A 72,089-nucleotide genomic window follows, 5' to 3' on the forward strand; every position below is an offset into this window, starting at 1 on the left:
CGTGGGCTCCCTTCTCATGAAGCCAGTTTCACCGTGAGCCCGGTTCAAGTGTCGGCTTGCTGCGCCATTCCCCTCCTATGGACTGGATACGTGCGCCTTTCTACTCCAGTTGAGTTCCCTTAAAATTGAACCCTGTTGAGTTCCTCCACACCCCTCCGACGTCGGACGTGCGGAACATCTGGTGTTAGGCCTACCACTCGTAAGCAGTGTGGAACCTGTGTTAGGCTGGGTCCATATGTTGCGGTCCCTTCGGTGACCCCATATGTGTATTCTTCCACGATGCGGCTCCCTGCGGTGAGCCCGTGTCTTCCCTCGGCAGAGTCTCTCTGCCGTCACTGTCCGGTGTGTCTCCCCCCGTCTTAGGCTGGAGCCACCCCAGTGACATTCCATATGTTAGACTGCCCGGTTTCCGCCCAGTTCATATGTGTATTCTCCACATTACCTCCCTCTGGGTTGGATGTGGCTTCCGCAGCGTCCCTTCCTTCCAACGTACGGTGAACACTTTCCCAGTGGTCCTGTAGGAACAGCAGTGACTTCCCTGGCCTAAGCCCTGTCCTTCCCCGCCTTAAGTTTGCGGGGGCATCAGGAGGCTTTGGTTTAGGCACTGGAAGGTGGCAGCGTTAGTGGCGTGTTCAATGGGTGATCCCAATTCAGTCGACCGTCGACTACGTCTGACGTTCTCGACTGAAAGGGAACGTCCTGGTTGCGTATGCAACCCACCGTTCCCTGAAGGAGGGAACGGAGGACGTAGTCCCCTTGCCACTACCGCTGGACCACCGCTGACCCCGGGTTACTCTCGGCTCCTCAGCGAAAAGCAACTAGTGCGTGCATCCACTTCCGTATTTATACCCGCGCCGCGGGGGCGGAGTGTGTGATGCGAATCACGCACGCCAATTACATTGGCTCGTTCAATAGTACTCGAAGAAGACAGGCTCTCTAGCGAGATCCCAATTCAGTCGACCGTCGACTACGTCCTCCGTTCCCTCCTTCAGGGAACGGTGGGTTGCATACGCAACCAGGACGATTTCATATACTATGGCAAAAGTGCTTTACAGAAAGGAATTAAAATAATCACAAAATAAAAGCAAGGAAAATTAAAACAGTTATAAAAGAAATTAAAAGAGATATATGATACAGTTAACTGAATTAAAAGAGTAAAAACATGATACATAGATAAACTTCTAATCTGGCAAAACACCGGTGTATCATATTTCCACAACTCCCAGTTTTCCTCTGTTTTCCCCATGCTGGTTACCCTGTGTGTGTGTGTGTGTGTGTGTGTGTGTTCTGTCGGCGCGTTTAAAGCCTTGTTTATACTTTCTCCTGCAAGGTGCCTCAGGTTAGGTTTGCCTGAGGCAAAGTGGTTGATTTTCTACTATGAGAGGCCATATCAACGTGCGCCGCCACTAAAATGCATCTTCACGCAATTGGCCAGTTGGTAAATTAAAACCAAACTCTGTTGAAAGTATGACAAACACATCCTTTTCAATTAAGGGCCTGGGAGCATTTTGTTCTGCTGTTAAAGAAAATTTCGAGTGATGCACCGATGTGAAAATTGTGGCCGATACCAATAACCGATATTAATATTGCTGTTATGTCCAATACCGATATTTACGGATGTTGATATCTCTGTATAGAAAACACATAGCGAGGATTAGGGCTGCACGATATTGGTAAAAAATTACATTGAGATATTTTATTTTTCTGTGATATATATTGCGATATAAAAACAATTTCACCAGATGACTTGAATAGCTCTATTTGGAAAGAATGATTCATTCTAGAATGACTGGGGTGGTTTTGTCATGGAGTATGAGAATAAAATAATACAACGACCATAAATGAAAGCTTTAGCTTAAGTTCTGTCAGGAAGACTCAATCAGCGCGTCATGCATTACCTCATTTCCATCCAATCAGGTGTTAACAGTCACAGTATAAAAGATCGGTACTTACACTTGTCTGAGTTCGCAGATGCTGACGCTGCCATTTCACCTCCATCCTCCCCAACCACCACCAAGATGGTACCTTCCCCTCCATCCTCCCCATCACCACCACCAGGATGGTCCCTTCCTTACCTCCAGGGGGTCGGCTGCGCCCTCGCCTTCATCTCAGGCGGGACATGCAGATTCGGCTAACCTCGCTTTGCTCGCTAAGGACGGGGCCTACGCCAAAGAACTCACAAATTTATGCTTGCTGAGCTGGCAATAAATGTATACAGCTTTTCAATTTATCTCCCGAGTCTTTCTGGTAGAAATGGTTTGGCCACAAACTTAACTCTGTTGAACAGAACAGTGTAAGAGGGATAAAGGGATAGGGATCTTAATGTTGTCCCAAACATGCATTTCATTTTCTTTCTACTTTGGAACATAAAAATTACATGGAGACTTATGGAAGACTTTTCCATGTCCCTCAAAAAATGATTTCTGGGATTTTTGAAGATAAATACAATGGGTCATTTCAGAGAAATTGTGAAAACTCTTGAAACCAATACCATTTACAGTACAACTCACATATTTATCTGTTTTCTTGTGTCTTTTCCAATGTTGTTGTTGTTGTTTGTTCTTGGTCGCTCAGCATTTTACTGTTTTTAATTGTTATTACTTGAAGCCACTGTTTGTGTCTGCTTGCTCACTTTTAGGAAAACAGTGTGAATGATAATTGTAACAATGTTCAGGGAAGAAGGAGGCGGGAACCGGCGAACAATCAAAATAAACTTTATTTAAAATAAAACAAACAAACTAAAATACCGCCAGCAGCCCCTCGCGGACGACTGCTGGCTACCGAAAATAAACATAACGGCCAGAAGCCCCTCGCGGACGACTGCTGGCTAAAATAAAACACAAATACAAAAACCAGAACAACTAAAATACAGGCCTGTTCCTCTCTCGATCATCAACATCGTCGCTCCTCCTTTATGCTTCCGCTCCTCCGTGAGAGATGCGAGACCGGTGTGCTTCACAGGTGTTGCTCATTAGTAATCGCACCACCGGCATCGCGCCGTTCTCTCACGTCCCTCGGCCGTCCTGTTCGCCACAATAATGATAGACTGACATTGATTTATTGTATGTTGTGGGAAGTCATCTATAATCTCTTAAATTCATCATTACTAATAGAAGTTGTGGGTTGTCAGAATAGTAGGTCCATTAAATATATTACAAATAAAATTCAGAGTAGTCTACATGATCATATCTACATGATTTTAAACCCAACTGTGATAGTTTTATTCTCATATATTATATTTTTATTTTTTATTCTTATAATTTGTAGTATTATGTTTCATGTTGTATTTGTATTTGTATATGTCCACTGGAAGCCTCAGTACCAAAACAAATTCCTTGTGTGTGCAAGCACACTTGGCAATAAAGCTCTTTCTGATTCTGATTCAGATTCTGATCATATTGTGCTATAATGTGTAGCACTTGCTCCAACACAATACTTAATCTACTGGAGAGGTAAGTTGTCACGGAGTGTGGGAAGAAATATAATGCCTTATAGACTACAGGTATTAAGCTTCGCACATGAACATGAACTCTCAGGCCATGTTGGCATCAGGAAAACGTATGATAATTTGTTAAAACATTTATTTTGGCCATCTTTGAAATGTAGCAAAGTTCATCAAAAGCAAAAGCAAAGTCGTGTCATACCTGCCAGCTAGCCAGTAAACCTAACCAAGTTATACCCAGAGCTCCGTTAAACATATCCCAGAACTTGGAGAACCATTTGAGCGTAGTTTAATTGATTGTGTTGGCCCTCAGCCAAAATCAAAATCTGGAAACTCTTATCTTTTAACCTTAATGTGTGCGACAACCAGATTTCCCGAAGCAATCCCTTTGCGAATTTTAAAGTTCCGTCTATTGTCAAAGCCATTGTCAAATTCTGCACTACGTTTGATCCGCACCGTTATATTCAATCTGATCAGGGTAGTAATTTTATGTCAAAGGTGTTTGCAAAGGTAATGAAGCAATTAAACGTCAAACACCAAGTGTCTAGTGCCTATCACACACAGTCTCAGGGCGCTCTTGATCGTTTTCACCAAACGTTAAAATCGATGCTTCGTACCTTTTGTGTAGAGCGAGAGTGGGATGAGGAAATTCCTCTTTTATTGTTTGCTGTCCGTAACACGACACAAGCATCGCTTGGTTTTAGCCCATCAGAGTTCATTTTTGGTCATTCTGTGCGTGGTCCATTGAAAGTTCTGCAAGAACAAATACTAGGTGATAAGGGTTCCTCTCAGCCAACGAATGTTTTAGATTATGTCAGTAGTTTTCGTGAGCGCTTGAATACTGCATGGAGCTTGGCAAAAAAATCACTTAGTGTTGTTCAAGAGAAAATGAAAATGCGTTATGATCGTGAGGCCGTGCAACTTTCTTTTCAGATTGGGGATCGAGTTTACCAGGCTCTCCGTTGAAAGCTAAATTTGTCGGCCCTTATGAAATTCGGGCAAAGTAAGGAGAGACTGATTATGTTGTGAAAACTTTTAACCGCAGGAGAAAATCAAGGGTGTGTCACGTTAATATGCTCAAGGCTTATGCAACTCATTGTGATGTGTCAAAAACAGTTGTACCTGTGAATGTCTCTCTGTCTGTCTATTCACCTGAGACTGATGATGTAAAAATGAGTAGTGCTTCATTTTCGACTGCTCGTCTATTAAATTCTGAAACCTTGAAAAATCTGTCAACCAAATTTTCACATTAACCCGTTTCTGCTCAAACTGATATCAGAAATTTGACCAGTAAGTATCCAACGTTATTTATTGATTTTCCCACAACAACGCATGTTATAGAACATGATATTGACGTTGACTCACATGCCCCTGTTAAGCAAAATGCTTACAGAGTTAATCCAGTCAAAAGGAATCTCATGAAACAGGAATCCCAGTATCTGCAGTTCCCAGTATCCCTGGTGTTCTCCGTGTTTGTTGGTCCGATGGTACGTCCAGATTCTGCACCGTTTATAGGAAAGTCAATGCATTGACTAAACCCGATTCATTCCCGTTGCCTCGTGTTGAAGATTGTGTTGACCATGTTGGAAATTTTACATTTGTCACTAAACTTGATCTAGTAAACGGATACTGGCTAGTTTCACTTATACTGAGAAGGCTTCAAAAATTTCTGCTTTCACTACTCCTGATGCATTCCTTCAATATAGGGTTATGGCGTTTGGACTACGGAATGCTGGTTTGACATTTCAGCAATTAATGTCTAGAGTTTTACTTAATATTCCTAATTGTGATGCTTAACTCGATGATGTGGTTTGTTATTCGGATTCTTGGGATGAACATGTCATTCTGAACTGTGTTTTTGCACACTTGAAAGATGCCAGTCTCACATTTAATTTGGTGAAATGTGAATTCGCTTGTTCTACAGTAACCGATCTAGGAAAGGAGGTTGGAAATGGCAAAGTTCGACCACTTTGCTCTAAAGTTCCAGTTATTTGGGATTTTCCGGTGTCTATGACAAAGAGAGAGCTTAGATGTTATTTAGGTATGACTGGCTACTATAGAAACTTCTGAAGAAACTTTTCAGGTGTGACTAATGCTCTTACAGCTTTACTCCGAAAAGGTATTTCTTTCGAATGGACTCATGAATGTCAGTTTGCTTTTGAAGCATTGAAACTCTGTTGTGTAGTGCACCTGTACTTTCTGCCCCTCATTTCGACAAAGCTTTCGAGTTGGAAGTTGATGCAGTGGCACAGGTGCCGGTGCAGTTTTAATTCAGGCTGATGATACTGGAATACAACACCCGATTCGTTTTTTTTCCAAGAAATTTCTCAAATACCAACTGAATTATAGCACTATAGAAAAGGAAGCTCTAGTGTTGTTACTTGCCATTCAACATTTTGAAGTGTACATTGGGTCTAGTGCACAACCAGTTACTGTGTATACTGACCACAATCCTTCAGTCTTTCTTCAACGCATGTCGAATGCAAATCACAGGCTCATGCGTTGGGCACTAATTTGTCAAGGTTTTAATTTGAATATTCAGCATAAAAAAGGAGCTGACAACGTGATCGCTGACACTCTTTCACATATCCATTCTTAAAAACCATGGTTTTCATTTCAAGGGTGGGGGTGTTAAAGCTTATGTCTTTTAGTAAGTTCTGTTGCAGGAGAAGGTGTGGCCTGCAGAGATCCTGCTTGGTCTGATCCTGGTTGGTCTGATCCTGATTTGTCTGATCCTGATTGGTCTGATCCTGATTTGTCTGATCCTGATTGGTCTAATTCTGGGGCACGTTCAAGTTCAAAACGGTGCGCAACGTTTTGCTACAGTTTCCGGGTTGAACGTCATGTTTCCTGGAAACGGCGTGCCCCAGGCGTGTGCAACGGGGTTTGAGATATGTTTTCTCTTGTTTGCTGGGTGTGTCAGAACTGCAGTCCAATCAGCAGCAACGTGTATATAAAGCACACGGTATTAAAGAGAACTCGCACAATGGGTTCAAGGAAAGTAATTTACAAATGTGTTCGATGCAGCTCGGTATACACAACAACTGAGGATATTAGAAGACTTGTTTGTCGTAAGTTTTATTGCAAAAATATAGGATATCAACATAATGATGTAGTTGTTTATATTCTTCAAAATGTATGACATTTGGTATAGAAATAAACAATGGTAATTAAGTGCTTTTCCTAAAAATGAGAAAGAAAATACAGGGTATTAAAACAGTATGAACTACAAATAAAATCAGTATGTGAGGCTAAATATGTGTTTAAAGGCCATTGCACACTGAGTCCGAAATTCGCATCCGAAATTTCCGCATGTTAAAAAATAAATATGACCTCACGTTATGCCAATCACGCTTGCACACTGCCTCCGAAACTTTCGTCCTTCATAAAAAAAATCGGATCGGGTTCGATTTTCTGCGTTTTTCGCATCCGTGGCAAGCAGTTTGAATGGTGTTTGAATGGTGTTTTGACAGTTCAGAGCATGGTTCAGAGCCACCGAATCACGAATACGAAAAAACGCATACGAAAATTTCGGACTCAGTGTGCAATGGCCTTTAGTCTGAATTAGGTAAGATGTGTGCTTCCATTTCAGTTTCCACAAATCCCTTCACTCAATCGGCATGTTCTCTGATTGGTCTGGTCCTAATTGGTCTGGTACTGATTGGTTTGGTCCTGATTGGTCTGGTCCTGATTGGTCTGATTGGTCTGATTGGTCTGGTCCTGATTGGTCTGGTCCTGATTGGTCTGGTACTGATTGGTCTGGTCCTGATTGGTCTGGTACTGATTGGTCTGGTCCTGATTGGTCTGGTCCTGATTGGTCTGGTACTGATTGGTCTGGCCCTGATTGGTCTGGTCCTGATTGGTCTGGTACTGATTGGTCTGGTCCTGATTGGTCTGGCCCTGATTGGTCTGGTCCTGATTGGTCTGGTCCTGATTGGTCTGGCCCTGATTGGTCTATTCCTGATTGGTCTGGTCCTGATTGGTCTGGCCCTGATTGGTCTGGTCCTGATTGGTCTGGTCCTGATTGGTCTGGCCCTGATTGGTCTGGTCCTGATTGGTCTGGTACTGATTGGTCTGGTCCTGATTGGTCTGGTACTGATTGGTCTGGTACTGATTGGTCTGGCCCTGATTGGTCTGGTCCTGATTGGTCTGGTACTGATTGGTCTGGTCCTGATTGGTCTGGTCCTGATTGGTCTGGCCCTGATTGGTCTGGTACTGATTGGTCTGGTCCTGATTGGTCTGGTACTGATTGGTCTGGTCCTGATTGGTCTGGTACTGATTGGTCTGGCCCTGATTGGTCTGGTCCTGATTGGTCTGGCCCTGATTGGTCTATTCCTGATTGGTCTGGTCCTGATTGGTCTGGCCCTGATTGGTCTGGTCCTGATTGGTCTGGCCCTGATTGGTCTGGTCCTGATTGGTCTATTCCTGATTGGTCTTTCCCTGATTGGTCTGGTCCTGATTGGTCTGGCCCTGATTGGTCTGGTCCTGATTGGTCTGGTCCTGATTGGTCTGGCCCTGATTGGTCTGGTCCTGATTGGTCTGGTACTGATTGGTCTGGTCCTGATTGGTCTGGTACTGATTGGTCTGGCCCTGATTGGTCTGGTCCTGATTGGTCTGGCCCTGATTGGTCTATTCCTGATTGGTCTGGTCCTGATTGGCCTGGCCCTGATTGGTCTGGTCCTGATTGGTCTGGTCCTGATTGGTCTGGCCCTGATTGGTCTGGCCCTGATTGGTCTGGTCCTGATTGGTCTGGTCCTGATTGGTCTATTCCTGATTGGTCTGGTCCTGATTGGTCTGGCCCTGATTGGTCTGGTCCTGATAGGTCTGGTACTGATTGGTCTGATCCTGATTGGTCTGATCCTGATTGGTCTAATTCTGGTTCTATTGAAAAGGACCTCCCCAAACACTATGGAGACCGAATGTGTGTCATTTGTTTTCCGTTGACTTGTTTCCTCTGTGATTAGGTGCCTTTTGTGAAACTTGCTTTTGTTCATTTGATTTATAACTCTTAGGTTGTTTTGAAATACTTTGGCTTTCAGTTATATTGTGTAAATATTATTTGTAAATACTCATTTTAGGGGAAGTAGGGAGTGTGACGCCATTTATTTTGCATATATGTTTATTCTATGTTTTGGGTTAAGGAGTTATGGAAGTTGCATTGTATTTTTCTTTTAATGTGATATTTTTCTTTTTTAGGGAATTTAGAGGGTACTAAATTTGTTATTTTTGCTTATTATTTTAGCCTTGTCCACTCCTGAATTTAACCCCTTTGTTTCTGGTTTTCACTATATTTTTGTTAATAAATGTATATTTGTTTGAATATTATCTTTGTGGGTGAGAGCACATTTATTTGTGTTGCGGCTGACCCTAGACGGTCGTAACACTGTTACTACTGAAGCGTTTGCATAGAGAGTGTGTTTTACATGAGCGACACACGCTTCAGTGCTCTGCATGTGTTTATAACTCTGTCAAACACCAAACATGATCAACAACTGTTTTTCACTATAACTGAACCTTCAACCAACAAAAATGACTTTCATCACAATATTGATCTGGACGCTGGCAGTATTATGTCGAGGTTTGTGTCAGTCAAGATTATATACATTACTTAGTTATCTTTATGTCTGTTGTTGTGAAAATATATTGTTGAAAAAGGTTTTGTGATTTATAATCTTTCTCTCTTGTCAGAATCTGTTGGTCAGGAGATAGTGACTCAAACTCCCTCAGAGCGGCTCTATGAACCTGGAGAATCAGTCACTGTCACCTGTAAAACTAGCAGTGATCCACACTGCTGTTATGGTGATGGAAAACCCGCTCTTAGCTGGTATTTACAGAAACCTGGAGAAGCTCCTAAACTCCTGATTTATTACACAAACCGCCTCCAGTCAGGAACTCCATCTAGATTCAGTGGCAGTGGATTTCACACTGTCAGAGATTTCACTCTGACCATCAGTGGAGTCCAGACTGAAGATGCTGGACATTATTACTGTCTGAGTGTTTACAATAGTTATGAGTTCACACAGTGATAAAGAGTCGTACAAAAACCTCCGTCAGTCAGAGTCACAGTGACTGAACTGAAACTGCAGCTGCTCAAACACACACAGAAAAGCAAATTTATCTTATAATAAGCAATAATATTATAATATATTATAATAATATAAAAGTTTGAGCTTCGTCAGAATATGACAGTTTTGATCATGATTTTTCAGAAGTCATTTTTCTCCTGTTATTTTCTGTCCTTTGTGAGGATATTTTTCAATCTTTCACCATATTTTTGTTTTTCTGCATTTATGATTTATCCTCATCCTTCTGTCTAAAATGTCATAAATATCAAACATCTTAAAGGTGTGCATCATACATGAGACCTAGGTGAACAATGTACAGTTGGTTTTATGACTGTAAGTCGTTGTCTTAAAATGCTATTGAAGTTGGAAACGTTTATGCCAATTCAATTCAATTCAATTCAAATTTATTTGTATAGCGCTTTTCACAATACACATTGTCTCAAAGCAGCTTTACAGAAATTGCATTTCGGAAATGTACATAGAAAAATACAGTTAGTTAATCAAGTATTAATTTATGGCATAACATATCGCCGGCTTTGAGTCGTCTCTTCACAGGCGTCGAGTCGTCTCTTCACAGGCGTTGGGGCATCTGAAGTCTCCGTGAGAGGCTGGATACAAACTGGAGCTGACGAACGCTATTTACCTCGGGACTAGCGTCCCGAGATAACAGCAGAAAGGCAGATGGGAAATAATTAGCATAGCTGATGTTCATAATGTTAATGCATTCGGACTGATTCAGCAGTAGTATCAAAGGTTAAGGATTAAGTGAATGCTTGGTTAAAGAGATGCGTCTTTAATCTAGTTTTAAACTGGGACAGCGAGTCTGAGTCTCGTACAATATCAGGAAGGCTATTCCAGAGTTTAGGAGCTAAATGCGAGAACGCCCTCCCTCCTTTAGTGGACTTAGATATCCTAGGAATGACCAGAAGCCTCGAATTTAGTGATCTTAAAGAGCGCGATGGATTGTATGGCGATAGAAGGTCTGTTAAATACACAGGAGCTAAACCATTTAGAGCTTTATAGGTCAGTAGGAATACTTTGTAATTGATACGTAACTTAATAGGTAACCAGTGTAGAGATGATAAAATAGGTGTTATATGATCATATTTTCTTGATCTAGTAAGAACTCTAGCAGCTGCATTTTGCACTAACTGTAGCTTGTTGATTGAGGATGCAGGACAACCAGCTAATAAAGCATTACAGTAATCTAGTCTCGAGGTCATGAATGCATGAACTCACTTTTCTGCATCAGAAACAGATAGCATGTTGCGTAGCTTAGCAATGTTTCTAAGGTGGAAAAAGGCTGTTCTTGTAATATATGAAATATGATTTTCGAAAGTCAAATTGCGGTCTAGTATAACACCCAGGTCTTTTACTGTAGTGGATAAAGTAACAGGACATCCTTCTAAATTAAAGTTGTATTGTAAGGGATTTTGTGGGTAGTTTTTTGGACCAATAAGTAGTACCTCCGTTTTATCTGAATTTAATAGTAGTAAATTACACGTCATCCAGCATTTTATATCATTTAGACACTCTGTCAATTTAGATAAGTTAGTGTTTTCATCTGGTCGTGATGAGATATATAATTGAGTGTCATCAGCATAACAGTGGAAATTAATTCCATGTTTTCTTATAATATTACCAAGTGGCAGCATATATATTGAGAATAGCAGAGGGCCTAACACCGATCCTTGCGGCACTCCATAGTCTACTGACGTTATCTTTGATTTTACCCCATTTAAACAGACAAAATAGTAGCGGTCTGATAAGTACGATCTAAACCAGCTTAATGCCTGTCCCTGAACACCAGTGTAGTTTTGTAGTCGATCCAAGAGTATTTTATGATCGATAGTATCGAACGCAGCACTAAGATCGAGTAGAACTAGTATTGAGATACAGCCTTGGTCAGAAGCTAAAAGTAAATCATTTGTAATTTTAACTAGCGCAGTTTCTCTGCTATGATGCGGTCTGAATCCCGACTGGAATTTTTCATAGATATCATTTTCTTGTAAGAAAGAGCACAATTGAGCGGACACAATTTTTTCTAGTATTTTAGACATAAATGGAAGATTTGAGATGGGTCTGTAATTTGCTAAGTTATTTGGATCTAATTGCGGTTTCTTAATGAGAGGTTTTATTACTGCCAGCTTGAATATTTTTGGTACATGACCTAAAAATAAAGACGAGTTAATAATATTAAGAAGAGGCTCTTCGACTACAGGTAACACTTCTTTCAGTAGTTTAGTGGGTATTGGATCTAATAAACATGTTGTTGGTTTAGATGCAATGATAAGTTTATTTAGCTCTTCCTGTCCTATAGTTGTAAAGCGGTGTAGTTGTTCTGGAGGGGCCATAATTGAGGCTGAATCATAAGACATCATAGAGGATTGTATATTTACAATTGTGTTTCGGATGCTTTCTATTTTCTCATTGAAGTAATTCATAAAATCATTACTACTATATTGTAATGGAATATTTTGCTCTGGTGATGTTTGTTTATTTGTTAGTCTAGCCACGGTGTTGAATAAAAACCTTGGATTATTTTGGTTATTTTCTATTAGTTTGCGGAGATGCTCAGCCCTGGCTGCTTTTAGAGCCTTTTTATAACGTGACATACTGTCATTCCACGCGATTCTAAAGACCTCTAAATTAGTTTGTTTCCATTTACGCTCTAAGTTACGAGTTTCTCTCTTGATTGCATGCGTAGCACTGTTGTACCATGGTGCTTTAGTTTTCTCTCTAACCTTTTTTAATCTAATTGGTGCAACAATATCTAGTGTACTAGAGAACATGGTGCTCAAACTGCTAGTCATTTCCTCTAGTTCATCTGTTTGTTTGGGTGCACTGAGCAGCTGAGATAGATCAGGTAAGCTATTTGAGAATCTATCTATAGTGGTTGGAAGGATTGATCTGCCTGGTCTATAACGTGGCGCAACATGACAAATTTCAGCAGTACGTATTATACAAGTTACCATGTAATGATCAGTGAGATCATCACTTTGCGGTATAATATTTATATCAGTTGGATTGGTTCCATATGATATAATTAAATCTAGTGTATGATTTAGACGATGAGTGGGACCACTGACGTTTTGCGTGACCCCAAAGGAGTTTAATAAATCTGTAAACGCAGTCCCTAACGCATCATTTGTATTATCTACGTGTATGTTAAAGTCTCCAACAATTATTGCTTTATCGACATTAGATAGATCAATAGATCTGAGAGAAAGTATGCAAACTCTTTTAGGAAGTCAGCATAGGGCCCTGGAGGTCTATATAGGGTAGCCAAGGCTAGAGATAATATGGATTTGTTTCTTGCATCTAAGAGCGTAACATTTAGCACAAGTACTTCAAACGAATTAAACCTGTGACCTGTTTTCTGAGTAACATTAAGAATATCTCTATAGATTGTTGCAACACCGCCGCCACGACCGATCAGACGGGGCTCATGCTTATAACAGTATCCTGGTGGAGTAGACTCATTTAGACCGAAATAATCATTTGGTTTAAGCCAGGTTTCAGTAAGGCAAAGTACATCGAAACTATTATCTGTGACCATTTCATTTACAATAACCGCCTTAGGTGTGAGCGATCTAATGTTTAGAAGACCTAGCTTTAGAAATTGTTTTTGTTCACTGATATTTAGATTTTCTGGTTTAATTACAATAAGATTTTTGCTAGATCCTACACTAGATTTATTGTTTGGCCTCACTAAGCGAGGAATAGACACAGTTTCTATATAATGTTCTACACTACTTATATCAATTAAGTTGGGACAGCAAAGACTGTGATTTGGACTTTGACTTACTAGTCATATGGTGTGTAACGTCTTGGAGATGTTGTCCGACAGAACAGCCGCTCCGATTCTGCTGGGGTGCAGGCCATCAGCACGGTAGAGCCTAGGTCGCTCCCAGAACAGATTCCAATTATTTACAAAGAGCAGTTTCTGTTCATTACACCATGACATTAACCATTCATTTAGAGCAAATAATCTACTGAACCTTTCTTGTCCTAGTCGGTACGTGGGAAGCGGTCCAGACACGATGATCGTTGCTTCAGGCGATGTGCTGCGAACCGTCTCGATCAGGCTTCTGTAGTCCTTCTTCAGAACCTCCGTCTGCCGCAGCCTGATGTCGTTCGTCCCCGCGTGTAGGACCACAGCTCCGACGCGCTTGCACCGTTCAGGATCTCGGGAATCTGTGCAGCGACATCAAGAACACGAGCACCAGGAAAGCAGTGAGTGCGCACCTTACGCTTACCTGAGGTAGCACGGACATGACGGACCATGGAAGTGCCGATGATCACGGCGGCGTCACGTTCCGGCTCGCGAAGAGGGGAGAAGCGGTTCCGGGTGGAGATCTCGAAGACCGGGGGGGGGGGGGGGAAGTCCTTGGTCTGGTCCTGGCTCGTGTCTTCCGCTGTGGGATCACCCAGGGTCCATGGTGTTGCCTCGGTGCCGGAGTGAATGAAGGCAGAGATGATCGCGTCCTCCTGGGCAGAGAAACGCACGGAGTAGACGAAGTCGGAGTCAAAAAGTTACTAACCACTGACTTGTGAGCATCGGCGCGTGATGTTTCAAGCGTTGATCGCCGATCTCGCAGCTCGGCTTACTTCACCAGCAGAACGCGGATCTGTTTCTCCACCGACTCCAGCTCCAATCGTACCGAAACCAGCTCGAATGTGTCCTCACCTGCACTCAGAGGTAACGTTAGACACACATCCGATATGTTCGCCATTATAACAGATGAACAGTAAATTAGTAGTGATACTACCAATATCACTACTAATTTAGGACTGAAATGATGGATATAACCCGTATCCTTTCAGTCAAACGGGTGTAAAATGAGAGGGTCGATAGGCGCGAGGCCACGCGTGAAATGCTAGCGGGCTAAAGGCTAGTAGCCGAGATTCGGAAAGTTGGATCTAAGTAGCGATATCAAAGCAATCCGATTGTTTTTTATAAGGAATAGTGTCGAGGATAAGTTCACATGATATAAAAAATACAAAGTGCTTGTTTATAAATGAGTGGTAAAGAAGAAAATCAGGGATTAATGAATCAATTCGACGGAGCTCCAAACACAAACACAGATCGCACGCGCATGCGCATTCAAATTCAAATATCTGAGTGACCAATGTCGCGTGTAATTTTGAGACGGTCCCTAAAATGCGAATATCGAACTCAGCTCTTTCACTTTTAACGTACCCATGTCTTAATGCCAAAGACCGCACTATATATATGACATTCCTAATTTAAAGTAAAATGTTATTTCTTCTGTCATCTCCATCTCTGCTGTAGCCCAGTCTATGCTATGGTACGGTTACAGTATTGGCCGCTATGGCTTCCTCAACATAACTCGTGGCCACGACAAGTAGATGTCGTTCTCTCAAAATATGTAGTCGTGGCGACGAGAAAAATATATCGTTCCCTCAACATATGATCTCGAGGCTACGACTTTGCATCGCGTGGCAACGACATAATTATGTCGTTACCTCAACAAAATGATCTCGTGGCCACGACTTAATATGACGTTCCCACGAGATATTATCACCTTCCCACGACTTAATATCATGTTCCCACAAGTTTATATGTTGTGGCCACGACAAAAATAAGTGAACCGAACATGTCCCCTCCCGGTCACCGTAGACCACCATAAAAAATCCCATTTATTTTATTTTTATTGTGTAATTTAACAGTGCTGTATATAACAGCTTTTTCAAACATTGGATCAATATCAACATTTCAACCATCTAAACATTTCATACTGATGTTTTTTTGTGTGCAATTTAACACATCCATGTACAGATGAAATTTATTCATAGTTCGTTTTTTATATTAAAGATTACAGTTTGTTTATACACATGTGTGAATATAGTGTGGGTTGTGATGAACCAACATGTAACTCATAAAGATGAAATCTTATTAACAAACTGACTTATGAATCCATAAGCAGAAGTGAAACTGTTCTAGTTCAGAGCGTTTCAGTTGAAAATCTCATTTGCATTGTCAGGTTTAGTGATTGTGATGGTCTCAGAATAGAGCAGCTCGTCTCCAGTGACCATGTTCAAACCCCAAGAGCTTCATTTGACATTTACTGCTGAATGCAGCTGTTCCCAACTATTACAATCAATCAAAAGCAGCTGAAACTTTAGTGCAGGACTTTGAAGCAACGACACACTGATCAATGATGCAGTCACACACACATGTAAGGCGTTCAGATGAAGCTTTATTGAATGAACAGCAATGGCAGCACATTGACAGACTGCTTCAGTATTGAGCTGTAAATCACGTGACGCTCAGATACGCTGGTCTTCACTGGAGAAACATCAGCACTCGGAGCTCTTGAGGAACGAGGCGTCGTGAGGAGCTCCGGCATGTGTTGCTCTGCAGACCAAGCGCTGTGCGCCTTCCCAGCGTGCTTTGCTGAGGCTCAGGACGCTGCTGCGACTGTAGAGACCGTCCCGCTCGCTCTCTGCGCTGGTCTGAACCCCCTCGGTGACCTCTGACCCGTCCAGCGTCCAGCTCACCGTCGCCCCCTGTGGAGAGTAAGAGCTGAGCAGGCAGAGCAGAGCGGAGGAGTCTCCAGAGACCAGCAGAGACACGGAGGGAGACACGGAGGGCCCGGCTGAAACACACACACACACACACACACACACACACACACACACACACACACACACACACACACACACACACACACACACACACACACACACACACACACACATTCATGGAGAATCACCATCATTTCACTTTAAATATACAAGTTACATTTATAATGATCCCCAGAATGAGTTTGAAAAGCATTGTCCAAGTAAATTAATGATTATATTGTGATGTCGTTATAAGATCTAGAAAATAAATTTAAATGATCATTTCATTATTATTTTGTATTTTGAAAATATTCTGCTATTCAGATACTCATAAACATAAACATCAGCAAATTTAATATTTTAAATTGTTTAAATGATTAATTTTTCAAAATGGTCTTCATCTAAGTTTCTTTTTGTCTGATGACCCCAAAAAAATATTTATTTAGACTGTATTATAAAACTTTTGTTTCATGCATTTAAAAAGCCCTTAATAGTTAGGTAACATTTACCAAGAATTATAGACAAAATGATATATGAAGAAATAATTGAATAGAAAGTGTCTGCTGCAGTCAATACATGACATGAACTGAATGTTAGCAATAATAAGATGTTAAATTATTTGTGTAAAATTAAAAATGACATTTAAAAACATTTATATGAATTATAAAATGTAAATATATGAAAAATATACTCATTTGAATTTTCTCAGAGTTAAGTTACAGAACATTTTAATCTAATTTTTAAAAACATTGTCCACATGAAAATTGATTAATACATTGTGATTTATTCATAAGATTTAGAAAAAAAATAATATAAAAATAATATTTTCAGCATTAAGTTAATTTTTAAAAATATTATTCTATTTTGTTACTCACAATAAATCGTATTTTTTAGCAGATTTTCAATTATTATTTTTTTAATTCTTCCGTTGAGACAAAATCATAATCATCAGCAAACTTAATAGTTTAAATGATTGATTTTTAAAATGCTCATTAACTAATTTCTCTTTGTCTGATGGTAATGCAGTAAGTGCAATCCATTCATCTTTACTGTAGTTTCACCGCACTGCTTTCATTCATAGACATTATCCTGAGTTTAGTTTCAAAATATTCTAGATTAAATCAATATTGACTATTACTAAATATGCAATGTAAAAAATAATTGTAATTATAAAAATCAAAGACTAAAAATGCTATGGTAAAAATGATTAATTGGTAAACTGTTTGTTCCTTTGCTGTATACAGTGAAAACTGTAATATATATCTTTTTCTTACCGTAAAAGTTACCAATTTTTTAGAATTTATCAAGTTTAAGATATACTGTATGCATAAATATAAATAAGTTTTCTGAAGAAAATTGACAAAAAATAAGATTTAAGTGAGGATAGGAGCAGGCTTCACTCAATATACTTATAAACTTTAAGAGTGCTGGCCTGGATGATTAACATACAAAACATAGGAGAGAGGCCGCACTATGCACATATTCTTTTTATTTTATTTTGCTCCGAAACGCATCTGTGCAAATAAAATAAAAATAATATATGCATAGTGCGGCCTCTCCTATTTTTCAAAAATAAGATTTGAAATGGTAAAGCTTTTCAATAATATGTTTTCTTAATAAATTAAGAATATTGTTGCCAAATGCTGTTAAATAACATTAAACCTCCTTTTAAAAACACACACATCATTAAGTTTCATTAGATAATTTAAGAAAGACTCACAGGTTCTGATCGTCAGTTTAGTTCCTCCACCGAAAGTCCACCACAGTGTTTCATTCTAGTGAAAGCGTCGTACAAAAACCTCCGTCACACTCAAATGAACCCACACTCCAACAGAGAAAGAGACGAACGACACACACACACACACACACACACACACACACACACACACACACACACACACACACACACACACACACACACACACACACAGACACACACACACACACACACACACACACACACACACACACACACACACACACACACACTCATATGAGACTCAACAGCAGATCTTCTCTACATCATGATTATTGAACTGAAGGGGCTTTCACAAAAACAGACTCATCATCTCTAAATGTCTCTAAATGCATGAAAACTATTATAAATGAATAATATAATCAGAAAGACTCTGTACTGATCATTACACATCTAAATTCAAAATGATCATGTATTTCTCAAAGCATTTGAATAACTTTTGATGACCTGTGACCTCTGGAATGACCTTTGACCTCTCATGGAGTTCACAGTGAAATACTCGTTTCTTTTAGTGATGAAACTCTGTCACTTTATTCATCAGAAAGTCTGAACTCTGAACCAGAGACTCATGCAGAATAAAGAAGAAATGATTTCTAAACTTGTAAAGAAGTGAAAACACACTCCATCGGATCATGAGAATAAAACACATTAAAGACCATAAACTGGATGAGTTTCGTCTGCATGTTCATGTTCATGTGTGTTTTCCTCCAGCTGGTTTTTGCTCAGAGAGTCACTTTGCATCGGCACGTGTTTCAGCTCTCTGAGTGTTTATAGCCTTCAGACTCACACACTTTATAACACACGGCTGTTTACCACGGTACAAACCCATCAAACACCATGAATCTCTTCAGCGGCTTCATCTGGATTCTGACAGCTTTTATTCCAGGTAACAGAAGTCAAAGCTCGTCATTTCTGAGTCTTTAATGTTCATTTCATTTGATGAAACTCATATAATGTTGTTGTCAACAGCATCCAGAGGAATCACTGTGACTCAGCCTGAAGTTGTGACTGTTTCTGAAGGACAAGAAGCCGCTATAAACTGTAAAACTGATCCTGGGATAGATGGCTGGGGTTTAGCTTGGTATCAGCAGAAACACGGAGAAGCTCCTAAACTCATCATTAAGCTGGTAGATGAACTCTATGATAACAGTCTCAGTCGATTCAGTGGGAAAGGAAGTTCTGGAGGAACAGATTTCACTCTGACCATCAGTGGAGTCCAGACTGAAGATGCTGGACATTATTACTGTCAGAGTTTCCACAGTGGTTATGTGTTCACACAGTGATAAAGAGTCGTACAAAAACCTCCGTCAGTCAGAGTCACAGTGACTTAACTGAAACTGCAGCTGCTCAAACACACACACACACACACACACACACACACACACACACACACACACACACACACACACACACACACACACACAGGCACGCACGCACGCACACACACACACGCAGGCACGCACCCACGCACGCACGCACGCACGCACGCACACACACACACACACACACACACACTCAACAGTGAGGATTGCCATTGGTATTACTTGAAATAGAAAGCATTTTAATTATTCACATGCTACTGTAAATATTTAAATTAATCTATAACACTCTTAATCTTATATTTATCTAACACTATATCTTTAATTTGTCTGCATGTTCTTGTTTCATCATGTTTCTGCAGGTGTTTTCATGCTCCACTGACTGAAGTTTATTTATCAAATGTGAGCTAAAGCCCTGATCTAATGAAAGACCTGAAACAAAAATTACACAAAGAAGAACTCAAAGACAATTATATTTTATTTAATGAGTTTTAATATAATGACACACACATACACACTTTTCACAATTCTTTTGTAGCTTATTTAGTTTCTCTCTAATAGTGTATCTTTTCTACAGTCAAACCAAAAAATATTCAGACACCAGATATCTTTTTTTATATTTTTTTGTGTGTGCAGGACACTATAGTTCATTTATGTAAGTAAGGATAGCAAAATAAAGTAGACTTACACATATTATACCCATAAATTCTTCATACAGTGACTACCAGTAAATTTGATAAAAATTTGGGACAAAAAAATTATTCAGACACTTTTACCTGACCATGTTTTGCTCAAAGTTATCTGACATTATCAAGATGAATTTGTTCTGACACAGTTTAATATTTGTCATATTTTATTACCATTTTATAGTGAATAAACTGTGATAATGAGAGAAATGTTGAAGGTGTCTGAATACATTTTGGTTTGTATGTATATATTCTATAAAGTATAACATCATCAGTTTGGTGTCGCTGCTGAAAGTGAATCACAGTGAAATAAACTAATAGATCAGCAGAAGAAAAACCTCCTGAACGCTTCACTAACTGAACTTCACACAGATCAACATCTGTAACATCTGTAACATCTGTCCTTCTGTACCAGCAGACGAAGCCTCGTCCCTCAATGCATACAGTCGGCAACTAGTCATAGTTGGGGGCGGGGGGGAAAACACTGCGAACATCGTGTGTTTTTGAATGACAAAAATGTCGTATTGCGAGTCATTGACACCTGCCGACCGGCAACAGTACATTGCAAAATTAACTGCAATAGGTTATGATTGCCCTTATTTAATTAAAAAGTGGGTCAATGACCCAACCAAATGGCCGGAGGTGTCGTTTCCAGAAATATTTTGTTATCTGGTTGAATCTCCAGGTAAGACATGGCGGTAGCTGTAGCGGTAACATTAGCCTATAACTCAATCAACTTTCGTATATGTTGCATACTATAACTCCATAAAACCTTGTCACTTACTAATTGTACGTATGCTTCACTCCAAACTATTAATCCTTTTGTAAAACGGTGATCAGTAGTACGAAGTTGCCGAGGGACTGTGCTGACAGTGATCCCTAACTCACAGACTGCAGTCTGTATTGAGTGTAGACCTCGAACTACTCCATAGGTTCACGGCTCGCGTCATTACGTAGCGATTGGCCTATCAAGCGAGCCTTCAGCTGATAACGCTAATGTGAACGCTTATGAAAAACAACTGTAGGAATCTTGTAGTATTTTAGGACAAAATATTATAGTAATCCTATAGGAATACTATAATACTATAGTACTTTGGGACATAGCCTACTATAGAAGTACTATAGAGGTATTACAGAACATCACATAAGTATTATACACTACTATATAAATCTTATAGGATTACTATAGTTCTTTTTCTTAAGGGATGTAGACAAATCTGGCCCACTGCCTAATACGAGTTTAACACCCACTACTATATCACACAGGGATCTACTCACACAGTAATCTCAAAAATTACCAGTCCCTGGAGGCTCACACCTTTTTTACCAATGGGTTTGGCCATCCTGACTGGTCGCTGCGACTGTATGGCATGGTATGTGGTTCATTATACTTATACTGATTCTTTATATGTGACACTTATTTGTATTAATAATGTAATTTGTACTACAACAAAGCCAAAGTCCTCCTTTCCGGTTCTGTGTGTTTATTAGGAAGGATGTAGAACTTCAATTCATAATTTGTTTGTTTATTGGCGGTACAGAAGATGGCACAGCAACTCTTTGGCATGATTGTCGCGTGTATTTCAATTAGCGCCAAGGCAATGTTTTCCCCCATGGGCTAAATTCACATCACGTGACGGGGCGTTCCCAGACCAACCGTCTGTATAGGTGTGTTCGACATCGGCTGCGGCTGGATGTAACCGATCGGCGAGAGTTGCCGCGTGCAGGCGGGAGGAGCTGCAAACAGAGACATGAAGTCGGACACTTTCTGGTGACCGCTCACGTGGTGTTTGCATACTTTACCACAGGTGAAGTGAAATAAATGCAATATTTGCAAAATACACAGATGTTTCAGAGACATTTCCATTCAATACTTTATGTACTGCTTTATACAGCGTCTGTTTGAACAAGAATAAAGTTACTACTATCAATGAAGTGGAATCAACGTTTTTAATCAGTTTTATTTTGATAAACATGAAACGTCTCAGGTTACTATTGTAACCATAGTTCCCTGAGAACAGGGAACGAGACGATGCGTCCATCGACGCCATGGGAACGCCCCCAGCGTGACTGCGTCTGAAGCATCTATGTCAACTAGTCCAATGGAAAGAATGAGCGTCACGGGCGGGTGACGTCATGACCAGGATATGATAAAAGCACATCCGGTGCAAACCGGCATTAGCTTAGAAAATTGCCGAAGCAAGCCGATCACAGGGATGCAGGAAGTATGGCAGGGTGACGCATCGTCTCGTTCCCTGTTCTCAGGGAACTATGGTTACAATAGTAACCTGAGACGTTCCCTTACGAAGGGAACTCAACGATGCGTCCATCGACGCCATGGGAACGAGAATACCCAAAGCGCCAGAATTCCAAGTACCTGAGTGTCAGTCTGTTGTAACTAAGCACTAAGCACCTGAGAACCTGGGGCAGCATCCAGGTCCAAGCTGTAAAACCTCATGAATGTGAGCGGTGAGGACCAGCCCGCCGCATCACAAACGTCTTGGAGAGAACTCCAGATAATACGCTTAGAAGCCATACTCCTAGTGGAATGAGCCCTGACCACCAAATGGTTGGCCAGAAGACTCACAAGCAAGAAGAATAGTCTCGACTATCTATATGCTCAATAGGTTGGATTTTCTCGACAGAGAAGTCCGATGAACATAAGTGTCCAGTGCTCGCACTGGCACAAGAGGTTCAGCTTTTCCTGGTCCGAAAAATGGGGGAGGACAGAAACCTGCAGCACAATAGGCCTCGGAATAATGGTAGGCACCTTTGGAACATATCCATGTTTCGGGTAAGATTGCCTTGGCCATCCCGGTGCACTCAAGGGAGGTGGGGACCGAAAGGGCCTGAAGGTCTGACTCTTATAGGGACGAAATAGCTAGCAGAAAATAGTCTTAAAAGAAAGGAACTTCTCTGAGACCAAATCTAAGGGCTCGAAGGGAGCCCCAGATAGGCCTTCTAGAACTATTGCAAGGTCCCAAGCCAGCACCTTAGTGCAAGTTGCATGCCTCAGCCTCAAAGTGCCACGAAGGAAACGAGTGATCAGGGGGTCTCGACCCAAAAATGTACTACCCACCAGGGCGTGGAAAGCCGCAATGGCCGCCACACATATTATACCTTAAGCGTGGAAGGACATAGACCTGATACAAAGCGTTCTTGCAGAAACTCGAATACTGTGTTTACTGAACAGTTAACCGGATCCCACTGACGCTGGTAACACCAAGAAGTGAAAAACTCTCGAAATAGTGAATATAGTTTCCTCGTAGCGGGAGCTCTGGAGCTTAGAATGGTCTAAACAACCTCGGTTGAGAGACCACTCTCTATGAGTTGGGCCCCCTCAGAGGCCAAACCCACAGTTCCCAAATCCCCTGCCGGGGGTGCAATATTGCATCCCCTGCCTGAGACAGAAGGTCTCTCCTGATCGGGACCTCCAAGGGAGGTCCGCCGAGGAGAAAAAGTAGGTCCGCAAACCAAATTCAGCTCGGCCAGGGTGGTGCTACTAAATAGGCTTATTCCATCCTGGCGGATTCACTCCAGAACTCCTGGGAGCAGAGCAACGGAGGGAAATGCGTACAGACGTAGCCTCGGCCACGTCTGCACCATAGCATCCAGCCCCGAGGGGACTGGTTGAGTGAGGGATAACCAGAGTGGACAGTGCGTCGTATGCTGAGACGAGAACAAATCCACTTCTGCCTGGCCGTAAAACTCCCATATTTGCTCCACCGCCTCGGGGTGGAGTCCCCTGGCCTCAGCCCCTGCCTCGACAGGGTGTCTGCTCCAATATTCTGGCCCCCCCTGGAATATACACTGCCCTCAGACAGCGTAATTTCTTGAGGGACCAAAATAAGAGGCCACCAACGTGTTGTCTGTGGGTCAAGAACCAGAGTTTCCTCCATATAACCAAGGCGCGGGGATACTGCCGCGTGATCTTGATCGTAAGGAGTGGGTTTCCCCTCAGGGAGAACCCTCTGGTCCTGAGCCACCTCTGTAAAGGTCTCACGTACAGCAGGTCAAAGGGTATCACATTGGACGCTGCTGCCCTGAGGCCTAACAGTCACTGTTCCAGAACAACACATGATGGCCCCTCAGGTCTGGGAGGAGATGTCTCAATGCATTGAAGACGACCATCATCTCTAGGCAATTCATGTGCCAAGAGAGATGATGACTCCTCCACAAGCCCTGAGCTGAGCGGCCTTCCAATACCGCTCCCCAGCCGGTGAGGGAAGCATCTGTCGAGATCACAACTCGATGGCAAAGAGCTCCCAACACCGGACCCTGGGTTAAGATCCAGTGTTTCCTCCATATAACCAAGGTGCGGAGACACCGCCGCGTGATCTTGATCATACGAAGTGGGTTTCCCCTCGGGGAGAACCCTCTGGTCCTGAGCCACCACTGTAAAGGTCTCATGTACAGCAGGCCAAAAGTTATCCCGTTGGACGCTGCTGTCACAAGACCCAACAGTCTCTCTAACTGTTTTACAGTGCGTGACTGGCCTAGCCTCAGCTCTTTTGTGGCTGTTAGGATAGCAGCTACACGAATGGGCGACAGAGTGGCCCGCATCGTCACTGAATCCCATACCACACCAAGGAAAGTGGTTCTCTGTACTGGAGAAAGCACACTCTTCTTGGCATTGAGCCTCAACCCCAACATCTGCATAGGAGCGAGAACGACACCTCGGTGCCGAACCGCTAACTGTTCTGATTCCGCTAGAATCAGCCAGTCATCTATGCAATTCAGAATGCATATGCACTGCAGCCTGGCGGGGCCAGAGCTGCGTCTACACGCTTCGTGAATGTGCGGGGTGATAGAGCTAGACCGAAAGGAAGTGCCTGATACTGGTGTTCTTTGCCCCAAAGAAACCCTCAGGAACCTCCTGTGCTGAGGGAGGATGGAGATATGGAAGTATGCGTCTTTTAGATCTATCGTGACAAACCAGTCCTCGGATCTGATTTGAGTCACGATCTGTTTGAGTGTCAGCATTTTGGACTTGAGTTCCAGCACCAAACACTCCAACAGACGAAGATCTAGTATGTGAGGCAGCTCTCCATCCTTTTTTGGAACAATGAGATAACGACTGTAAAGACCCGACGCAATGTCGGGTGAGTACACCTGCTCTATAGCTTTCTTTGCTAACAGGGCCTTTACCTCTTGCTCCATTACCAGAGCCTGCTCAGAATGCACTAACGTGAGCAACACCCCGTTGTAGCCTGGAGGACGAGAACCAAATCTGCCTCTTACTACTAACTGCAGGACCCATAGAGATATATTTGGCAGTAGCTTCCGCGCTGCCAGAAAATCTACCAAGGGAACCAGCCCCTCGAGGCTGGCCTCTGGTGTAATAAAGACAGCCAGTTCGGGGACCTGAAGCATACTGGCAGGAACCACCCGAACTGACTGTTTTCGAACCCCCCTCAGAGGGCGCATTCCGACGCAATGTCGAGTTGACGCTGCGCCAGAAGCTCGCTGGAGACCGCTGCGCCCCGAAGCACCAAGGGTGGCGGGGTTGGCAGAACGGTCCCCTGAGGGCACCGAGATGGAAAGGGCACCGTATAATGAGGTGTACACCATTCCACCCCGGTTGGGGCTGCCCTTTTCTTTTGAGCCGCAGCCTTCTCAGCGTGAAGAACGGTCCTCGGATCCGGCTTCTGCTTTGAAGGCTTTGGCTGCTGTGTTGTGTATGAGAAACTAGACGGCTGGAGCTGCTCACGCCCAGCAGCCCCAGGGGGTTGGACATAGCGAGGGAGAGATTATCTTGTATCTTTCTCTATGATTCCCATCAAATTGAGCCAGAGGTGTCTCTCAGTGACCACAAGGGCTGCCATCCCTGAGAGATAAATCTGTGGCCCGACGGAGTTCTCAAACCCCATCGGGCCAAACTCCCTCACTTCTGTCCAAATACCGCAGCAGGTCAGCCTGATATGCTTGTAGCACTGCTATGGTGTGCAAGCAGGCCCATGCTAGACCCACTGCCATATATGCTTTTCCCACTAGATTAAAAAATAGTTTTCTTTAATGGTTTAGTGAGAGAAGCCGACGCCTTCAGGTACGATACTGAACCGGGAGACAGATAGCTCGCAAGCGTCTGTTCTACCCGGGGTATTGCCCCATAGCCATACCCTCTTAACCCCCAAATATCTGAATATACATGAATGTGGGGGCTAAAAGACAAGAGGAGTAAGGCTTTTTCCATGATCTAGACAGCTCGCTGTGCAGATCGGGAAAAATGGAAGGCCCCGTGATGGAGGTGGAAAAATAGAGGGAAGGAAACTCGTTTAATTTATTTTATTTTTAGGACGAGTGCCCCCTTATTTCTGCTGGCCATAAATATTTAATTTATCTACAGCCTTAGTAAACACTTCCACCAGCTTATTATTTTATATATATTTTTTATATATATTCACTTTATTTTATATATAATATATAAACTATCATATATATATATATAGGCTATATATATTTCTCATACGCTGGGGAAAGAGATGGCAAATTCACTTCCCCCATGATTGTGTCACTTTCAATGCCCAGCACATCTACCTCCTCGGAGGTAGAGCACTGAAGCATTGATTTCTCTCTCTCCCCGGGCGGAAGAGACCGCAGCGCGGGCTTCCGAGACCGGCGAGAGAGCACTGGATCCCTCGTGGAAAGGGAGGAGATAAGATCCGCGGACCCGTCTCCAACCCCGTAAAGAGATCCTATTCGCGATCCACAGGAATGCATTCTCCGCGCTGCCTCGGCAGACGCGGGACCTGTCACCCTGAGAATTGCGAGCCCGGCCACTTTCCTCGAAAAGTGACAGGCGGGAGCGGAGCATGCGAAGCGAAAGCTTCTCACAATGTTGGCAATCAGCCCCCTCGGAGGCTGATACCGCATGCTCTACTCCCAAACACATCACACAAAGCTCGTGTGTGTCCCTACTCGTTAAATAGCGCGAGCAGGGAGAACACAGAGTTGTGCAATTGTTTAGTTTCCATAAATATATATATCAGACAGACAACAGTAAATATAACAGACAGTTTGACACAGATCGCTTGCTGAGGCAACAGAAGCTAATGCCGGTTTGCACCGGATGTGCTTTTATCATATCCTGGTCATGACGTCACCCGCCCGTGACGCTCATTCTTTCCATTGGACTAGTTGACATAGATGCTTCAGACGCAGTCACGCTGGGGGCGTTCCCATGGCGTCGATGGACGCATCGTTGAGTTCCCTTCGTAAGGGAACAATATAACATCATGACTACATGAAAATAGTTATAAAAATGATTTGTGAGCTCTAGTGGAATTAAAGGTGTGAGAATAAACACGAAACAGATGTGATCGTTGTTATGCGGTGAATCCGGCCAATCGTGGAACAGTTGTGTCGTCATCAGAGCTCATGCAGCTGCTCTTGAGAATCTGCGCTGGCTGCGTCCTGCGGCTGCTCTTGAATCGCTCTCACGCTACTTTAATGGCATACGTCACAGTCATGTGGCGTCGGCGCTGCATCAAGTCGGACAAAATTTCTAACCGGCATGCACTGCTTCAAGTCAGCCACCGATCGGTCTGCGCAGAGCTGCATGAAGTCGAACACACCTTATGTCTCCAGAGACTGTTATTCCCGGACTTCATTTCCCAGAACTCCCCCTTCTGGAACAAAAATATATGGGAATATATTACATAATACATTTCCATAAATGAAAAACCTAGTGCTTATATTTGTCAATATACTGCAATATATGCATTTGCCATGTATGGCTATATATTAATACATGTAAAATATGTATAACTGAAGACAAAAATAGCATTACATGTAATATTTACAAAGTGTTATCCTTTATTGTGTACATATATTGCACATATATGTTCCCATATAAATGTGAATGTGTGTTTATGCTGCATTAGTAAATATATCTGCAGTATATTACAAATGCAGTACCATATCTGATCACATATACATCTATATATTATGAAGTGTATTACTGAATATAATATTACATACATTATGATATATTAGTAAATATACTGTCACATTTTTTCAATATATGAAAAGCGGCAATTCCTTATGTATTATTCAATATATTGTAATATATTAACACAATATATTATTCTGTAGATTTTCAAATATACTGTTAAACCATTTAATATATTGATCATTCATATATAGGGAAATATATTTTGTTTTTAAAGGAGCTGCTCATTATTGATCTGTTTCAGCGTATCTTGGTTCATTTAGTTCATCACTGTCTATTAAATGTCTTTTGCCTGTATTCAGTGTGAAGTCTTGTTTGTCCTGGTGTGTGTGTTACTGTCTGCATTCTCGTCAGTCTCTTTGTTTCTGGTGATTCTCTCAGTCTGAGTCTTCGGTTTCTCGTTCTCGTCTGCATCTGTGGATTTTGTTCGGACTGATAACGTGTGTTTTGACGCTCGGCCTGATATGGACTATGACTTTGGATTATACTTGTAAATAAACTGCATTTGTATCCTCACTCTCTGCTGAATGCTGTTTCCACCATCAAAACATCACAACATCAAATCACTGACTTCACCGGCTTTATGAAGATCATCATTACTGAATTACTAACTGAATTTATTAAAGTTAACATGTTCATATCATGTGTGACTCACGATCAAACTCAGTTATTCAGTGATTGACAGAGACTCGTGTGTGTGATGATCCTCATGTCTGTTCATAAACTGCAGGAACACACATGGATTTGGTGTAAAATTTGGGGATTAACAGCGACGTTTCACTCCAACTACAGTAAAAAATATTCTCACAGTAGATATTCAGATTAATATACTGAAGTTGGTCTTGTAGATTTAATTAATGTATTCAGAACTTAATGATACACTTTTTAACAATTTGGCAATTACCGTAAAAGATTGAATGTTATGAATAAGACTGATGTTTACTCTGTTCTCACTTCAGTAATTGTGTTTTGTGTCTGTTAATGAGTGACTGTCTTCAGGGAAATGATGTGGAGTGTGTTTGCATATTGATCAGATCTTCAGTGTGTGAGAGTGTTTATAGTGCTGTGAGTTTAACACTTCATCACTGACACACACAACAATCTTCATCAACATGACCTTCATCATCATCTTCATCTGGACTCTCACAGCGTTTGCTCAAGGTTTGTGGAGCACAAGTTTGATATTAATTTATTTCTTCAAGTATATTGTCAAAGTTTTGAGTGTATTTTCTTGTTGTGTGTTTCAGAGTGTAGAGGACAGATCACCGTCACTCAGAGTCCCTCAATAACAGCAGAACAACCAGGACAAACTGTGACAATCAAATGTAAAACCAGCACAGATGTGTACAGATGGGATGATGGGGATGAAGGTTTATTCTGGTACTTACAGAAACCTGGAGAAGCTCCTAAACTCCTGATTTATTACGCAAACACCCTCGAGTCAGGAACTCCATCTAGATTCAGTGGCAGTGGATCTAACAGTGATTTCACTCTGACCATCAGTGGAGTCCAGACTGAAGATGCTGGACATTATTACTGTCAGAGTTATCATGAAACCGACAGTGGTGATTATGTGTTCACACAGTGATAAAGAGTCGTACAAAAACCTCCGTCAGTCAGAGTCACAGTGACTGAACTGAAACTGCAGCTGCTCAAAGGAGGATCTGAAATAACATCGTCACACTTGCATCTGAAATAAAACCATATAAATTAATCTGACACTCTTAATAATTATAGAGGTCAGAAAGAGATTTTGTGCTCTTATAGATCAGTGACACATTTGAGATCTGAGTGATTTCACTTTGCCATATTTGCCGCCTTTTATTAATAATAGATCTTAATTTTCATAATACTCAGTATCCTAACATGTCATTTGTTTATTATTCACTGTATTCATACTATATACTGCAGACAGTAAGAGTTTTATATTAGCTTGCTGTATTAATTGTAGCCCTTGATCAACAGTTCAGTTTAAGGCAAGGCAAGTTTATTTATATTGCACATTTCATACACTATGGCAAAAGTGCTTTACAGAAAGGAATTAAAATAATCACAAAATAAAAGCAAGGGAAATTAAAACAGTGATAAAAGAGATATATGATACAGTTAAATGAATTAAAAGATTAAAAAGATGATACATAGATAAACTTCTCATCTGGCAAAACACCGGTGTATCATATTTCCACAACTCCCAGTTTTACTCCCAGTGTGTGTGTGTGTGTGTGTGTGTGTGTGTGTGTGTGTGTGTGTGTGTGTGTGTGTTTGTTGTGTGTGTGTGTGTGTGTGTGTGTGTGTGTGTGTGTGTGTGTGTGTGTGTGTGCGTGCGTGTGTGTGTGTGTGTGTGTGTGTGTGTGTGTGTTTGTTGTGTGTGTGTGTGTGTGTGTGTGTGTGTGTGTGTGTGTGTGTGTGTGTGTGTGTGTGTGTGTGTGTGTGTGTGTGTGTGTGTGTGTGTGTGTGTGTGTTTCTCCTGTATGGCGTGTGGAAAGTGCCTTGGATTCCCTACCGAAGGAGACAGTCGTGTATTTGTACGTGAGAGAAGGAGTACGTCGCACCACAGACGCGTGACACTATAACGTCACCAACACAATATATTAATGTCTTATCCTCATGGTTTTTTTCTATCTTTCTTATCAATCATTGTTAACTTTTTTCTTTTACTTTCCTATGTGTTCTTGATACATGTTGTGTAGAAAGTCTGCAACCTTTCAGTGTGACTTGATTAACTGACCAAATCTGAATGATTATTCCTGTGGCCAATCTCTGTGTTTGGATATAAGAAGCCTCTCTCTGACACACACATGTCCTGTGAGGAATTGTTGAGTTGTTGACAATAAGTTATTTTGATATGTTTGATATTTATGAATAGGGCTACATTAAATTCTAGTTTGTTTAGTTTCTTTGATCCTACATAATAATTTAATTTGGGAAAGCTGATTTTAGATGTATGATTTTAAACATGCTAATGTGTTTGTATTACATTAATTGTTTCTATTTTATTTATGGTTTTATAAGAAACTAACAATAACCATCACTTGTCATCAATGAGAAATGTCTACTCCTACATGTTAAATAAACTGGGAGAAAAAGACAGATGACTGAATGAGTTTTAATGAGCATCATTCAGCAACAGCCAAATCAGCCTCAAATTTCTACATATTGTGTATTGTATACAAAGTTGTATGTCATTAACGTAATCTCTATAACGTTTACAAGTATAATAATACAATTTTAAAAAATGACTTAAGTTAAAAATCCCTCACTTTCTCCTAGAGATTAAAGACTATGTGCAAATTTATTATACACCATCCGTTGCTATTTTATGTCATTTTCACAATTATTAACAACAACTTTAACGATGAACACATAAATTCAGTAATTATAATCTATCAATATAATATTCTGGAATGTGACATTCTGAGTTTTACTTTTGATATCTTCGGTAAATATTGATGGAATTTTACTTACACTTGATTATACAATGGGCGAATACTATAGCTCACAATATCAAACTTTATGCGATATAGTTTTCAGGTGAATATGACAAGAAAGTATTTTAATAGCCTTTTATTTTGAAGAAATCTACAATGAAAAAATAAATGACTGGAAAATAGGCTTTTAATCACAACATACATATTTTTTTTGGTCATAAAGATAGATCTAAGTGAACAATAGCCTTTGACTTAAATTCATAAAACAATGAGGCAATAATAATTGGTTCAAATAATGTATCAAAAGTAAATAATCATATTGCTTTAGTGAACAACACTATTAAAATACATTAAGAAATGTATAAACAATAAACATATGTATATCATGGATTATCAGAAATGCCAGCAGAGAGCGCCGTCCCCTGTTACACTTGTTACACTTTACATCAAGAGCAAACCATTGTTTATCTAATGTTTAATTGCACTTAATCTGTAATGTTTGGCCACATCTTTATGATAGAAATGCTACAGCCACTAATTTCTTGAACAAGAATGTGAGCATCAGAACATGCAAACTCAGATCAAGGGTTTACAGTTTTATTCTGAAACCTCAACCAACAATTTGCATATTTAGAAATATATTTATGCAGTCTCCTGTGTTGTTGGCGTTTGCTATTAAATTGCTACAAATCAGATCAACATCACAAGTTTCGTCCACATCCCCAAATGCACGTTAATGTAGTAAAAAGAATAAAAATACCGTAGCATAGAAAAAAATAATACAAGGACTGTAAATGGTTTTGCCCCAAACTTAACTCTGTTGAACAGAACAGTATAAGAGGGATAAAGGGATAGGGATCTTTATGTCCCAAACATGCATTTCATTTTCTTTCTACTTTGAAATATAAAAATTACATGGAGACTTATGGAAGACTTTTCCATGTCCCTCAAAAATATGATTTTGGGGATTTCTTAAAATAAACACAATGGGTCATTTCAGAGAAATTGTGAAAACTCTTGAAACCAATACCATTTACAGTACAACTCACATATTTATCTGTTTTCTTGTGTCTTTTCCAATGTTGTTGTTGTTCCCTTACGAAGGGAACTCAACGATGCGTCCATCGACGCCATGGGAACGCCCCCAGCGTGACTGCGTCTGAAGCATCTATGTCAACTAGTCCAATGGAAAGAATGAGCGTCACGGGCGGGTGACGTCATGACCAGGATATGATAAAAGCACATCCGGTGCAAACCGGCATTAGCTTCTGTTGCCTCAGCAAGCGATCTGTGTCAAACTGTCTGTTATATTTACTGTTGTCTGTCTGATATATATATTTATGGAAACTAAACAATTGCACAAACTCTGTGTTCTCCCTGCTCGCGCTATTTAACGAGTAGGGACACACACGAGCTTTGTGTGATGGGTTTGGGAGTAGAGCATGCGGTATCAGCCTCCGAGGGGGCTGATTGCCAACATTGTGAGAAGCTTTCGCTTCGCATGCTCCGCTCCCGCCTGTCACTTTTCGAGGAAAGTGGCCGGGCTCGCAATTCTCAGGGTGACAGGTCCCGCGTCTGCCGAGGCAGCGCGGAGAATGCATTCCTGTGGATCGCGGATAGGATCTCTTTACGGGGTTGGAGACGGGTCCGCGGATCTTATCTCCTCCCTTTCCACGAGGGATCCAGTGCTCTCTCGCCGGTCTCGGAAGCCCGCGCTGCGGTCTCTTCCGCCCGGGGAGAGAGAGAAATCAATGCTTCAGTGCTCTACCTCCGAGGAGGTAGATGTGCTGGGCATTGAAAGTGACACAATCATGGGGGAAGTGAATTTGCCATCTCTTTCCCCAGCGTATGAGAAATATATATAACCTATATATATATATATATATATATATGATAGTTTATATATTATATATAAAATAAAGTGAATATATATAAAATATATATATAAAAATAATAAGCTGGTGGAAGTGTTTACTAAGGCTGTAGATAAATTAAATATTTATGGCCAGCAGAAATAAGGGGGCACTCGTCCTAAAAATAAAATAGATTAAACGAGTTTCCTTCCCTCTGTTTTTCCACCTCCATCACGGGGCCTTCCATTTTTCCCGATCTGCACAGCGAGCTGTCTAGATCATGGAAAAAGCCTTACTCCTCTTGTCTTTTAGCCCCCACATTCATGTATATTCAGATATTTGGGGGTTAAGAGGGTATGGCTATGGGGCAATACCCCGGGTAGAACAGACGCTTGCGAGCTATCTGTCTCCCGGTTCAGTATTGTACCTTAAGGCGTCGGCTTCTCTCACTAAACCATTAAAGAAAACTATTTTTTAATCTAGTGGGAAAAGCATATATGGCAGTGGGTCTAGCATGGGCCTGCTTGCACACCATAGCAGTGCTACAAGCATATCAGGCTGACCTGCTGCGGTATTTGGACAGAAGTGAGGGAGTTTGGCCCGATGGGGTTTGAGAACTCCGTCGGGCCACAGATTTATCTCTCAGGGATGGCAGCCCTTGTGGTCACTGAGAGACACCTCTGGCTCAATTTGATGGGAATCATAGAGAAAGATACAAGATAATCTCTCCCTCGCTATGTCCAACCCCCTGGGGCTGCTGGGCGTGAGCAGCTCCAGCCGTCTAGTTTCTCATACACAACACAGCAGCCAAAGCCTTCAAAGCAGAAGCCGGATCCGAGGACCGTTCTTCACGCTGAGAAGGCTGCGGCTCAAAAGAAAAAAAGGTCCTGATGTTCACGCATCAGGCCTGTGAGGACAGCCCCGACCGAAGTGGAGCGGTGTACACCTCATTTTACGGTGCCCGTTCCATTTCGGGGTCCTCACGAGACCGTTCTGCCAACCCTGCCACCCTCGGTGCTTCAGGGCGCAGCGGTCTCCAGCGAGTCGCTGATGCTATGCTGCGGCACAGCATCGGTTTCGCGCCCTCTGAGGGGGGCCTTAGAGCGGCCAGTTCAGGTAGTTCCTGCCATTATGTTTCAGGCTCTGGAATTGGCTGTCTCGATAACACCAGAGACCAGCCTCGAGAGGCTGGTTCCCTTAGTAAATTTTCTGGCAGCGTGGAAGCTTCTGCCGAATATTTCTCATTGGGTCCTGCAGATTGTAGAGAAAGGATACAGAATCCAGTTTGGTTCTCGTCCTCCTCGTTACAACGGGGTGCTGCCCACAGTGGTGCATCCCGAGCAGGCTCTGGTAATGGAGCAAGAGGTAAAGGCCCTGTTAGCAAAGGAAGCTATAGAGCAGGTGTACTCACCCGACATTGCGTCGGGTCTTTACAGTCGTTATCTCATTGTTCCAAAAAAGGATGGAGAGCTGCGTCACATACTAGATCTTCGTCTGTTGGAGTGTTTGGTGCTGGAACTCAATTCCAAAATGCTGACACTCAAACAGATCGTGACTCAAATCAGATCCGAGGACTGGTTTGTCACGATAGATCTAAAAGACGCATACTTCCATATCTCCATCCTCCCTCAGCACAGGAGGTTCCTGAGGTTTTCTTTGGGGCAAAGAACACCAGTATCAGGCACTTCCTTTCGGTCTAGCTCTATCACCCCGCACATTCACGAAGCGTGTAGACGCAGCTCTGGCCCCGCCAGGCTGCAGTGCATATGCATTATGAATTGCATAGATGACTGGCTGATTCTAGCGGAATCAGAACAGTTAGCGGTTCGGCACCGAGGTGTCGTTCTCGCTCCTATGCAGATGTTGGGGTTGAGGCTCAATGCCAAGAAGAGTGTGCTTTCTCCAGTACAGAGAACCACTTTCCTTGGTGTGGTATGGGATTCAGTGACGATGCGGGCCACTCTGTCGCCCGTTCGTGTAGCTGCTATCCTAACAGCCACAAAAGAGCTGAGGCTAGGCCAGTCACGCACTGTAAAACAGTTAGAGAGACTGTTGGGTCTTGTGACAGCAGCGTTCAACGTGATAACTTTTGGCCTGCTGTACATGAGACCTTTACAGTGGTGGCTCAGGACCAGAGGGTTCTCCCCGAGGGGAAACCCACTTCGTATGATCAAGATCACGCGGCGGTGTCTCCGCACCTTGGTTATATGGAGGAAACACTGGTTCTTAACCCAGGGTCCGGTGTTGGGAGCTCTTTGCCATCGAGTTGTGATCTCGACAGATGCTTCCCTCACCGGCTGGGGAGCGGTATTGGAAGGCCGCTCAGCTCAGGGCTTGTGGAGGAGTCATCATCTCTCTTGGCACATGAATTGCCTAGAGATGATGGTCGTCTTCAATGCGTTGAGACATCTCCTCCCAGACCTGAGGGGCCATCATGTGTTGTTCTGGTGACTGTTAGGCCTCAGGGCAGCAGCGTCCAATGTGATACCCTTTGACCTGCTGTACGTGAGACCTTTACAGAGGTGGCTCAGGACCAGAGGGTTCTCCCTGAGGGGAAACCCACTCCTTACGATCAAGATCACGCGGCAGTATCCCCGCGCCTTGGTTATATGGAGGAAACTCTGGTTCTTGACCCACAGACAACACGTTGGTGGCCTCTTATTTTGGTCCCTCAAGAAATTACGCTGTCTGAGGGCAGTGTATATTCCGGGGGGGGCCAGAATATTGGAGCAGACACCCTGTCGAGGCAGGGGCTGAGGCCAGGGGACTCCACCCCGAGGCGGTGGAGCAAATATGGGAGTTTTACGGCCAGGCAGAAGTGGATTTGTTCTCGTCTCAGCATACGACGCACTGTCCACTCTGGTTATCCCTCACTCAACCAGTCCCCTCGGGGCTGGATGCTATGGTGCAGACGTGGCCGAGGCTACGTCTGTACGCATTTCCCTCCGTTGCTCTGCTCCCAGGAGTTCTGGAGTGAATCCGCCAGGATGGAATAAGCCTATTTAGTAGCACCACCCTGGCCGAGCTGAATTTGGTTTGCGGACCTAATTTTTCTCCTCGACGGACCTCCCTTGGAGGTCCCGATCAGGAGAGACCTTCTGTCTCAGGCAGGGGATGCAATATTGCACCCCCGGCAGGGGATTTGGGAACTGTGGGTTTGGCCTCTGAGGGGGCCCAACTCATAGAGAGTGGTCTCTCAACCGAGGTTGTTTAGACCATTCTAAGCTCCAGAGCTCCCGCTACGAGGAAACTATATTCACTATTTCGAGAGTTTTTCACTTCTTGGTGTTACCAGCGTCAGTGGGATCCGGTTAACTGTTCAGTAAACACAGTATTCGAGTTTCTGCAAGAACGCTTTGTATCAGGTCTATGTCCTTCCACGCTTAAGGTATAATATGTGTGGCGGCCATTGCGGCTTTCCACGCCCTGGTGGGTAGTACATTTTTGGGTCGAGACCCCCTGATCACTCGTTTCCTTCGTGGCACTTTGAGGCTGAGGCATGCAACTTGCACTAAGGTGCTGGCTTGGGACCTTGCAATAGTTCTAGTAGGCCTATCTGGGGCTCCCTTCGAGCCCTTAGATTTGGTCTCAGAGAAGTTCCTTTCTTTTAAGACTATTTTCTGCTAGCTATTTCGTCCCTATAAGAGTCAGACCTTCAGGCCCTTTCGGTCCCCACCTGCCTTGAGTGCACCGGGATGGCCAAGGCAATCTTACCCGAAACATGGATATGTTCCAAAGGTGCCTACCATTATTCCGAGGCCTATTGTGCTGCAGGTTTCTGTCCTCCCCCATTTTTCGGACCAGGAAAAGCTGAACCTCTTGTGCCAGTGCGAGCACTGGACACTTATGTTCATCGGACTTCTCTGTCGAGAAAATCCAACCTATTGAGCATATAGATAGTCGAGACTATTCTTCTTGCTTGTGAGTCTTCTGGCCAGCCATTTGGTGGTCAGGGCTCATTCCACTAGGAGTATGGCTTCTAAGCGTATTATCTGGAGTTCTCTCCAAGACGTTTGTGATGCGGCGGGCTGGTCCTCACCGCTCACACTCATGAGGTTTTACAGCTTGGACCTGGATGCTGCCCCAGGATCCCAGGTGCTTGGTGCAGTGTGACAACAGGCTGACACTCAGGCATTTGAAAGTCTGGCGCTTTGGGTATTCTCGTTCCCATGGCGTCGATGGACGCATCGTTGAGTTCCCTTCGTAAGGGAACGTCTCAGGTTACTATTGTAACCATAGTTCCCTGAGAACAGGGAACGAGACGATGCGTCACCCTGCCATACTTCCTGCATCCCTGTGATCGGCTTGCTTCGGCAATTTTCGAAGCTAATGCCGGTTTGCACCGGATGTGCTTTTATCATATCCTGGTCATGACGTCACCCGCCCGTGACGCTCATTCTTTCCATTGGACTAGTTGACATAGATGCTTCAGACGCAGTCACGCTGGGGGCGTTCCCATGGCGTCGATGGACGCATCGTCTCGTTCCCTGTTCTCAGGGAACTATGGTTACAATAGTAACCTGAGACGTTTTTTCTTGGTCGCTCAGCATTTTACTGTTTTTGATTGTCATTACTTGAAGCCACTGTTTGTGTCTGCTTGCTCACTTTTAGGAAAACAGTGTGAATGGTAATGATAGACTGACATTTATTTATTGTATGTTGTGGGAAGTCATCTATAATCTCTTAAATTCATCATTACTAATAGAAGTTGTGGGTTGTCGCAATAGTAGGTTCATTAAATATATTACAAATAAAATTCAGAGTAGTCTACATGTTCATATTGTGATCCAATGTGTAGCACCTGCTCCAACACAATCCTTAATCTACTGGAGATGTAGGTTTTCACGGAGTGTGGGAAGAAATATAATGCCTTATAGACTACAGGTATTAAGCTTCGCACATGAACATGAACTCTCAGGCCATGTTGGCATCAGGAAAACGTATGATAATTTGTTAAAACATTTCTTTTGGCCATCTTTGAAATGTAGCAAAGTTCTGTAAGTCGTGTCATGCGTGCCAGCTAGCCAGTAAACCTAACCACGTTATTTCCCCAGCTCCGTTAAAACCAATCCCAGAACTTGGAGAACCGGTTGAGCGTAGTTTAATTGATTGTGTTGGCCCTCAGCCAAAATCAAAATCTGGAAACTCTTATCTTTTAACCAGTAAACCTGTCTTGGTCACTTCTATTTTAGAATATATTTATAATATTATTTGTAAATACTCATTTTAGGGGAAGTAGGGAGTGTGACGCCATTTATTTTGCATATAAGTTTATTCTATGTTTTGGGTTAAGGAGTTAGGGAAGTTGCGTTGTATTTTTCTTTTAATGTGATTTATTTATTTTTTAGGGAATTTAGAGGGTACTAAATTAGTTATTTTTGCTTATTATTTTAGCCTTGTCCACTCCTGAATTTAACCCCTTTGTTTCTGGTTTTCACTATATTTTTGTTAATAAATGTATATTTGTTTGAATATTATTTTTGTGGGTGAGAGCACATTTATTTGTGTTGCGGCTGACCCTAGACGGTTGTAACACTGTTACTACTGAAGTGTTTGCATAGAGAGTGTGTTTTACATGAGCGACACACGCTTCAGTGCTCTGCATGTGTTTATAACTCTGTCAAACACCAAACATGATCAACAACTGTTTTTCACTATAACTGAACCTTCAACCAACAAAAATGACTTTCATCACCATATTGATCTGGACGCTGGCAGTATTATGTCCAGGTTTGTGTCAGTCAAGATACATTATTTATTATGTTTGTTGTGAAGATATATGGCTGTAAAGGTGTTCGTGGTTTCTAATCTTTCTCTCTTGTCAGAATCTGTTGGTCAGGTGACAGTGACTCAAACTCCCTCAGAGCGGCTCTATGAAACTGGACAATCAGTCACTGTAACCTGTAAAACTAGCAGAGATCCAAACTGCTGTTATAGTGGAAAACCCGCTCTTAGCTGGTATTTACAGAAACCTGGAGAAGCTCCTAAACTCCTGATTTATTACACAAACCGCCTCCAGTCAGGAACTCCATCTAGATTCAGTGGCAGTGGATCTAACAGTGATTTCACTCTGACCATCAGTGGAGTCCAGACTGAAGATGCTGGACATTATTACTGTCAGAGTTTCCACAGTGGTTATGTGTGCACACAGTGATAAAGAGTCGTACAAAAACCTCCGTCAGTCAGAGTCACAGTGACTAAACTGAAACTGCAGCTGCTCAAACACACACACACACACACACACACACACACACACACACACACACACACACACACACACACACACACACACACACACACACACACACACACACACACACACACACACACACACACAAATCATCGCTGTGGGACGGAAGCCTTGTATGGCCAAAACCGTTACTTTTCAGGAAACGAAAGAAAACCTGTTTTAAGTTGATTCCTGCACAGCTCAAAACCTAAAGTTAAGTCTATTAAAAAGTCAGCATGCGATAAAGTTGATCTGAAACATTTGCCCCCCCTGAGAGATTTTGCAGGAGCCGCCACTGCTCATAAACCCCGGCCTCTCCATGTAATGGAATGGGATGTGTAACAAACTAAACAATCAATTTACACTTCAAATTATTTTTTCCATAGATAGTTTCTGTCGTTTTAGGTAGTTTTTGTTACGTTGATGTAAATTCAGTTGTTTGTTTTTTGAAAGTAGTTTTTTAATGCTATAAAAGCGAGCGTGTGACGACATGATTGATAGAGGAGATTGACAGCTTTTCTGGGTAAAGTAGTCACTGAGGCACCAACTGACTTTTTTCGGGATAAGATTGGAGCTTTAACTTTAATTTCTACATTTCCATGATTTATTTCACACGACATGAGTTGTTCTGCACTTCACTCTCATTACTGCGCAGACTCAGTCCCATAATTAGAGCCTGTCACAGTCTCAGTGCCATCCACATCACCAGACCTGTCAGCTCCGCCCACTAGATCATTATCACCCCAATTATAATCACCTGCACATGCTCAGTAGGACTCATATAAACAGCTACTTCACACTAAACCCATGACAATCGAACAAAAAGTGGGAGTAGGAGTATATATTCCAAAATTTGAGATGAAAATAAGTTTAAGGTTGAGTGACAAAATGTGTGTATATTCAGCAGAACTGACTGCTATAATAGCAGGATTGCAGTGGTTACAGCAGACTAACACAAATAGGATGGCGACTGTAATTTGCTCAGATTCTGCATCAGCACTTAAAAGTATATTGTCAACAAAAACTGACAGAGAAGATCTGATAGTAGAAATTTATAAATTATTGTTTAGTCTGAACATAGAGTGTATAATTGTATATTTTTGTTGGGTGCCTGCACATATTGGGATAGTAGGAAACGAAATAGCGGATACATTAGCAAAAATAGCGTTAAGGAAAGACTTGGTAGATATTAAGAGACCTTTAGGAAGAAATGAAGTTTGATCAAGAATTAATAGAGAAATAATAAGAATATGGCAACAAAGATGGGAAAGTATCAGTACAGGTGGTATTATAGTATTGTAAAATCAGTAGGGGAAAAAAAGTGCTATGTAAGACATAGAAAGGATGACGTAATGGTTTCTAGATTAAGGATGGGTCATAAAATGGGTTGAAAGTAAATCAGGTAGAGGTGGCAGTACCAGTTAGCAAACTAGAGATCAAATCATATGTACGGAGCACAATTAACATACAGTGGCAGAGTTTATGGGATAATGGAAATAAAGGAAGACATTTTCTAAATTTCTTAAAATTGCAGTTGGAAATAAGGTGAGAACAAGGAAGCCGTTTGATGTGAAAAAAGAAGAAGCCCGGTTCACTCAGTACAACAACTAACAGGACAGAGTATTTTCATCTTAAGTGATGGAAAAGATGTAATTCAGCTCGTCTTTCACTACGACTAAAGAGAGGAAATCTCTGCACAGGATTATACACCTGAAAGAGGCTGTACAGAGAACACTGATTTGAGTCTGAATAGGGGCTTAAGACAGAGATGTCCACCTGTGTGGACTAAGACTATGTTGAAGTAATGTGTCTGAAGAGAAAGAAATAAGTCAGACCAAGAAGATATGTGACCGGTGTAAGCGGCCCAATCTAAAAAAATCTAATATACACTGGATACTGAAATGTTTGATGAATGTTATTCTGTGTTATGTTAAAAGGATGAAAGTGTGCTTGAAGATTTTATTATGCTCCTTTGAAATGCCTATTTGAAATAGACTGTTGTTTGAATGCGTAAGAGTTCATCTGAATATGCATATTTGAGATAAGTTGTTGTTTGATTAAACAAGACTTGAATAAGATAATGATCTTGTAAGAGAAGCAATTCTGTTTGAGTAACAGGGGAGATGTTGTGTTGAGAAGTATACAATACTCAAAAGCACGGCACTCTATAAGAAAGTCCCGACTATAGTTTAGCCTCTCCAATCCAACGCTGTCCTCTCACAAAATATCCAAGGAATAACAATCAAATAGTTCACAAACCTGCAATAGAGAGAATATAACTTTAGAGTAGAAACTTTTGGAGATAAGTCATACGAACTTAAACACGAACAAACAATGTTGCTGCTTCGACGTTCCTGCATCTACAGGTCGCCACAGTGCAGCGCCCCTGAAATTAATATGATTACGTAAAAGAATAAGACAAAAACCCCACAATTCACCTGTACTGGATGTAGAAACACATAAAAGATATTGTTGTGCTGGACATGATGTGTGTTTCTGCACTGTTGTGTGTGTGTGTGTGTGTGTGTGTGTGTGTGTGTGTGTGTGTGTGTGTGTGTGTGTGTGTGTGTGTGTGTGTGTGTGTGTGTATGTGTGTGTGTGTGTGTGTGTGTGTGTGTGTGTGTGTGTGTGTGTGTGAGTGTTTGAGCAGCTGCAGTTTCAGTTCAGTCACTGTGACTCTGACTGACGGAGGTTTTTGTACGACTCTTTATCACTGTGTGAACACATCTTTATCGATGATGTGGTGTTGACATTGACAGTAATAATGTCCAGCATCTTCAGTCTGGACTCCACTGATGGTCAGAGTGAAATCTCTCCCTGATGATCCACTGCCGCTGAATCTAGATGGAGTTCCTGACTGGGGGATGTTTACAAAATAAATCAGGAGTTTAGGAGCTTCTCCAGGTTTCTGTAAGTACCAGGATAAACCTTTATTCCCAGACCTATATCTGAGTACATCTCTGCTGGGTTTACAGTTGATTTTCACAGTTTGTCCTGGTTGTTCTGCTGTTATTGAGGGACTCTGAGTGACGGTGATCTGTCCTCTACACTCTGAAACACACATCAATAAATCATCAGAATAAATGAACGATCTTAGCTAAAACAAGTAAATGTAAAGTAGTAAATGCAGTGAAAGTGAGAGTCACCGTTGAGGAGCAGCAGCAGAGAGCAGATGATCAGTGTGTGTGTCGTCATCTTCACTGGGAATGAGTGAAACTGAAGGACAGAGATGTGGGATTCACAGTCGGACAGACGCTCTGATATTGAGCTTCAGTCACAGGGGTGGGACACACACATTCAAAGCGTTTCCTCTCTAATGTGACACAGCCACTGACAGAAGAGCAGAAATGACACATCACAATTAAAACCTTCATTTCCCCTCATCAAACACTCAACTCATATTAGTTTGCATCATTCTTATTCACGTTCAGCAATGGCACAGAAATGGATGTTGGGAGTAAGTAAACATGTTAAAATGCAAGGAAAGTACATGAGGATGAGGAATCGAAGGATGAATTATTTGTACATTAGAATCTTCTTAATCACTCGATCGTCCCTTTAGTTTAAAAAGTCATCAGCTCCGCTCAAGCAATTTGTCCTTATGTTTTTTTTAAGTTTGGATAAGAAATTCATAATAAATAACAATAAAGCAAGATGTCCTGTTGAAATATGTGAGATGTATGATTGATTTAAACTGGAAAGGAAAAACATAAATGAAAATGATTGTGACAGATGTGAAGGGGGAGAATTCATACGCATGTCAGTTTCTTCTTCTTCCGCATGATACGCCTGTGCATCCTTCATTTGTCTGAATCTCTGTTAATTATGAAAATTGAGCTGCATACTGTATGAGTGACAGAGGCATTATGACGAACTCCGCATTGGCAGAGGTCAGAGGTCATCTCAGAGGTCACAGGTCATCTCAGAGGTCACAGGTCAAGCTGAAGTTGTAACAGTGCTTGAAGGCTCTGAAAACACAATTTTACACCATAAATGAACGTTTAGTAATTCTCCAAGAACACTAGCATCACACCTCAGTTTCTAGATACATATTTCTGTGCCTTTGTTGCTTCATGATTTCAATTTTTCACTATGAAAATGAAAGTCTATTATTAAAGGAAGGGTAGGTAGAATTCCCCAAAAATACTTTTTTCCAAATTTGTTTAAACTGTCTTTATATATCAATGCATAATTAAAATGCAAGTACTCTGGAAAAGAAATTATAAACATCGAGTGTCTGTAGTCCTCTCAGGACTGTAATAAACACAGCTCATTATTCCATTCGGGACGAAAGAAATGATTGGCTGGGGCGACTGTCACTCTCCCTCGCTACCATGGATACCACCTCTGCTGATACAGGAGCAGCCCAAATGCGCGCACCCGTTTGAAGAGGCACGGAAGCTAGTAATAACAATTATGTCAGAGAAAGAACAGTCAAAATTCTCAGTACCTGCATATAGAGGCAGCGAAGTCAAAGTTAAATAAACTTCAGTCAATGGAGCATGAAAACACCTGCAGAAACATGATGAAACAAGAAAATGCGGACAAATTAAAGATATAGTGTTAGATAAATATAAGATTAAGAGTGTTATAGATTAAAGTATTTAGCATGTAAAAAATTCAATGAAAGCTTTATGATTATTTTAATATCCATGAATATCCTCAGTGTTGAGTGTGAAAGTGTTTGAGCAGCTGCAGTTTCAGTTCAGTCACTGTGACTCTGACTGACGGAGGTTTTTGTACGACTCTTTATCACTGTGTGAACACATATTTACTGTTGATGTAATGTCGACTCATACAGTAATAATGTCCAACATCTTCAGTCTGGACTCCACTGATGGTCAGAGTGAAATCACTGTTAGATCCACTGCCACTGAATCTAGATGGAGTTCCTGACTGGAGGCGGTTTGCGTAATAAATCAGGAGTTTAGGAGCTTCTCCAGGTTTCTGTAAGTACCAGCTGAAATAGTGTGTCCCATAATAACTGTACACATCTGTGCTGGTTTTACATTTGATTGTCACAGTTTGTCCTGGTTGTTCTGCTGTTATTGAGGGACTCTGAGTGACGGTGATCTGTCCTCTACACTCTGAAACACACAACAAGAAAATACACTCAAAACTTTGACAATATACTTGAAGAAATGAATTCATATCAAACTTGTGCTCCACAAACCTTGAGCAAACGCTGTGAGAGTCCAGATGAAGATGATGATGAAGGTCATGTTGATGAAGATTGTTGTGTGTGTCAGTGATGAAGTGTTAAACTCACAGCACTATAAACACTCTCACACACTGAAGATCTGATCAATATGCAAACACACTCCACATCATTTCCCTGAAGACAGAAGAAACACTGTTTTGCCTTTTAGTATCTTTGCTAATAAACTTCTATTTATCATTTTCAGAAACAGATTCATGATTTACTTCATGTTATTTTGGGTCGATCTTCTCGCTCTAAACACTGTTTTAATGATCAGTTTCATTCAGACTTTGAGAGAATTTAATTCCTACTGCAGATTTATATCATCCATGATACTGTATAACAGGTCAAAGGTCATCCAATAGAGAATGACCATCTAAATCTGGTTAACGAATTAATTATAAAGCAGGTCAATATAATTAGAGGATTTTATATCACGTGTTTGTAAATGTGATGACTGCATTTCAGGACTGATTATGAAACAAAGTGTCATAACGTGTCCCGTAGAGATCAAGGGGAGGTGGTAGATAGGCTCAGGACTCAGATATCATCCCAAAGAGGATTTTTATTAAAGGCCAGTGGAGTAGTAGGGGTGTACAAACTCTCAGTGAAGTGTCACAAAAACAATTCCTAAATTAAACCAAAAAAATATATACATTTACAAAAATAAACATACACTGGACTCAGTGCAAACTTTGATATGACAATAACCAAAGAAAAACAAATTGCTACAGGCAGCACAAATCTTCATGATACGTTCAGCAATATAACCCCCTCCTTTCCTCCCAATGTTCAGTTTAGACTGTCTTATATAGCCTAGAACAGGCTCATTACACTCGAGACCATACCAACTACAGGGGTATCAATACAAAACCTTTGTAGCTTAAATATATAACCAGTATACAATTAACTTTCAAAAATCAAAAATAAATACAATAAACTCATTCAGCAACTTAAACTAAATGCAAACACCATAATACATTTATCCATGCCTACATTACCAAGGGTTAAGTTCCCTATTAGTAGAAATGGTTTAACCCAACCCAAGAAAAAGGACAGCTGTGGACCCGCCCCCTCCTTTGAGGAGTCACAGGAACAGGTAATGGTGAGTAGACAGCATGTGGGGTAACTGTTTGCAATGTGGGAATAAATACAAATTTGAAATAATAAATAACAAAAATGCATAACTAAAAACTTGTCTGTGTGGTTAATGAGAAAATTAAAAAGAAACTATAGTAGACATAACATGTTGTGAAGACCACTGATATGTGCACCTATCTGCAATCAACTCCAACAGCATATCTTAAACTTATTATAAATGAGTATTATAGAATAATGAACCTAAGGGACTGCACCATAGTCATCAGAAACACAAAACGCTAAATAACAAATGTAAAGAAACATAAGTCCACAAACAATTTGTAATGACTACGGCAGTGATGACGACATCTTAGCTCCCGTCATCACACACCCCACCCCTTAAGCCCGTCACTCATCATAGTGGCGGGACAGAAAGTCCGCAACAACATTTTGAGCTCCAGCCCTGTATTTCACTTGAAATTTAAAAGGTTGCAGTGAGAGGAACCAGCGGGTAATGCGGGCATTGCTGTCTTTCATCCTGTGGAGCCATTGCAAGGCCCGATGATCAGTCTCCAAGATGAAATCTTTACCAATGAGGTAATACTTCAGAGTATCTAATGCCCACTTAATAGCCAGAGCCTCTTTCTCCACAGTAGAATATCGGACCTCACGAGGGAACAATTTCCGGCTAATATACTGCACCGGCCTTCGATTTTCACTGTCACCTTGCAACAGGACAGCTCCTAGCCCTACTCCCGATGCATCCGTCTGCACTGTGAAAGGAAGGTCAAAGTTGGGGCTCTGCAACACTGGCCCCTGACACAAACAACCCTTGAGATCTTGAAAGGCTGTTTCACACTCAGATGTCCACACAACCTTTTGGGGGCTAGCCTTCTGAGTGAGGTCAGTGAGCACAACTGCTCGAGTGGAAAAATTAGGAATAAAACGTCTGTACCAACCTACCAGACCTAAGAAAGACCTCACCCGCTTTTTGGTTGTTGGAGGTGGGCAAGAACGCACTGCCTCCACTTTGTCCACTTGAGGTTTAATTACCCCACCACCCAGCACATATCCCAAATAAGACACTTCAGGCTTTGCCAAATGACATTTAGTGGCGTTAACCACGAGCCCAGCATCATGGATTCTGGAGAATATAGCTGACAGGTGCTCCAGATGGTCTTCCCATGACGAGCTGTAAACAACCACATCATCAATGTAGGCTGCTGCAAAGTCCTCAGTACCTCTCAGAACACAGTCCATAGTCCTCTGGAAAGTCGCTGCGGCCCCATGAAGGCCGAACGGCATGACCCTAAAATGATAGAGCCCACTTGGGACCCTGAAAGCAGTTAGCTCCTTGGAAGTGTCAGACAAAGGAATCTGCCAATAACCCTTACATAAGTCCAGTGTGCTCAGATACTTGGCTTTACCCAAACGCTCTATGAGTTCGTCAACCCTTGGCATGGGGTAAGGGTCAAAGGCAGAAATAGCGTTCATCTTGGAGAAATCTACACAAAATCTTAATGTGCCATCCTTTTTCGGTACCAAGACGACTGGGCTGCACCACTCACTCCTGGAAGGCTCGATCACCCCCATCTCCAGCATTACATTTACTTCATTCTTTAACTCGGGTATGAGTCTTGCAGGCACCCTACAGCAAGTCTGTCGGACTGGACCCTGTGATAGAAGGCGGATGTCATGCTGCATCACCTCTGTCCTGCCTGGTCTGTCACTGAATAGGCCCCCCTGGAACCCGTGATTGGAGGTTTTCCTGCTGCTCTGATGTCAAATGACCCAACTCAGGGAAGACCGGAGAATTCACAGCTGTAGGGAAATATTGCTCGTTAGACTCTTCCTCCTCGTCGACCTTCCGTGCAAACAGCTGGTCTGATAGGGGCCCTGGTCTATCTTGCCAGGGTTTCAGCAAGTTGATGTGAAAGACTTGCTTCTTTTTCCGCCGTTCAGGCAGGTATAGTTCGTAATTGACAGGACCCATTTTCCTCAGTATCTCATAAGGGCCCTGCCACTTGGCGAGCAGTCCACTGTCTGACGTTGGGAGGAGCAATAACACTTTTTGGCCCGGGGTCAAAGTTCTTTTCCTGGATGACTGGTCATACCATGACTTCTGATGTTGCTGTGCCTTGGCCATATTGGTATGAACCAACTCTGCCATAGAGTCCATTTTCTCTCTCATTCTCAAGATATAGGAAACCACATTCACCTGTTCCCTTGCTTTGCCTCCCTCCCAGGCCTCCTTCAGGATGTCCAGCGGTCCACGTACCTGGCGTCCATAGAGCAATTCAAATGGAGAGTAACCTGTTGAGGCTTGGGGAACCTCTCTATAGGCGAAGAGGAGATACGGAAGCCACTGATCCCAGTCTGAGCCCGTCTCAGAAACGAACTTGCGGAGCATTGCCTTTAAAGTCTGGTTAAACCGTTCAACCATGCCATCAGTCTGGGGGTGGTACGGAGTGGTCTTAATGGCCTGTATGCCTAACAGTGAATAGACTTCTTTCATCTGTCTGGAAGTGAAATTGGTGCCTTGATCTGTAAGTATTTCTGAAGGTATCCCTACCCGTGAAAACAATTGCACAAGCGCGTTCACAATTTGCCTGGTCTTAATCTTTTTAAGAGGAAAGGCTTCAGGGTACCTTGTAGCATAATCACACACCACCAAAATGTAACGGTTCCCTGACCTACTTCTCTCTAAAGGGCCTACTATGTCCATGGCTACTCTCGTGAAAGGTACATCAATTATGGGTAGGCTGACCAGCGGTGCTCTGTCACCTTTCTTAACAGGAGCTGATAACTGACACTCTGGACATGACTTACAAAAGTCAATCACATCCATGTACAACCGGGGCCAATAAAATCTGCTTGAAATTCTCGTCAGAGTTTTCTGTTGCCCTAGGTGCCCTGACCAAGGAATGGAATGGCCCAAATGCAACACTTTAGCCCTCATCGACTGTGGGACAACTAGCTGATCACCACTATCTGTTTGTCGGTACAATATGTTCCCCTTCAACACAAACAATTCTTTGTCTTGAAATCTATTTCCTGACTGTGAACTACCAGCTCTCTGAAATAGACCTTCAAGTGTAACATCCTGCTTCTGCAAATCAACTATATTATGAGGGATGTCATAAAAGTCGTTCCTGTCAGGTTCAGGGAGTTGCTCTGCCATAACCGTTCCCCTGACTTTTTCCTGTCTTTTCTCCCTCCTGGACCTTTTAGCTCTGGGCTCCTCCGAAAAAGGTAACAAATTAAGAGACTGTTTATGCTCTTCTGCCTGTCTTGCCTTCGCTCTTGTAACTGCCCTAACCTCAGCTACAGCAGTCTGCCTTTGCAATAAGTCAACAAGTACTGGCACATCCCTACCCAAAACAACTGCATAAGGGGCTTGGTCCACAATGCCTACTGTCAACATGTATGTTTGACCCTCAACCTCCATCTTCACATCAACAGTAGCATACTCTCGCTCGTCTCCATGAACACAACGTACCCTTAGCTTAGCTTGACTGGACATCCGTAGATCCCCAACACACTCCTCTCTCACCAACGTCTGACTGGATCCAGTGTCTACCAAAGCCATAAACTGCTTACCTCCTATTTTCACAGGAACAATTGTGTCTATATTCTGACCTGCTTCAACTAGTATTTGAGACGGTCTGGGATCATAACAAAGACGTGCATTACTGACTCTTTGTAATGTACATTCTGCCTTCTTGTGCCCTGCCTGCCCACATCCATGACATATAAGCACTGACTTCTCTTTGTATTGACCTTCTGGCTGTGGATAACTTTTAGGGTAAGATTTGGATTGGGGAGTCTGTGAACTTAAGCCTCTAGTGACGCTATAAGGTTGACCACTACCGAACCCCCTCCCAGACTTACCCGTCGTACTGTAGGCACTGCCATGACTGTGACCCAGCTGGTAAGTTGACCGACTAGCAGCAATGAAGGTCTCAGCCAGCTCAGCAGCTTGTTTCGAAGAAGTGGGATTGTGCTCACAAATCCAGGTTCTGATTTCAGGGTTAATCACTACAAGAAACTGTTCCAGCACAATCATTTCTCCGATTTCCTCCTTGGTCCGCTGTCTGGGTGTTATCCATTTGTCATACAGGTCTTTCAATCTTGCCTGCAGCTCTTTAGGCGTCTCTTCTTGTCGTAGGGCTTTTGCCCTAAAACGCCGCCTGTAAGTCTCTGCATTGATCTCAAACTTATCCAAGACTGCTTCTTTCACTATAGCATACTCAAAAGTGTCATCAAGATCCATGGCAACATAAGCCGCTCTTGCCTTGCCTGTCAGCAATGGCACTAGATGCAACGCCCAGTCCTCAATTGGCCATCTACAGGCTTGAGCAATCCGCTCAAAGGTTGTTAAATAGTGCTCAATGTCATCATCCTCTTGAAGAGGTAACATCTTTGGGCCTTGCCAGCCCATCCATTGCGGTGGAGCAACCCCTTGCCTGGTCACAGATGCCGTAGTCTCTCGACCCCCTCCTTCATCGCTCTGCCTTCTGTGGAGTACTTGACTGGGAAGGGCTGTATTGCCTACGGAAGTCAAAGGGGAAAAGGCTTGCGCGGACACACCTCCCAATGTTTGTCGCTCTTGCCGCTCTCTCTGCACCTCCATCTGCAACTGCCCGAACTGATGTTGAAGAGTACGCCACCTGTGTTCTTGACGCTGCGCTTCTTTTTCCAGATGCGACTCTTTGGTATGCTGTGACTGCATGAAGCTCTCAACAGTCTTTCTGAGCTGATCCATTTTCTCCCCTGTTGAGTCTTCCATCTGTGAAGTAGTGGCCACTGACACTATACCTTCCTGGTCAGGCATTGACTAAGCACCATCGTCATCTTCCTCCACCGTTCTCTGAATGGTCTGCCTCTTGGGTGGCATCCTGACGTTTCACTGAAGCCTTCTACTGCACTAGATAAAACCGCTGCCACCATTTGTCATAACGTGTTCCGTAGAGATCAAGGGGAGGTGGTAGATAGGCTCAGGACTCAGATATCATCCCAAAGAGGATTTTTATTAAAGGCCAGTGGAGTAGTAGGGGTGTACAAACTCTCAGTGAAGTGTCACAAAAACAATTCCTAAATTAAACCAAAAAAATATATACATTTACAAAAATAAACATACACTGGACTCTTGATATGACAATAACCAAAGAAAAACAAATTGCCACAGGCAGCACAAATCTTCATGACACGTTCAGCAATATAACCCCCTCCTTTCCTCCCAATGTTCAGTTTAGACTGTCTTATATAGCCTAGAACAGGCTCGTTACACTCGAGACCATACCAACTACAGGGGTATCAATACAAAACCTTTGTAGCTTAAATATATAACCAGTATACAATTAACTTTCAAAAATCAAAAATAAATAAAATAAACTCATTCAGCAACTTAAACTAAATGCAAACACCATAATACATTTATCCATGCCTACATTACCAAGGGTTAAGTTCCCTATTAGTAGAAATGGTTTAACCCAACCCAAGAAAAAGGACAGCTGTGGACCCGCCCCCTCCTTTGAGGAGTCACAGGAACAGGAAATGGTGAGTAGACAGCATGTGGGGTAACTGTTTGCAATGTGGGAATAAATACAAATTTGAAATAATAAATAACAAAAATGCATAACTAAAAACTTGTCTGTGTGGTTAATGAGAAAATTAAAAAGAAACTATAGTAGACATAACATGTTGTGAAGACCACTGATATGTGTACCTATCTGCAATCAACTCCAACAGCATATCTTAAACTTATTATAAATGAGTATTATAGAATAATGAACCTAAGGGACTGCACCATAGTCATCAGAAACACAAAACGCTAAATAACAAATGTAAAGAAACATAAGTCCACAAACAATTTGTAATGACTACGGCAGTGATGACGACATCTTAGCTCCCGTCATCACACAAAGGATTTCAGCCTTCATTAAATATCAAAGGATTTTAGGCCAATAGCTCTTACATCTATCTTGGGTAAATGTATGGAAAGAGTGTTAACTACATATATTAAGACTGATGTAAATAAATATTTAGACCCCTTGCAGTTTGCTTATAAGACAGCTAGGGGCACTGATGATGCCACTTTAACCTTATGCAATTTAGTGTCCGAACATATTCAACAGACCACAAACTATGCTAGAATTTTATTTATAGATTTTAGTTCAGCATTTAACTCAATTAAGATAGATGTTCTTTTGCAGAGATTACTTGATTTAAGAGTGAATGGTGGACTTATCTGGTGGATTAGAGATTTTCTTTTGAATCGTCCTCAAAGAGTTTTCCTTAATGATAAAGTTTCAAAAACAATTGTTTTAAACACAGGAGTGCCACAGGGAACTATATTATCTCCTCTATTATTCTCATTGTACATAAATGAATTTAAAATTCACAACTCATATTTTAGTCTACTTAAATACGCTGACGATTTGGCACTTGTTGGCCTCTTGTACAAAGGTGGAACCGAAAGAGATAAATTGTATCATAATTATGTAAATTCCGTACAAAAATGGTGTAAACTAAGTGCACTTGAGATAAATTTGCACAAAACTAAGGAATTAGTGATTAGCAGAAACAAATGTGAAATCTCTGAACAGTTGCAACCATTGACACTCAATGGATACCAGATAGAAATAGTTAATAGTTTCAAAAACCTGGGAACATTCATAGATAGTAACATGAATTTTGCTGGAAATGTGGATCATGTTTTTAAAAAGGCAATGCAGAGATTGCATCTTATTCGGAGGCTAAAACACTTTGGTGTGAGCAAATATATTTTAGAAATGGTTTATAAGAATCTTGTAGAGAGTATTATGTCTTTTAATATGACTATGTGGTATGGAGTTCTGACTGTTAAATCCAAGCAGAAATTGTCTAGGGTGGTTAACGTAGCTAGCGCAATCGTAGGTAAGACACAAGGACAATTGAATGAGATATATTTATTGAAAGTTAAAGAAAAAGCATGGGTTATTATAAAGGATTCCTCTCATCCCTTACACTCTAGCTTTCAGTTGCTTCCATCGAGGAGAAGGTTTAGACAACCTAGGGCGAGTAAAAATGTCTACCAGATGTCATTTGTGCCAACTGCTATACGAATTTTAAATGCTGAGAAGATATGAATATGAGTAGGGGTGGATATGTAAGCTATGTATAGCTGCATGGGAATGTTACTGTTTTTATTTTATGTTTATTTTTTGTGTTTATGATGTCCTTGTGTGTGGTGTATAGTGAAGCCAAAGACAAATTTCCACTTGTGGACAATAAAGGAACTAAACTAAACTAAACTAAACTATTTATTTTTAAGATTAATTCGTTGGACTATTTTTTAGATGAAGATTTTGTGGCTCTTTTTTGATCAATAGTGGTTGAGAAGATCTGCTGTTGAGTCTCATATCTGTGTGTGTGTGTGTGTGTGTGTGTGTGTGTGTGTGTGTGTGTGTGTGTGTTGTTACGTTAATTAACATTTTACCAAAATTCAAGCTCAAATGGAGTTTGACAAGGGTTTTTGACCAGTAAATGCATTTTCAATCCACTCAGATAATTTCTTTTATTAAAAATTCCACTAGGTGGCGACAAATATTATTGTTGACTGAATCGTTGACGTGTAGGATAAAGATTGTGTTGGTGTTCGAATGGAATGTACAAATTTCAAAATACAATGCTAGGAGTAAAAAAGACTGCTACCATCCTTTCCTAAACTGATTGTAAAAACAAAGTGAGATTTTCCAACACTCAAGTATTTAAATGGTCAGCAATAAATACCTCTTTAGACAGCTTGTCTTCTTCTCCTAAGGCCCTCCTAGATCTTGTTGTTCCTGTTGCTACTTGCTCCTGCTCCTGAAATGAGCTCTGGTCCCTGAACACCTGACTCTGGTCCTGATTACTACGACGGTTGAATGGCATTTCTTTTAATGACACGATAGAATTAACTGCGTTCGCCATGATGTTGTTCAAGTTCAACTGGCCTCAACTCGCGAGATGTCTCAACAGTCTCTCTCACTCTCGTTCTCTTTTTTATTTTTATTTTTTTAATCACATTTGATAAAGATATTAAATTAGTGTTTCATTTTTTCTTGTTGTTCAAATTCAAAATTGTTTGCAGATATTATTTGTCACTTAATCTTAAAGATTTTTAATAGTGTATGTTTGTTCCCACCAATCGCTGCACAAGTTAAGGATACGTATGATGACGTAAGCATGTTAGTGCGAGCCCTCCCGGAACCCATAGAGAATGCATTGCAGTGCCTGCAGTTCGAAAAAAAACATCTTTGAATGTAAGTCTATGGGAACACTGTGGGCGATTCTCAGCCAGAGTGAAATCGCCCAAAAAGAGGCGGTACTCCACAGAACGTGACATGATGCTGATTGGACTATATCCAGAGGTACAGTGACGGCTGGCAGAACTGTGGTTGAATGAGATTGTGAACGTGATTGAAAAAGTCCCTTTCACACTTTGGTGGTGTGTCGCCCAATCGCCCTAATGAAGAAACCGTCCCTGTTTGTATCCTCACTCTCTGCTGAATGCTGTTTCCACCATCAAAACATTACAACATCAAATCACTGACTTCACCGGCTTTATGAAGATCATCATTACTGAATTACTAACTGAATTTATTAAAGTTAACATGTTCATATCATGTGAGACTCACAATCAAACTCATTTATTCAGTGATTGACAGGGACTCGTGTGTGTGATGATCCTCATGTCTGTTCATAAACTGCAGGAACACACATGGATTTGGTGTAAAATTTGGGGATTAACAGCGCCATTTCACTCCAACTACAGTAAAAAATATTCTCAAAGTCTCACAGCAGATATTCAGATTAATATGAAGTTGGTCTTGTAGATGTAATCAGAACTGAATTTAATTATATAATTTTTAACATTTTGGCTATAGAACATTCATTTTTGCTCTGTTCTCACTTCAGTAATTGTGTTTTGTGTCTGTTAATGAGTGACTGTCTTCAGGGAAATGATGTGGAGTGTGTTTGCATATTGATCAGATCTTCAGTGTGTGAGAGTGTTTATAGTGCTGTGAGTTTAACACTTCATCACTGACACACACAACAATCTCCATCAACATGACCTTCATCATCATCTTCATCTGGACTCTCACAGCGTTTGCTCAAGGTTTGTGGAGCACAAGTTTGATATTAATTCATTTCTTCAAGTATATTGTCAAAGTTTTGAGTGTATTTTCTTGTTGTGTGTTTCAGAGTGTAGAGGACAGATCACCGTCACTCAGAGTCCCTCAATAACAGCAGAACAACCAGGACAAACTGTGACAATCAAATGTAAAACCAGCACAGATGTGTACAATGATATTTTCGGGGATCGTTTAGCCTGGTACTTACAGAAACCTGGAGAAGCTCCTAAACTCCTGATTTATTGGACAAACCGCCTCCAGTCAGGAACTCCATCTAGATTCAGTGGCAGTGGATCTAACAGTGATTTCACTCTGACCATCAGTGGAGTCCAGACTGAAGATGCTGGACATTATTACTGTCAGAGTTTCCACAGTGGTAATGTGTTCACACAGTGATAAAGAGTCGTACAAAAACCTCCGTCAGTCAGAGTCACAGTGACTGAACTGAAACTGCAGCTGCTCAAACACTTTCACACACAACAGTGAAAAACACACAAATGAATTTAATATAAATGTTGCTGCCCTTCATTAATATTACTGAAGATAATATAAAATGATTTAGATAGTTTTTTTGATAATTGTTGGTTTATCTATTCTCATATGGTTGTTCATGTATTTTTATAAAGCATGATTATTTTTTCTTCTTAATCAATCATAAAGTGAATCATAAACATGCTGTTGCTTGAATTGAATAGTTTATTAATCATCTTTATTAAACGATAATAATTAATAAAATATTAATAATAATATTAATCATCTTCCATAAAGCCGCTGTTTAGATCATCATCTAAAAGAGTCACAGATTTACTGAATTCAGAGCAAACTGACAGTGAAAGAGAGAAACCTTATTTAACATGATCAGACGCTCCACCGTCCCACGATCAGTCTGTGTGTCTGTAACCATTCTCTGTTTCTGGATCATTAATTATTAATCCTGCGATGCGAGTCTCACACGAGCAGAGGACAGATCTCTCACAACAGCACTTCAGTCTCCAGCAAACACACTTAAACATTAATAAAGATGTTATTGCTCGGCCGCTGAAATAAAGCGCTTCGTTGTGTGGAAACTTCACTGTTATTTTCTACTTTAAGATGAAATACTGCAGTTTTACTGAAATCATTGTTTATTTGGGCGATCAGATGACATTTAAGGGGTTTTAGGATACTTTTATTTGAATATGAGACTTTGAATGTATCAGCTATTATTTTAATATGTGGATAGTTCACTGAAATTATGAAATATTACCTTTCTTAGGTGCATTGCACTCTGTGAATTAGTTTGTGAATTTCAATTCAAAATGCATTGTGAATTAGAAGGAAATCTTTCTTGAACGAATCAAAAACCGATGATTCGTAAATTGAAGTAGATTGAAGTAGATTGAAGAATGAAGTAGATCACTATTACCCAAAAATTTACTCTTTAGTCACACCAGTGAAGAGTCTCATTACGTTATATAAGTCATACAAGTCATATAAAACTAGCACTCAAACTTCATAACTGTCTCATGCCTCCATCAGCAGAAGTGAAACTGTTCCAGTTCAGAGCGTTGAAACAGTAAAAGAGTGAAACTGTGAGTTTGAGGGGAAAATCTCATTTGCATTGTCAGGTTTAGTGATTGTGATGGTCTCAGAATAGAGCAGCTCGTCTCCAGTGACCATGTTCAAACCCCAAGAGCTTCATTCGACATTTACTGCTGAATGCAGCTGTTCTCAACTATTACAATCAATCAAAAGCAGCTGAAACTTTAGTGCAGGACTTTGAAGCAACGACACACTGATCAATGATGCAGTCACACACACATGTAAGCTTGCGTTCAGATGAAGCTTTATTGAATGAACAGCAATGGCAGCACATTGACAGACTGCTTCAGTATTGAGCTGTAAATCACGTGACGCTCAGATACGCTGGTCTTCACTGGAGAAACATCAGCACTCGGAGCTCTTGAGGAACGAGGCGTCGTGAGGAGCTCCGGCATGTGTTGCTCTGCAGACCAAGCGCTGTGCGCCTTCCCAGCGTGCTTTGCTGAGGCTCAGGACGCTGCTGCGACTGTAGAGACCGTCCCGCTCGCTCTCTGCGCTGGTCTGAACCCCCTCGGTGACCTCTGACCCGTCCAGCGTCCAGCTCACCGTCGCCCCCTGTGGAGAGTAAGAGCTGAGCAGGCAGAGCAGAGCGGAGGAGTCTCCAGAGACCAGCAGAGACACGGAGGGAGACACGGAGGGCCCGGCTGAAACACACACACACACACACACACACACGCACATTCAGGAATCGCCATCATTTCACTTTAAATATACAACTTTTAATGATCCTCTGAATGAGTTTGAAAAGCATTGTCCAAGTAAATTGATGATTATATTGTGATGTCGTTATACGATCTAGAAAACAAATTTAAATGATATTTTCAATATTAATTGTGTTTTGAAAATATTCTGCTATTCAGACACTCATAAACATAAACATCAGCAAATGTAATATTTTAAATAGTTTAAATGATTAATTTTCAAAAAGCTCTTCGACTAAGTTTTCTTTTGTCTGATGACCCCAAAATATTTATTTTGACTGTATTATAAAATTTTTGTTACATGCATTTAAAAAATCCATTAATAGTTAGTTACCAAGAATCATAGACAAAACTATATATGAAGAAATAATTTAATAGATTTGAAAGTGTCTGCAGTCAATACATGACATGAACTAAATGTTAGTAATAATAAGATGTTAAATTATTTGTGTAAAATTAAAAATGACATTTAAAAACATTTATATGAATTATAAAATGTAAATAAATGAAAAATATATTAATAATAACAAATAAATATAAATAAAAAATATAAATAAAATATAATATAAATAAAAAATATTTTTCCAGAATTAAATTACAGAACATTTTAATCTAAATCTAATTTTTTTTATTAAACATTTAAACAAAATTAAACAAAAAAACATTGTCCACATGAAAATTGATTAATACATAATGATTACATACATAATGATTTCTTCCTAAGAGTAAGAAAACAAATTTAAATAATATTTTCAGTATTAACTGTTTTTTTTAAATATTATTTTATTTTGATACCCACAAACATTCGTAATTTTCAGCCCATTTTCAATTGTGATTTTCATAATGCAGTAAAAAGCACAATCATTTCATCTTTACTGTAGTTTCACCGCACTGCTTTCATTCAGAGACACTATCCTGAGTTTAGTTTGAAAATATTCTCCATTTACTGTAATCAATATTGACTATTACTAAATGTACACTGTAAACACTTATTTTAATTTAAATGAATTTAAAATTAATAAAAACTAATTTTAACGGTAAAAGACTATGGTAAAAACTTGTTGATTGGTAAATGATTTGTTCCTTTATTTCTATTCAGTGAAAACTGTTATAGATTTAACTGGATATTTCAAAATTTAAATTTCATTTGTTGTTTTTTGAAGTGAAAATAACAAACAAAGCTGCCTTTTTCTTACTGTAAAAGTTACGGTTTGGATTGGAATTTAAAAAACATGGAATATCACCAAATATCACATATTCTTAATATAACAGACAATATAATAATCAAATACATGCAATGAATCAGTAAAATAGAATAAAATGTGACAATAAATAAGATTTGAAATCTATTATATGTTTTAATATGTAATAATATTATGTTAAAATCAATCATATGTTTTTAAAATAAATTATAAGTATTGTTACCAAATGCTGTTGAATAACCTTAAACCTCCTTTTAAAAATACACACATCATACATTTTTATTAAATAATTTAAGAAAGACTCACAGGTTCTGATCGTCAGTTCAGTTCCTCCACCGAAAGTCCACCACAGTGTTTCATTCTAGTGAAAGCGTCGTACAAAAACCTCCGTCACACTCAAATGAACACACACTCCAGCAGAGAAAGAGACGAACGACACACACACACACACACACACACACACACACACACACACACACACACACACACACACACACACACACACACACACACACAACAGAAACAAATATAAACTTAATATCAATTTTGCTGCACTTCATTAGTATTACCGAAGATAATAAATTATTTTGATCATATTTTTTCAGATAATTAGTGGTTTATCTATTCTCATATTGTTCATGTATTTTTATAAAGCATTATTTTTTTTTCTTCCTAATCATACACATACTGTAAAGGGTTTTTCTCATACCGTCATACTCATACCGACATTTTTTTTTTATGTGATAGCCTATCCCAAAATTCACATTAAATAGGTGGATGGCAACATAGCTACTGAACTGTTGTTTGACAGGAATTGAGTACACTGTACTCACACACACAAACACACACACACACAGCAGTTTTTGTTTTTGTGTTAAATTTTAAGTCCTTAAAAAAATACAATATGTTTTTGTTACTTAAAATTGTTAACTTTATTCAAAACTGATTATTCTTTGTTCTTCAATAACATTCTTGCATTCTCTTATTTAAGATAAGATAAGATAAGATAAGAAAAACCTTTATTTGTCCCACAATGGGGAAATTACGGTTTGCAACAGTAGAGACAGGACAGAGATAGATAAATGTACAATTAGAAGTTCAATGCACATAAGTCAGGTATAGCACATTATATGGGACATGTGATGTAAACATAAATATAAAAAAAAATTTTTTTAAAAAAATTGGTCCAAAGTCAACAGTGTTCGTTGTACAGTCTGACGGCCGCTGGTAGGAAAGATCTGCGGTATCTCTCCCTCACACAGCAGGGATGGCGCAGCCTGTCACTGAAGCTACTCTCCAGGGCTGACAGAGTAGTTCAGTGGGTGGGACTCATGGGTCAGCATAGCTGTCAGTTTAGCCAGGACCCTTCTGTCTCCTACCTCCCTCACTGAGTCCAGAGGACAGCCCAGGACAGAGCTGGATTTCTTGATCACCTTATCCAACTTTTTTATGTCCCTCTCAGTAATGCTGCTGCTCCAGCAAGCCACAGCATAGAGGACGGCTGACGCCACCACAGAGTCATAAAAAGTCTTAAGGAGGGGCCCTGTCACTCCAAAGGACCTCAGCCTATTGACCATTTCAGTAAATTAGCTCACGTACATCTATCCAGCCTGTGTTACAACAGTTTTCAACGGAACTCTTTGTGTTTGACAATAACTCACATAATCTGTGATTGTGTTGTACATGTCCGAGTGAGTTATATTTCTAGCAGACAAATATAGCATGTATCAAACTTTGAGAGATAAAGCACAAACAGCCACTGAGTTACCGATGCTCAAACAACAGATGTTCCTCTCTTCCCCGGTCTCTGAATGCTTTTCTCAACTATTACAATCAACCAAAAACATTTCGCGTTTTAAAGAAATTTCAAATCACTCATTATTGTTTTTGTTGTTGTTGTTGTTTTTTAGCTCAGCCCAAAATAATGCAACAAGTAAATAAACATCTATACAAAGCTGTTGCACAAACATAATAACAGTGTTTCTTCTGTCTTCAGGGAAATGATGTGGAGTGTGTTTGCATATTGATCAGATCTTCAGTGTGTGAGAGTGTTTATAGTGCTGTGAGTTTAACACTTCATCACTGACACACACAACAATCTTCATCAACATGACCTTCATCATCATCTTCATCTGGACTCTCACAGCGTTTGCTCAAGGTTTGTGGAGCACAAGTTTGATATTAATTCATTTCTTCAAGTATATTGTCAGAGTTTTGAGTGTATTTTCTTGTTGTGTGTTTCAGAGTGTAGAGGACAGATCACCGTCACTCAGAGTCCCTCAATAACAGCAGAACAACCAGGACAAACTGTGACAATCAAATGTAAAACCAGCACAGATGTGTACAGTTATTATGGGACACACTATTTCAGCTGGTACTTACAGAAACCTGGAGAAGCTCCTAAACTCCTGATTTATGCAACAGACAGCCTCGAGTCAGGAACTCCATCTAGATTCAGTGGCAGTGGATCTAACAGTGATTTCACTCTGACCATCAGTGGAGTCCAGACTGAAGATGCTGGACATTATTACTGTCAGAGTTATCACTGCAGAACAGATTCTGATGGTGATTGTGTGGGTGATCTAGTGTTCACACAGTGATAAAGAGTCGTACAAAAACCTCCGTCAGTCAGAGTCACAGTGACTGAACTGAAACTGCAGCTGCTCAAAGGAGGATCTGAAATAACATCGTCACACTTGTATCTCAAATAAAACCATATAAATGAAGCTCTTTAATAGATTATAGAGGTCAGAAATCAAACCATACGTTGAAAGAAACAACTAGACAAAGTCCATCAGTGTCTCTGCCAGAGTCTCAGTGGTATTTTTTATTCCCTCATATTCATAATCTCTTTAGGGAGAATAAATATATGGTGGAAACCGACAGACTGACTGATCTCTGCACAGCTTTGAGATTTTGTGCTCTTATAAATCAATGATATGATTGAGATCTATGTAAGCCGTCCGCCATATTGGATCTGTCAAATACAGTCAAGAGCAAGTTAACTGTAGACTGAATCTGCAACCGATTAATAAAGTTTCATGAGAACTAGTGAATATAATCACTGCGGGACATCGATTAAAAAGCACAAAGTTCCATTAGTTGCTTTTATTTGAGACTCAACATGTGGATCAAGATGTGGTTATACTGTAAAAAAGAACAACAATACTGACAAATTACAAGTATAAAAAACATCAAACACTGATCAATTGCTTTATAAACTACAGTTTCTGCTCCTTATCAATCAATCAGTATCAACTTACACTCGACAAACACACACAGTCCTGAACACACACACAGTCCTCTATGAACACACACAGTCCTCTATGAACACACACCAGTCTGATGATCCTGCAGTCCATCCGCTCAAACAAGAGAATAATAATCAAGAATAATCATAATCATTGACCTCTGCTGGTTCCCTTCATAACCTTATTCACATGTATGAATATCTATATCTGCAATAGACATTAGCTCATATTTTCACAGCATTCATCAAAGTCCTGTGACAGACGAGTTTGACTCAATATCCTCATAATCAGAGAACACTACAAAACTGATATAAAATCAAAAACAATATTACATTTTTCTTAGTGCAGTCTTATAGTTTTTTGATTATATTGCACACATATCTAATTCTAAATTCATATAAAGACATTGTGTATCATAAGTAACATAAAGATGTTTTTGAGCAGTTTTTCAAGTAGCTCCTTAATCTCATGCTGATTATGAATGTATTATTCATAACTCATTTCTGTCATTATTTATTATTCATTTCTCATCGGCAGAAGTGAAACTGTTCCAGTTCAGAGCGTTGAACCAGTAAAAGAGTGAAACTGTGAGTTTGAGGTGAAAATCTTATTTGCATTGTCAGGTTTAGTGATTGTGATGGTCTCAGAATAGAGCCGATCATGTTCAAACCCCAAGAGCTTCACTTCACATTTAGGGGAGACTGGTGTTAACACTCTCAGTTTGACCAGTCAGAAAACAGCTATGATGATGTCATCAATATCATACACTCATATCACCTTTTTGAGCTCACAGGAGAAGTGCATGTTACTGTGATCAACATTGTACATTTTATGACCAAAAAACGATTTTCAGGATGAAAAGTAAACATTTTTATCAAGATTATTTTTTATTATTTTTCTGAGCAATGATTGTAGATAGTTATTTGACTTGTATAATCTAAAGTAGCTATTTCTCTTGTTTAATTTGATGTTTTGCATTCATGCTAACTTCAAACCCACATGCTAAAACAGTTAGCTATGTTACGGTTGTTTGCGGTGAGGATAGTTGTAACAGTTCTTAAAAAGTGTTAAACAACCCTTATGATGATTCCAGTTATTAATCACGCCCTGTTAAGTTTTTTGTTGCACATTGAGGGATTTATGTGGTGAATATGTTTCCATCATAGTTTATGCCCACGACTTCTTATTGGATAAAAACATTATCACCTCAATTGAGCACATTTGATTTTTGTGCACATTTTTAGAATTGATGTGCATCTCAACCTTTCCATGTGACATTTTTTTATGTGATCGCCTATCCCAATATTCACATAAAGGTGGATGGCAGCATAGCTAGTGACTGAACTGTTGTGTGACAGGAATTGAGAACACACACATGATCACTCACACAACACACACGGCAGTTGTTTTTGTGCTAAATTTAAAGTCCCTAAAGAAATATAATCCAAAGTTTTTTGTTAATTTTAATTGATCACTTTATCCAAAACTGATTATTCTTTGTTCTTCAATAACATTCTTGCATACATTCAGATTGTGTGGATCTTATTTCAGCAAATTATCTCTCATTGTTACATCTATCCCAGCCTGTGTTACAACAATAGTGTGTAGTTTTCAACAACGGAACTCTTTGTGTTTCACAATAACTCACATAATCTGTGATTGTGTTGTACATGTCCAAGTGAGAAAATTTGTAGCAGAAAAATGTATCTAACATCACATTTTGAGAGATTAAGTACAAACAGCCACTGAGTTACTGATACTCAAACAACAGGTGTAACTTTCATCCCCGTCTCACACTGCTGAATGCAGCTGTTCTCAACTATTACAATCATTCACAAACATTTACTGTCTAAGTCTTAATGAAATCACTCATTATTATTTTTTTAGTTTTTTTTTTAGCTCAACCCAAAATAATGCAACAACAAGTAAATAAAATCTATACAAAGCTGTTGCACAAACATAATGACAGTGTTTCTTCTGTCTTCAGGGAAATGATGTGGAGTGTGTTTGCATATTGATCAGATCTTCAGTGTGTGAGAGTGTTTATAGTGCTGTGAGTTTAACACTTCATCACTGACAGCTTTTCTTCATTCAGACTGAAAGTAAACCACCGATAAGAAGAATGATGATCATCAGCGTCTGTATCTGGACTCTCATTCTTTCTGTTCAAGGTTCATTTACTTTATAAATAACTCAAGATGTGATTTATGTTCATGCTTTTGATGTTCAATATAGATTTTATACTGGATACTTTGACTCTAATACTTATGATCTCATGAAATGTCATTCACAGAAATTACAGGACAGGTTTCTGTGACTCAGACTTCCTCAGAAGAAGCTCTTCAAGGAGGAACAGTCACTATAAACTGTCAAACTAACAGAGGAATTGGAGATCGTTCTTGGGGTTGTGGTGACTGTCTCTCCTGGTATCTGCAGAAACCTGGAGAAGCTCCTAAACTCCTCATTTATGCCATTAGATCACGACAGTCAGGAACATCATCTAGATTCACTGGCAATGGAGCAAATTATGGAACAGATTTCACTCTGACCATCAGTGGAGTCCAGACTGAAGATGTTGGACATTATTACTGTATGAGTGTACACAGGATCAACAGTAAACATGTGTTCACACAGTGATAAAGAGTCGTACAAAAACCTCCATCAGTCAGAGTCACAGTGACTGAACTGAAACTGCAGCTGCACTCTCACTCTCACACTCACACACTTCTAGAAATGTTTTCTCTCTTATAAACTTTCACCAGTCAGCAGACCAAACACATCTGAAACCAGACAAAATAGACCTTCTTCTTCTTCTTCTTCTTTTCTATCATGGCGGATTGCAAGCAACTTAAGGTGCATACCGCCACCTACTGTTCATGAGTGTGTAGCAACATTGTTTTACATCTATTAAATTCTATTTTTTAATTTTGTATTCTGAAGATAAATAAATAATGCTTTCCTTAATCTATAAATATCTTTTATATTTCCTTTATTCCCAATAATCCTTTAAGACTCCATTCTTGGCCTGTCCTTTCAACTACTCTTCTCAATTTCTCCCTTTCAGGTTCATATGTTTTACAGTTCATCAATACATGTTCTATATTTTCTATCTCTCTACATCCTTCACATTTATCATTATTTTTCCTCCCTATTAAATATAAATTGTCATTTAAATAAGTATGACCTACTCTTAATCTGATCATTATTATTTCTTCCCTTCGGTTTCTCTCATTAATATTTCTCTTTACTACTGACTTTTGTACTTTATATAATCTTCTTCCTTTTTTATCTTCATTCCACCTTTTTTGCCAATTTTCAATTTCTTTCCTCTTAATAAATGATTTTCCTTCCCCTTTCCCTAAAGGAATTGTAATTGCTATTGCCTCCTCTAAAGCCCTTTTTGCTAATTTGTCTGCCTTTTCATTTCCTTTTACCCCTTCATGTGCTGGTACCCAACAAAACCTGTAATCTATCTATCCTTTGTAGTGTTGTTTTAGCTGCTGTTCCATAAATAAAACTGCCATAATCTATTATTGATCTCATAAGAGCCCTGTATATGTTTAATAATGACTGTCTATCTGCACCCCAGTTATTTCCAGCCACAGCCTTTAAGAGATTTATAACTTTCTTGCATTTAGTTTCCAAGTTATCTATATGTGTTTTCCATGTATAAGAGCTATCTAACCATAGTCCTAGGTATTTAAATTCTGTAACCCTTTCCAACGTCTGTCCATATAATGTCATTGTTCCTATATCAATATTTCTCTTATTTGTGAATACCATAAAACAAGACTTGTTTGCTGATAATTTAAAACCCCATTCATAAGACCATTTTTCTACTTTATTAATTGCTTTCTTAATATTTCCTACTACATGTTTTATATTCTTTCCTCTCATCCATATGGCCCCATCATCTGCAAATAATGCAGATTTAATACATTTGTCAGTATCTGAAAAGATGTCATTAATCATGATATTAAATAAAATTGGGCTTATTACACTACCTTGAGGTATTCCATTTTCCACATTGAATTCTTTTGAATAATCGTTCCCCATCTTCACCCTTATTTTTCTATCCATCAAAAAATTTGCTATCCAATTATACATCTTCCCACCTATTCCCATCTGCTTTATTTTTATAAGTAACCCTTCTCTCCATAATGAATCATATGCTTTTTCTATATCAAAAAATACTACAACCATTATCTCCTTCATTTTTAACGCTTTCTCTATATCATTACTGACTCTAATTAATGCATCCATTGTTGATCTCCCTATTCTAAATCCACACTGGTATCCATTAATTAATTTCTTATGTTCAAGAACAAACCCTAATCTACTGACCACTATTTTCTCCATCCATTTACTTAGATGAGAAGTTAAAGCTATTGGTCTGTAATTATTTGGACTGATAGGATCTTTCCCTCCAAAATAGACCTGATGGTCTTTTTCTAATAAATGATATTTTATTAACAAAGTTCGGGAGGAGCACGTTCAGATAATTAAATCTAATTAAACACATGTGGAGTACACTCAGATAATCAAACCTAATTAGACACGAGTGAAGCACACTCTGCTAATCAACCCAATCAATACCTATATCTATATATCTATATATATATAGCAAACTTACCTCCGTTCGTTGACAGTTTAACGCATCCCTCCACCACCCCATCTCCTCACTTCTTGTCCTAAATACACTTACAACAACGGGAGGAGTAGGCCTACCCTGTGTTCGGGCAAATATTCTTCAATTCTTCATGATGTCTTCAAAGGCTTATTTTAATAAGATTACAAATGAGGTTGTGTGAAAACAAAAGCGTTGCATACTACCGTTTGCATAGCCTATACTTTCTGGTTTATACTTCACGGTATTCAGTCAGTCCTCTACATCGTTTGATCAATAAATTTCCAATATGTGTACAGTCATCAGCCATTTAAAAAAATATCCTATATTTTACTCAGATTAAGCTAATTCTAACCAACAAAATATTTTGAGCAGAGCAATGTCTTTGTTTTACACTTATGAACTTTTACCTTCTGTTACTGATGGATTGTCTCTTGCTGCCCCCTGTTGGTCATTGGTCTCATGTGCACCACGTATTCACAATGCAAGTGAATAGACATTTTTCAACTTTATGCAGAAGAAATGTAAATCATACATATCTGAAACATGCATATGAGAGTGAGTAAATTATGATAGGTTTTCATTATTATGTGAAATATCCCTTTAAGACTCATCAGAACCTCCTCTAGTTATAGACCTTATGCACTAGAAACAAGCTCACAGTTAGAGTTTATGGTGCGTTCACGTGCTCTGGAAAATATGATATTTTCCACTTGTGAACTGGTATTTACCAGTGTGTTGCGTTCAAGTGCTTTTGTTGTCGTAATGTGGTAAAAAATAGTGTTAATATTAAAAAGAGTGTTATAATGATTGTTAAAGCCAAAGAAGACCATAAATTAAATGTTCCTTCTTTTTATTTAGATGACCAAGTTTTAAATGTAGTAAATAAAGTAAAATACCTAGGTCACATCATTAAAAATGATTTAAATGATGATGATGATGTGCAGCGCCAGTGCTGTAAACTGTATGGGCAGGCTAATATGCTTGCTCGTAAATTTTTTATGTGTACAGATGAGTTTAAAATAACTCTATTTAGGGCATATTGTACTTCTTTATATACAGCCCACCTTTGGTGTAAATACTCTAAAGCAAAGATGAGAAAGCTTCAGGTGGCATTCAATGATGCACTTAGAATTTTGCTTAAGCACCCAAGGTGGTCAAGTGCAAGCCAAATGTTTGTGGTTAATAATGTGCCTACGTTGAATGCTGTGTTAAGAAAATGTATGTATAACTTTATATTTCATTTCATTTTATTAGAGGATAACCCCTTGAGATGGAACATCTCATTTTCGAGGGGGTCCTCAAGATTACACCAAACACTTACACATTCGCACATACTAAAGCTCTTCCTCACAACCAACCACCCCAACCTGTCCCACCTCTGTCCAAAACATTTTCACATAAACAATATAGTATGACATTAAGATATTACAGGAGAGAACCATATTTGACGAAACCACAAAAACAAACAAATATAACCTACATATACATACCAATACAAATATACATACCTATATACACATATGCACACAAACGTGCATGCACATACATAATTTCTTACTAAGGGCATTAAAGAAGCTCATATACTAGAAAAACATATACATTGGTCACAAGATTGCAAATAAGTTAATAGGGCTGACTTAAAGAGTGGAAAGGAAGAGATGGACCTTAAGGAACAAGGTAAACTGTTCCAATCTGAGGGGGCTTTGAATTTGAAAGCACGTCTTCCAATTTCTTTAGATATCTTTGGGACAGAAAAAAAGGGATAATCAAGGTGTCTCAGGCCATAAGTTGACCTATATACGACTAAATGTTGCTTCAAATAAAAAGGGTAATTAAAAAATATACATTTATAAACAAACTGAAACCAGTGTAGCTGACGTCTAGCCTTTGGTGATAAAAGATTCAATTGTTGGTACATATGACAATGATGGGTTAGAAACGGACATCTCAACACAAATCGACAGAGACTGTTATAGACTATATTTAAGGATTTAAGGTGTGATTCTGTTGTATTCATATAGACGAAGTCAGCATAATCAATAATAGGAAATAGAAGCTGAGTTACAAATCTTAGTCTAATCAATTGTGTAAAGCAATTAATTGAACGGTATAATAGTCTCAAATTATAATTTACTCTTTTCACTATATAGTCAATATGAGGCCTAAAGGAGAGGCTAGAGTCAAGCCAGAGGCCCAAGTATTTAAATTCCTCAACATTCTCCACAAATGCACCATCTGAAAATGTAGATGTTAAACTATTACCATGGTTATGTCGGGCAGATCTAGTGGAAAATAACATACTATAAGACTTACTTTTATTCAATATAAGTCCATTATTCGAGAACCACTTTTGAATAGTATTAAAATCAAGTTGCAGTGATGATTGAATTAAATTAATATCACGTTTTGAAGAATAAATGACTGTATCATCAGCATACAAGAGAATATGACTATCAGAGCACACTTGTGGGAGGTCATTAATGAAAATAGAAAATAAAAGAGGGCCTAAACAAGAACCTTGAGGAACACCCTTTTCCATTATCAAGAACTGAGAGAGAGCACCATTACAATTTACACATTGACGTCTGTAATGAAGATATGAATTAAACCATAAAATGGACTGTTCGGAGAGACCAATGTTATATAATTTATCAAGGAGAATATAATGATCAACCAGATCAAACGCTTTGGTAAAATCTATAAATATTGCTCCAGTGGACATATTATTGTCCAAAGAAGATGCAACATCGTTAACAAATTTTGTAAGAGCAGTAGTGGTAGAGTAATTGGGCCTAAAACCTGATTGGTTTGGAGAAAAAATATAAAACTCATTAATGTATTTAAACAGTCTCTTGAATATAATTTTTTCAAATACTTTTACTACATTACTAATAATTGAGATTGGTCTATAATTGTTACAATCAAGAGGATCACCACTTTTGAATAAAGGTGTTACTCTAGCACACTTCCACATGACTGGAACTTTGCAAGTAGATATAGATAAATTAAATAGATCACATAATGGATATGCTAGAACATGAGAGGCAATTTTGATAAACTTTATCTCCAGACCATCTATACCAACACCACTTCCAGATTTAATTTCGGAGATTGCCTGCTGTACCTCAGTGGGAAGAATTGTAGTAAATGAAAAAGAACTGTTTACTACATTACTATTTACAGGGTTGGAGTAACAGAAATCAGGTGGACGTAAATTACAAACAGAAGAAAAGTGCTGATTAAAGGCGTCAGCTACAGAAATTGGATCACTTATAATATTATTATTTATTCTTAATTTTGCAGGGGAATTCTTATTAGATTTATTCAACAGGCAATTAAGTTTTTTCCAAAAATGTTTTGGATTTGTGAAATCATTTGATAGTGAATTTTTATAATAGTCAGATTTGGCATTTCTTGTTTTAACAGTACATACATTTCTTAATCGCTTATATTCAATCCAATCTGACAAATCTTTTGTTAAATGATATCTTTCCCAGGCCTTGTCCCTTTGCTTAAAGAGATATATTAAGTCACCAGCAATCCATGGAAGATGTCTACCCTTCACTTTGACTGATGCCCATGGAGCATGTTTATCTATAACTTTTAATACCTCAGTATGAAAAAAATTCCAGGCATCATCAACATAAGGAATTAAATCCATCCTGTCCCAGTTAATACATAACAAATCTTGAGTAAATGCATCATTATTCATATTTTTAAATTGTCTTACCTTGATTATTTTAGGTGGTAGATGAGGTAACCTTATTTTCCAGATACAAAAGATAACTGAATGATCACTGAAGCAATCGGATAAAACACCTGAATCAGCAATTCTATTGGGATGCGTAACCAAGATCCAATCTAAGAGAGACCTGGAGTTCCCCTCCACTCTGGTAGGCTCCTGTATTAATTGAGTAAGATTTAAGCTTTCAAACTGATTCCTCTCTTTCAAAGAGGACCTATCAAGCCAATTTCGATTGAAATCTCCTAAAACTATAATTTCGTCAAAACAATTTAAAGAATTAATAGTACGAAGAATATTATTAGTTGATTCGGATGGAGAGTTAGGGGGTCTATATATGTTTCCTATGATCAACCGTTTATTTTGATGAAGACATATTCTAACAAAAAGGAATTCAAAGTGCATGGGGCTTTCACTTGCAATAATAAATTCAGAAGATAAATTTGCGGAAACGTAAGTAACGACTCCTCCACCACGACTGCCTCTGTCTGCTCTATATACATTATAACCATCAAGACTTATTTCATCATCACGTACATTACTATTTAACCAAGTTTCAGACAAAGTAATAACAGCAGGTTTGTTATAAGAGAGCCATGCTCTAAGAAGATCAATTTTATGAGGTAGACTCCTAATATTTAAGTGGATAACTAATAAGCCTTTAACCATAGTCATTCAGAAGTAGATAAGAGAGAGGGACATGGGATTGTAGGAAGAGCAACACACACAGACACACACACATCCACACTCGTTTCTCCAGGCATACATAAACAAGCACAGACTGCATGATCCAGAACATTGAAAGAAAAAAAAAGAAAAAAAGAGAAAAGGAAACAGACTATCTGCCAATATATAGCCTACTGAATATTGTATTTACATTATTTACTTTTTTAAACTCCCAATATAAACAAAACAATAGAAAGCACATTCTTGTAAAAATAAATCTCACCATACAACTAAGGGGAATATGCTTCAACTTTTTATCAGCAATGGCTTATAGAGCACAATTTACTTAAAGTAAGGGGAGAATTAGAAAGATCAAATCAAATCAAAACCTTCAAAGAAAGGGAGAAAAAAAGAAGAAAAAAAATCTATAGGCATTTAAATTACACCATTTTACAGATTACACCATTTTGCAGCAAGCTCCATCGAATAAAGTAACGTCAATAAATCAACAAGTAAAGTCAGTCAGCATTTTACAGCGCCTTGTAGAAAACAGTTCGCTTCTGCTGAAGTTTTAAACAGATGAGGTTTCCCATTGAAGATAATCCTGAGAGTGGCCGGGTAAATCAGAGTATATTCCAATTTACGTTGTTGGAGTTGTTTCTTGATATCATCGAATTGACGTCGCTTGCTAAGCAAAGCAGCACTAAAGTCAGGAAATATATGGATACGATCACCATTATACTCAAGCTGTTTTTTCTCCCGGGCAAGTCGGAGGATTTTATGCCTATCAAGGAGACTGAGACACTTTACCATAATCACCCTTGGCCTGGCGCTGTCCTTGATCCGATGCATTGGAGAGCGGTGAGCCCTCTCTATAGCTGGGGGTGTAGTGAAGCTTTCTTTCCCGAATAGCTGCTGGATCAGACTGGAGATAAATCCGCATGTGTCTTTGCCCTCCGACTCCTCGGGAACGTGAATAAAACGCAGGTTATAAACTCTGTTACGATTCTCGGCATCATCCACCTTGTCCCGCAGGTAAGCGTTTTCACTCTCAAGTGTTTTGATTCGTTTTCCAAGATCAGATATATTATCCTCATTGCCACCGACTCTTTGCTCAAGCTCCGATATATGATCTCCCAGGTTTGATAAGGAAAGCTTTATTGTATCTAAGTTCATCTGTAGATTGTCCATCTTTACATCAAAATGTGAAACCATTTCGGACTTTAATTGTTGCAGTGCGTCCAAGAGGAATTTATTTGACGCGGACTGCTCCATTGTAGCACTTGCACAGATCAGAGCTGACTGCTCCTTTCGTAGAGCTTGCTTAAATCAATAATCCGCGAAAACTTTGTATGTAGGCTTTCAGATTAAATATAATTCTTATCGCAAATTTAATTGAAGACAAATAATTCCATAATTAGCAGACCAGTCTGCACCAAACACTCACGCGGCCGCCATCTTGTTTTTTACATGTTCATGTTATATGTAGATTGAGTGTTTCAAAAAATAGTATTATTAGGGTCCTAAATGACACTGCATTGAGTGATACAAGGTATTT

The 72,089-nt window shown here is 40.1% G+C and overlaps 7 gene segments (V, D, J or C); 6 read left to right on the forward strand and 1 right to left on the reverse strand.

Annotated features, from left to right (window-relative positions):
• Positions 1–15,711: 15,711 nt before the first annotated feature.
• Positions 15,712–44,633, reverse strand: LOC143726759 (Ig kappa chain V-III region MOPC 63-like). The segment is given in 4 exon segments: positions 15,712–16,130; positions 17,819–17,857; positions 44,084–44,407; positions 44,494–44,633. Coding segments are annotated over 4 exon segments (711 nt in total).
• Positions 18,622–19,242, forward strand: LOC143726802 (immunoglobulin kappa variable 1-12-like). The segment is given in 2 exon segments: positions 18,622–18,740; positions 18,824–19,242. Coding segments are annotated over 2 exon segments (363 nt in total).
• Positions 28,782–29,804, forward strand: LOC143726785 (immunoglobulin kappa variable 4-1-like). The segment is given in 2 exon segments: positions 28,782–28,971; positions 29,058–29,804. Coding segments are annotated over 2 exon segments (390 nt in total).
• A 10,060-nt stretch (positions 44,634–54,693) lies between the features above and the next one.
• Positions 54,694–55,247, forward strand: LOC143726818 (Ig kappa chain V region BS-5-like). The segment is given in 2 exon segments: positions 54,694–54,742; positions 54,829–55,247. Coding segments are annotated over 2 exon segments (375 nt in total).
• Positions 55,248–60,243: 4,996 nt separating this feature from the next.
• LOC143714289 (Ig kappa chain V-III region PC 7183-like) lies at positions 60,244–61,155 on the forward strand. The segment is given in 2 exon segments: positions 60,244–60,400; positions 60,487–61,155. Coding segments are annotated over 2 exon segments (405 nt in total).
• Positions 61,156–63,773: 2,618 nt separating this feature from the next.
• Positions 63,774–64,130, forward strand: LOC143728645 (Ig kappa chain V region 3381-like). The segment is given in 1 exon segment: positions 63,774–64,130. A coding segment is annotated over 1 exon segment (357 nt).
• A 7,281-nt stretch (positions 64,131–71,411) lies between these two features.
• Positions 71,412–72,089, forward strand: part of LOC143714297 (Ig kappa chain V region 4135-like) — a 5,564-nt gene continuing 4,886 nt past the window's right edge. The window contains exon 1 of the V gene segment in view: positions 71,412–71,566.

The sequence above is a fragment of the Siphateles boraxobius genome, unplaced genomic scaffold (assembly GCF_051911475.1).
Source record: "Siphateles boraxobius isolate OS27281-9 unplaced genomic scaffold, OSU_SipBor_1 12, whole genome shotgun sequence".
Taxonomy (NCBI): Eukaryota; Metazoa; Chordata; class Actinopteri; order Cypriniformes; family Leuciscidae; genus Siphateles; species Siphateles boraxobius.